The following is a 72,089-nucleotide window of genomic DNA, read 5'->3' as shown; positions in this document are numbered from 1 at the left end:
GAGACAGACAGCACAATGTAGGATTTACAGATAGCAGAGACAGACAGACAATGTAGGATATACAGATAGCAGAGACAGACAGACAATGTAGGATATACAGATAGCAGAGACAGACAGCACAATGCAGGATATACAGATAGCAGAGACAGACAGCACAATGTAGGATATACAGATAGCAGAGACAGACAGCACAATGTAGGATATACAGATAGCAGAGACAGACAGCACAATGTAGGATATACAGATAGCAGAGAGAGACAGCACAATGTAATACATACAGATAGCAGAGAGAGACAGCACAATGCAGGATATACAGATAGCAGAGACAGACAGCACAATGCAGGATATACAGATAGCAGAGACAGACAGCACAATGCAGGATATACAGATAGCAGAGAGAGACAGCACAATGCAGGATATACAGATAGCAGAGACAGACAGCACAATGTAGGACATACAGATAGCAGAGACAGACAGACAGACAATGCAGGATATACAGATAGCAGAGACAGACAGCACAATGTAGGATATACAGATAGCAGAGAGAGACAGCACAATGTAGGACATACAGATAGCAGAGACAGACAGACAGACAATGCAGGATATACAGATAGCAGAGACAGACAGCACAATGCAGGATATACAGATAGCAGAGACAGACAGACAATGTAGGATATACAGATAGCAGAGAGAGACAGCACAATGTAGGACATACAGATAGCAGAGACAGACAGACAGACAATGCAGGATATACAGATAGCAGAGACAGACAGCACAATGCAGGATATACAGATAGCAGAGACAGACAGACAATGTAGGATATACAGATAGCAGAGAGAGACAGCACAATGCAGGATATACAGATAGCAGAGACAGACAGCACAATGTAGGATATACAGATAGCAGAGAGAGACAGCACAATGTAGGATATACAGATAGCAGAGACAGACAGCACAATGTAGGACATACAGATAGCAGAGACAGACAGACAGACAATGCAGGATATACAGATAGCAGAGACAGACAGCACAATGTAGGATAGACAGATAGCAGAGACAGACAGCACAATGTAGGATAGACAGATAGCAGAGACAGACAGCACAATGTAGGATATACAGATAGCAGAGACAGACAGCACAATGCAGGATATACAGATAGCAGAGAGAGAGACAGCACAATGCAGGATATACAGATAGCAGAGACAGACAGCACAATGCAGGATATACAGATAGCAGAGAGAGACAGCACAATGCAGGATATACTGATAGCAGAGAGAGAGACAGCACAATGCAGGATATACAGATAGCAGAGAGAGACAGCACAATGTAGGATATACAGATAGCAGAGAGAGACAGCACAATGTAGGACATACAGATAGTAGAGAGAGACAGCACAATGTAGGACATACAGATAGCAGAGACAGACAGCACAATGCAGGATATACAGATAGCAGAGAGAGAAAGCACAATGCAGGATATACAGATAGCAGAGACAGACAGCACAATGCACGATATACAGATAGCAGAGACAGACAGCACAATGCACGATATACAGATAGCAGAGACAGCACAATGTAGGATATACAGATAGCAGAGACAGACGATGCAGGATTTACAGATAGCAGAGACAGACAGCACAATGTAGGACATACAGATAGCAGAGACAGACAGCACAATGTAGGATATACAGATAGCAGAGACAGACAATGCAGGATATACAGATAGCAGAGACAGACAGCACAATGTAGGATATACAGATAGCAGAGACAGACAGACAATGTGGGATATACAGATAGCAGAGAGAGACAGCACAATGCAGGATATACAGATAGCAGAGACAGACAGCACAATGCAGGATATACAGATAGCAGAGACTGACAGCACAATGCAGGATATACAGATAGCAGAGAGAGACAGCACAATGCAGGATATACAGATAGCAGAGACAGACAGCACAATGTAGGACATACAGATAGCAGAGACAGACAGACAGACAATGCAGGATATACAGATAGCAGAGACAGACAGCACAATGTAGGATATACAGATAGCAGAGAGAGACAGCACAATGTAGGACATACAGATAGCAGAGACAGACAGACAGACAATGCAGGATATACAGATAGCAGAGACAGACAGCACAATGCAGGATATACAGATAGCAGAGACAGACAGACAATGTAGGATATACAGATAGCAGAGAGAGACAGCACAATGCAGGATATACAGATAGCAGAGACAGACAGCACAATGTAGGATATACAGATAGCAGAGAGAGACAGCACAATGTAGGATATACAGATAGCAGAGACAGACAGCACAATGTAGGACATACAGATAGCAGAGACAGACAGACAGACAATGCAGGATATACAGATAGCAGAGACAGACAGCACAATGTAGGATAGACAGATAGCAGAGACAGACAGCACAATGTAGGATAGACAGATAGCAGAGACAGACAGCACAATGTAGGATATACAGATAGCAGAGAGAGAGACAGCACAATGCAGGATATACAGATAGCAGAGACAGACAGCACAATGCAGGATATACAGATAGCAGAGAGAGACAGCACAATGCAGGATATACTGATAGCAGAGAGAGAGACAGCACAATGCAGGATATACAGATAGCAGAGAGAGACAGCACAATGTAGGATATACAGATAGCAGAGAGAGACAGCACAATGTAGGACATACAGATAGTAGAGAGAGACAGCACAATGTAGGACATACAGATAGCAGAGACAGACAGCACAATGCAGGATATACAGATAGCAGAGAGAGAAAGCACAATGCAGGATATACAGATAGCAGAGACAGACAGCACAATGCACGATATACAGATAGCAGAGACAGACAGCACAATGCACGATATACAGATAGCAGAGACAGCACAATGTAGGATATACAGATAGCAGAGACAGACAATGCAGGATTTACAGATAGCAGAGACAGACAGCACAATGTAGGACATACAGATAGCAGAGACAGACAGCACAATGTAGGATATACAGATAGCAGAGACAGACAATGCAGGATATACAGATAGCAGAGACAGACAGCACAATGTAGGATATACAGATAGCAGAGACAGACAGACAATGTGGGATATACAGATAGCAGAGAGAGACAGCACAATGCAGGATATACAGATAGCAGAGAGAGGTCCTGATTCAGAGCCGGACGCTATTTCCGCTCGCTCGTTCTGAAAAAGGGGCTGGTTATTTAAATTGAGCGCTCGCTCTTTGCGGTCTGTTGACGCCTCTATGTCTGAGCGTCCGAAACATGCGCTCGCTATTTTGTAATGACGCCCCTTGGCGGCTCGCATCATACGTCATCTCCGCTATTTATTAGACTAATCGAGTACATCGAAAGGCGTATGAACTGCTCGCTATTCTTGTGGTAGCATTTTCCTACCGCAATCATGCGAACAGTTCAGGCTAAAAGACAACCAAGTGACGTGGTCGATGACGCTGCTTTGTTAATTATGCACACCCTTAAAATGCCCGTTTTGACCGTTTGGTACGCCTGCGTTCGGATCTCCACTCCCCTGTTTTCAAGCACCTTCCCCTGTTACCACCCACAAACGCCTCATCCTGTCACTCAAATTAGCAGGCACTCGATATTTTGCGAGCACACGATTTCCGACTGCACCACTGACTGGTTGGCACATGCGCATTACAACCCATGCGCAGATGTGCGAACAACGCTCGGAGCGAACGAGCGGCCGCATACGAGCGGCTCTGGATCAGGCCCAGAGACAGCACAATGCAGGATATACAGATAGCAGAGACAGACAGCACAATGTAGAATATGCAGATAGCAGAGAGAGACAGACAATGTAGGATATACAGATAGCAGAGAGAGAGAGACAGCACAATGCAGGATATACAGATAGCAGAGACAGACAGCACAATGGAGGATATACAGATAGCAGAGAGAGACAGCACAATGTAGGATATACAGATAGCAGAGACAGACAGCACAATGGAGGATATACAGATAGCAGAGACAGACAGCACAATGTAGGATATACAGATAGCAGAGAGAGACAGACAATGTAGGATATACAGATAGCAGAGACAGACAGCACAATGTAGGATATACAGATAGCAGTGACAGACAGCACAATGCAGGATATACAGATAGCAGAGACAGACAGCACAATGTAGGACATACAGATAGCAGAGACAGACAGCACAATGTAGGATATACAGATAGCAGAGAGAGACAGACAATGTAGGATATACAGATAGCAGAGACAGACAGCACAATGTAGGATATACAGATAGCAGAGACAGACAGCACAATGTAGGATATACAGATAGCAGAGAGAGACAGCACAATGTAGGATATACAGATAGCAGAGACAGACAGCACAATGTAGGATATACAGATAGCAGAGACAGACAGCACAATGTAGGATATACAGATAGCAGAGACAGACAGCACAATGCAGGATATACAGATAGCAGAGAGAGACAGCACAATGTAGGATATACAGATAGCAGAGACAGACAGCACAATGCAGGATATACAGATAGCAGAGACAGACAGCACAATGTAGGATATACAGATAGCAGAGAGAGACAGCACAATGTAGGATATACAGATAGCAGAGAGAGAGATAGCACAATGTAGGATATACAGATAGCAGAGAGAGACAATGCAGGATATACAGATAGCAGAGACAGACAGCACAATGTAGGATATACAGATAGCAGAGAGAGACAGCACAATGTAGGATATACAGATAGCAGAGAGAGACAGCACAATGTAGGATATACAGATAGCAGAGTGAGACAGCACAATGTAGGATATACAGATAGCAGAGAGAGACAGCACAATGTAGGACATACAGATAGCAGAGACAGACAGCAGAATGCAGGATATACAGATAGCACAATGTAGGACATACAGATAGCAGAGAGAGACAGCACAATGTAGGACATACAGATAGCAGAGAGAGACAGCACAATGTAGGATATACAGATAGCAGAGAGAGACAGCACAATGTAGGATATACAGATAGCAGAGAGAGACAGCACAATGTAGGATATACAGATAGCAGAGACAGACAGCACAATGTAGGACATACAGATAGCAGAGACAGACAGCACAATGCAGGATATACAGATAGCACAATGTAGGATATACAGATAGCAGAGAGAGACAGCACAATGTAGGACATACAGATAGCAGAGAGAGACAGCACAATGTAGGATATACAGATAGCAGAGAGAGACAGCACAATGTAGGATATACAGATAGCAGAGACAGACAGCACAATGTAGGACATACAGATAGCAGAGACAGACAGCACAATGTAGGATATACAGATAGCAGAGACAGACAGCACAATGCAGGATATACAGATAGCAGAGACAGACAGCACAATGCAGGATATACAGATAGCAGAGACAGACAGACAATGTAAGATATACAGATAGAGACAGACATCACAATGTAGGATATACAGATAGCAGAGAGAGACAGCACAATGTAGGTTATACAGATAGCAGAGAGAGACAGCACAATGTAGGATATACAGATAGCAGAGAGAGACAGCACAATGTAGGATATACAGATAGCAGAGAGAGACAGCACAATGTAGGATATACAGATAGCAGAGAGAGAGATAGCACAATGTAGGATATACAGATAGCAGAGAGAGAGACCGCACAATGTAGGATATACAGATAGCAGAGAGAGAGACAGCACAATGCAGGATATACAGATAGCAGAGACAGACAGCACAATGCAGGATATACAGATAGCAGAGACAGACAGCACAATGCAGGATATACAGATAGCAGAATGTAGGATATACAGATAGCAGAGACAGACAGCACAATGTAGGATATACAGATAGCAGAGACAGACAGCACAATGCAGGATATACAGATAGCAGAGACAGACAGACAATGTAAGATATACAGATAGAGACAGACATCACAATGTAGGATATACAGATAGCAGAGACAGACAGCACAATGTAGGATATACAGATAGCAGAGAGAGACAGCACAATGTAGGATATACAGATAGCAGAGAGAGAGATAGCACAATGTAGGATATACAGATAGCAGAGAGAGAGACCGCACAATGTAGGATATACAGATAGCAGAGAGAGAGACCGCACAATGTAGGATATACAGATAGCAGAGAGAGAGACAGCACAATGCAGGATATACAGATAGCAGAGACAGACAGCACGATGCAGGATATACAGATAGCAGAGAGAGACAGCACAATGTAGGATATACAGATAGCAGAGACAGACAGCACAATGTAGGATATACAGATAGCAGAGACAGACAGCACAATGTTGGATATACAGATAGCAGAGACAGACAGCACAATGCAGGATATACAGATAGCAGAGAGAGACAGCACAATGTAGGATATACAGATAGCAGAGACAGACAGCACAATGCAGGATATACAGATAGCAGAGACAGACAGCACAATGTAGGATATACAGATAGCAGAGACAGACAGACAATATAGGATATACAGATAGCAGAGACAGACAGCACAATGCAGGATATACAGATAGCAGAATGTAGGATATACAGATAGCAGAGAGAGACAGCACAATGTAGGACATACAGATAGCAGAGAGAGACAGCACAATGTAGGATATACAGATAGTAGAGACAGACAGCACAATGTAGGACATACAGATAGCAGAGACAGACAGCACAATGCAGGATATACAGATAGCAGAGAGAGACAGCACAATGCAGGATATACAGATAGCAGAGACAGACAGCACAATGCACGATATACAGATAGCAGAGACAGCACAATGTAGGATATACAGATAGCAGAGACAGACAATGCAGGATTTACAGATAGCAGAGAGAGACAGCACAATGTAGGATATACAGATAGCAGAGACAGACATCACAATGTAGGATATACTGATAGCAGAGAGAGACAGCACAATGTAGGATATACAGATAGCAGAGAGAGACAGCACAATGTAGGATATACAGATAGCAGAGAGAGACAGCACAATGTAGGATATACAGATAGCAGAGACAGACAGCACAATGTAGGATATACAGATAGCAGAGACAGACAGCACAATGCACGATATACAGATAGCAGAGACAGACAGCACAATGCACGATATACAGATAGCAGAGACAGACAATGCAGGATATACAGATAGCAGAGACAGACAGCACAATGTAGGATATACAGATAGCAGAGAGAGACAGCACAATGTAGGACATACAGATAGCAGAGACAGACTGCACAATGCAGGATATACAGATAGCACAATGTAGGATATACAGATAGCAGAGAGAGACAGCACAAGGTAGGACATACAGATAGCAGAGAGAGACAGCACAATGTAGGATATACAGATAGCAGAGAGAGACAGCACAATGTAGGATATACAGATAGCAGAGAGAGATAGCACAATGTAGGATATACAGATAGCAGAGACAGACAGCACAATGTAGGATATACAGATAGCACAATGTAGGATATACAGATAGCAGAGACAGACAGCACAATGCAGGATATACAGATAGCACAATGTAGGATATACAGATAGCAGAGAGAGACAGCACAATGTAGGACATACAGATAGCAGAGATAGACCGCACAATGTAGGATATACAGATAGCAGAGAGAGACAGCACAATGTAGGATATACAGATAGCAGAGACAGACAGCACAATGTAGGACATACAGATAGCAGAGACAGACAGCACAATGCAGGATTTACAGATAGCAGAGACAGACAGACAATGTAAGATATACAGATAGAGACAGACATCACAATGTAGGATATACAGATAGCAGAGACAGACAGCACAATGCACGATATACAGATAGCAGAGACAGACAGCACAATGCACGATATACAGATAGCAGAGACAGCACAATGTAGGATATACAGATAGCAGAGACAGACAATGCAGGATATACAGATAGCAGAGACAGACAGCACAATGCAGAATATACAGATAGCAGAGACAGACAGCACAATGCAGGATATACAGATAGCAGAGACAGACAGCACAATGTAGGATATACAGATAGCAGAGACAGACAGACAATGTAGGATATACAGATAGCAGAGAGAGACAGCACAATGCAGGATATACAGATAGCAGAGAGAGGGCCTGATTCAGAGCCGGACGCTATTTCCGCTCGCTCGTTCTGAAAAAGGGGCTGGTTATTTAAATTGAGCGCTCGCTCTTTGCGGTCTGTTGACGCCTCTATGTCTGAGCGTCCGAAACATGCGCTCGCTATTTTGTAATGACGCCCCTTGGCGGCTCGCATCATACGTCATCTCCGCTATTTATTAGACTAATCGAGTACATCGAAAGGCGTATGAACTGCTCGCTATTCTTGTGGTAGCATTTTCCTACCGCAATCATGCGAACAGTTCAGGCTAAAAGACAACCAAGTGACGTGGTCGATGACGCTGCTTTGTTAATTATGCACACCCTTAAAACGCCCGTTTTGACCGTTTGGTACGCCTGCGTTCGGATCTCCACTCCCCCGTTTTCAAGCACCTTCCCCTGTTACCACCCACAAACGCCTCATCCTGTCACTCAAATTAGCAGGCACTCGATATTTTGCGAGCACACGATTTCCGACTGCACCACTGACTGGTTGGCACATGCGCATTACAACCCATGCGCAGATGTGCGAACAACGCTCGGAGCGAACGAGCGGCCGCATACGAGCGGCTCTGAATCAGGCCCAGAGACAGCACAATGCAGGATATACAGATAGCAGAGACAGACAGCACAATGTAGAATATGCAGATAGCAGAGAGAGACAGCACAATGTAGGATATACAGATAGCAGAGAGAGAGAGACAGCACAATGCAGGATATACAGATAGCAGAGACAGACAGCACAATGGAGGATATACAGATAGCAGAGAGAGACAGCACAATGTAGGATATACAGATAGCAGAGACAGACAGCACAATGGAGGATATACAGATAGCAGAGAGAGACAGACAATGTAGGATATACAGATAGCAGAGACAGACAGCACAATGTAGGATATACAGATAGCAGTGACAGACAGCACAATGCAGGATATACAGATAGCAGAGACAGACAGCACAATGTAGGATATACAGATAGCAGAGACAGACAGCACAATGTAGGATATACAGATAGCAGAGAGAGACAGCACAATGTAGGATATACTGATAGCAGAGAGAGACAGCACAATGTAGGATATACAGATAGCAGAGAGAGACAGCACAATGTAGGATATACAGATAGCAGAGAGAGACAGCACAATGTAGGATATACAGATAGCAGAGACAGACAGCACAATGCAGGATATACAGATAGCAGAGACAGACAGCACAATGTAGGATATACAGATGAGATGGGGACAGACAGGACAATACAGGACATACAGATGAAGGGGATGAAAGACTAACTACTGAATTTACAGATGAGGGATAAAGCAATACAAAACATATAGGTAGGGAGGCTTAGCACAACTAATGCTGATATGGGGGGGTCATAACAATACAATACAGACAAAGCGACACATACAGACATATGGAAGGACTTAACACAAAAGAAAGATGCCAAAATATATATTCCATATGTGTGGAAACACCCTTATAAAAAGTAAATGAGTAAGGAAATATTAATCCAGTGTCTACACATATGATATGGGAGTGGGGGAAAACTTTTTAGGGTATGTCACCAGTACGTCGGCCATCTCGGTGTTCTTCGTTTTAACGTATCTTCATTCATTCTAGAGTTTTCTAGAGTTTTTACATAAAGTTTATAGGATATGTTTGACGTTCTGTCCACCATGTTACAGTGTTAAGGCTATTCTATTTTCCCATTCCTGATGAACCTTCACCAACGTGTCTGGCTGAATCTGAGCACAAGCATCAACAATTCGTTGTTGCAGATGATAATGATCTTGTATCTTCACAGCATAAAGACGTTCCTTCAGGTGACCCCACAGACAGAAATCTGGGGATCTTGGTGGCTACTGGACAGGACTTCTACAGCCAATTCACCTTTGGGGAAACTGCACATCAAGATATTCCCTGACAATGAGTCCATAATGAGGTGGGGCACCATCTTGCTGGAAGAAATTAGGATATGACCCATGCTCTGATAACAATGAGGGAAAAATCTCTTCTTCTAACAACCTCTTGCTGCTATTAATATTCCATTAATAAACCATGGTCACACAATACGGGTACCCCACAAACCACACCATACCAACTGTTTTGCTGAGGCTACAACCCTACAGGTATCCATCCAGTGAGGGTTTGTGTCTGATAGTACCTGTGCTTCTGGCTGTTTACCTCACCATTGATCTGGTGTGGAAAATGATGGTTCAGTTGAAGTTGCTGTGTTACTCAGTGTGCAAAATCCACCCGACGGTCTGGGTTATCCTCAGTCAGGTGTTGCAACATCTGAATCTTGCAGGGGTGCCATTTATATTTCTCAAAATGGCTGTACGACTAACCTCATATTCACTAGACAGACGACGAGTGCTACGTTGTGGGCTCTTTGAAAATGATGCTTCATCTGTAACAGTTTTTGGCTGTCCACTTTTTAGTTTATCTGCAACTGATCCAGTTTCTTTATATTTGGTCAGGAGTTAGGCCACCCATTACTCACACTGCAGTTGCCAATTTGGGTGACTTTGGTTGAAATCATTTGCACTAGCACATGTGCTTCGTTCTCCAGATATCTAGACAATCTGAAAACGTTCTGTTTGTGTTAGTTTTTGATTATTGTCATTAATGTCACTACCTGCAAAAGAAAACTCAGTTAAAACTGAAGAATGAATAAAGATATGTTAAAACGTTGTTTTTCTTATTAAAGTCTGCATCTGGTTGATATGTCACATGACTACCTTCGCAAATAAAAAGAGTTGCATCCATGATGGCCAACTTCAAAATGGTCGCCATCCTGGTGACATACCCTAAAAAGTTTCCCCCCACTCCCATATCATATGTGTAGACACTGGATTAATAGTTCCTTACTCATTTCCTTTTTCAAGGTGTTTCCACACTTATGGACCACCCTGTATATAAACTTTATATATTTAGTTTGATGGTCTTTATACTAACATTACTCTTGCAGTCATAATATATATTTTATTTACTTTTTTGAGTGTATATTTTTTATATTTGCGCCATTTATATTTGACAGCTGTATGGTGAGCTGACCTTCCCCCTGGGCAGAACTACGGAGTGTTGATGGATGACATAGCAGTGTGCATTGGGAGGGGTGGGATAAACAAAGCCACAGGGAGGACAGGAGAAGGGTGCATTTATTATCCAGCAAAAAATTCATGCCCACTATAGCAAACTCCATGGCTCCACGCTACACCTCTAACTGCCAGACAGTTTCTGAAGGAAAAAAATCAAAACAGATCTTTGGCCTATTTAGCCAAAGACAGGGCACTTATGTACTATGTAGGACAGATCTGATCATTCGATGATTGACCAGAATGACTGATGATGTCTACAGTGCAAAGAGTGTTTTGGTTGGCCAACCACTCTTGTCTTTTCGTGAATTGATTGGCGGATGACAAGATTTCCAGTTGCTTGATTAGAAGCCAGAGAGTGATTGTGTTCCCTTGTTGTCCACATAGCCGGAGATGTGGATTGGGTGGGACTGACAGTCACTGAAATGTGAAGACTAAAAACTCTCCGTGTTGGCACTGAAGTGTTTGTGTTATAGTAACTTAGGTACCCATTACAGTATAGAAACTGTCTAACTACATGTGTGGTTTCCTGTGCAGTCACATCGTTACCACAAAAATGTGCTACAGGATCTGACATGTCTGCCGGACTTTAAACACACAGGGGCCTATTCATCGACACTAAAATAACGGTTTTATGGACATTTTCCTTAATTACCGTTATTTTAGTATTCATTAACACAGGAGCTATCATTGATATCTCCTGGTTAAGTCCGCCTGCGTTATTTTCCACACTCCCCAAACATTAGTACATTAGTATGGGGATGTAGAAACTTGACTACTCATCAAATTCCAAAAATTATGTATTTTCAGAATTTGATGGTGTTACTATACGCCACTGTGAGGTGGCGTATAGCGGGTTATACTTACCTGCTTTCAGCGTGAGCAGGTCCTCCTCGGCTCCCTCCGTCACTCCCTCATCCCTCCTCCGGCTGCTGCTCCAACTGTTGTTCTCCCGGCAGAACACAGTAAAGTTTAAAATCTATATATATATTTTTTGTAACGTTACTGTTTTCTCCATTTCAGACGGGAGGTCGGGAACCGCAGCTGCAGCGACCAGGTAGGTGGGGACAGGGAGGTGAGGGGAGGAGGGGGGGTTGGGAGGGACACGCAGAATTACCGCAGCTGTAGTCAGTGCTGCGCATGCGCTGATTTTGTGAACGTAGCGGCGCATGCGCAGGACAGATTACAGCTGCGGTAAGTTAGTGTAGAGAGGGGAAAGTATCTATTTCCTGAAAAGCTGTCATCGCAAAAATTACAGCTTTTCGGAATAGATACTTATGGAGAGGAGGAATGATGAATTACTTTGGTAATTAGGTAGAACTCCCTGCGAGTTCTAAACCTAATTACCTCCATCGATTTTTTAGTTATGATGAATAGGCCCCACAGTCTGATGCACAGTTGAATGAGGATCAGCCATAGATGCTCCCGCGTTGCATGCAGAGAAATAAATGCTTATACTCTTCTATCAAACTCTGCAGTTCCGTCTGCACTCCCTCTGTGACATCTGCCCAGATGAGAGCGCCCCATTAGAGACAAGTTCCATCTGCACTTCCTCAGTGACATCTGCCCAGATGAGAGCGCCCCATTAGAGACAAGTTCCATCTGCACTTCCTCAGTGACATCTGCCCAGATGAGAGCGCCCCATTAGAGACAAGTTCCGTCTGCACTCCCTCAGTCACATCTGCCCAGATGAGAGCGCCCCATTAGAGACAAGTTCCATCTGCACTTCCTCAGTGACATCTGCCCAGATGAGAGCGCCCCATTAGAGACAAGTTCCGTCTGCACTTCCTCAGTGACATCTGCCCAGATGAGAGCGCCCCATTAGAGACAAGTTCCGTCTGCACTCCCTCAGTGACATCTGTCCAGATGAGAGCGCCCCATTAGAGACAAGTTCCGTCTATTCAGTTGAAAGAGATGCATATGCTTAGCTCCATAGCATGTGCAGTGCGAAACACGCAAGATACGCTCTGCAAACAGGTATATGTTCAACGCATTGGCCCCTCTGTTTTTTACACTGCTTTAACATAGTGTGACACGCACATACACATGTGAGCAAAGGACTGAGTATGACACGCAGATATGCATTGGAGGTAAAGGACAGTCTCTGACACGCACATATGTGAGTAAAGGACTTTGTATGGCACACACATATGCATTAAAGGAAAGGGCCGTCTCTGACATGCACATACACATATGGGGAGAGGGCCCTCTTTGGCATGCATATAATCATCAGAGGAACGGGCCGTCTCTGACATGCATATAGACCTATGGGGAAAGGGCCTATCTGACACACACATGCACATCTGGACAAAGGACTGTGTGACACACACAGTCCTCTGAGGAAAGTCCTATCCGTGACTAGCACATACACACTGAGGAAAAGACCATCCGTGACTAGCACATACACACTGAGGAAAAGACCATCCGTGACTAGCACATACACACTGTGGAAAGTACCATCCGTGACTAGCACATACACACCGAGGAAAGGACCATCCGTGACTAGCACGTACACACTGAGGAAAGGACCATCCGTGACTAGCACGTACACACTGAGGAAAGGCCCATCCGTGACTAGCACGTACACACTGAGGAAAGGACCATCCGTGACTAGCACGTACACACTGAGGAAAAGACCATCCGTGACTAGCACGTACACACTGAGGAAAGGACCATCCGTGACTAGCACGTACACACTGAGGAAAGGACCATCCGTGACTAGCACGTACACACTGTGGAAAGGACCATCCGTGACTAGCACGTACACAATGAGGAAAGGACCATCCGTGACTAGCACGTACACACTGAGGAAAGGACCATCCGTGACTAGAACAAGTCAATTAAAAAATTTTTGGATTCTCATTATTCCGGAAAGATACAAAGTAGAATTTCATGCACATTATTTTATTTGATCTACAGATGTGTCCTCATACATCTGGCCTCTTTGGGCCTGATTCAGCTTTGGGAATAAAGTGAGAATTAGCACATAACTGTGAACCTGGACAAACCATATTGCAATGCAATGGGTGTAAATACATAAATTTTTTTGCATGCATGGTAAATACTGGCTGCTTTTGCATGTAGCTCACAAATACTGTACAGCTTTATTATTACACTGCACTTTAGATGTCAGTTTAGACACCTCCCTCCCAAATCTAAATCTCTCTGCACAATTTAATTGGCCCCACCTGCAGTGCAGCATAGTTTCACCAAGATGATCAGTTAAGTGCTAAATCTCACTCTATTTCCAGAGCTGAATCAGGCCCTTTGCGCATTAAAAAGCCCTTCTAGTCGTGCCATGCCATGATGTGACTCGGTAGCGTCTTTTCGTGCGACATTTAACCTTCAAATGTGTCTTATTCACGTAGTAATACGAATAGGACGCATAAGCAGCTGCTGCTGATTAAGATGATATGCGGCATGCCTGTATTCTGTGTGCAACTGCGGCTGTATCTGCATGCGAAACGCAGCGTTATAGTGTGACAGACGCTGATACTGTAACATAGCGTTTCTCCTGCAGATACAGCCGCAGTTGCACACATAATATAGGCATGCCGCATATCATTTTAATCAGCAGAAGATGCTTGTGCGTTCCTGTACGCATCACTGTGCAAATAAGATGCATTTGAAGGTAAAAAGTTGCATGACAAATACACTATGCGCTACCGAGTCACACGGAGCTCCCGCGTTGTGTAGCGAAACTTGTAGTGCATGGAGGATAGATGTACAGTATGTGGACACTAAGGTATATTCATTTCCAATAGTGTCTTCGGTAGGGAGGGTCCGCCTGCATATCATATATGTGCCATTTGGAGATTTTAAAATAATGAGAGAGATATTTTGGCTTTACTATAGATCTGTGTAAATTGTATTTACCTTTACCTATGTAGAAAGTGCAATATTTCTCAAACCTGGCAAATTATACTGATTTTTTATTCATGTGTTTTTTTTACATACAGGGCTGGATTTAGAAGACAAGAGATGATAACCTTGACACCTTTTGTACGAATACTGACCCAGTTAAAAAATGTATAGATACAGTGCTAGTAAATATAATCAAAAACCTCAAAAGCATAAAAAAGTAAGGGGCACTCCCCAAAAAGTCATAGGTGGCTGCTTCAAGCCAGAAATACTGTGGTGGTGAGTCCACAGATAGTGACGAATTTTAAAAAATAAAAGGTAAATGAAGCGCCTAATAGTGCTAAAAAATAACCTTTCACATATGAATGGCTTTTAGAACCTTGTGAGTGTAGATCCAAATGTATACATACCAATAATGCTTGTGAAGTAATAAAGTAGAATCTTTAAATTGCAAATAAGATTATGGGTCTGTTTAGGATATTTAATTCCAATATCTATACCCAACTTGTAGATGCAAATACAGTATGGGTTTATTAAGGAACGTTAAGTCCCAATTTCAATCTCCAAAAAAACCAAGCAGTGTTTCTATGTATAAAAAATGGTACATTTATTCCAAAATACAAACAAAACAAAGAACAACGGTACAAAATCAGAAGCATAAAAATGGTGCCTATGTGTTCATTTGGAGGCAAGGTAACATAGTCCCATCGCGTTTCATCCAATTTCAAGAGTTCATCAAGGTTCAAGTTAATAAATTAGGCAACCCAGACCAATTGCCACCACTCTGTGAAGCTTTTGTCCAAATCCTTCCAGTGGAAGGTCTAGAACAGGCTCCCCAGGTCAAAGTTCTTCCCAGTATACACCAACGGGAGGTCAGACTGGGACCCTAACACCCCTAAAACCTGGTCAGGCTCCAACTGGGCCACCTCGCGTTATTTTCATCCAATCGAATGCATAACCGGACACAGACAAAAAACCAGACCACTGAATTTTATATGAGTAATACCTACAAATGAGTAATACCTACAAATGAGTGTACATTCAAAAGAAACAAAAAACTTGCAATCAATAATTTCTCCTTTTCTCAAGTCTATCTGAGTGACATAATCCATATACTGTGTTCACAAAGTCTACTGAGTTGGCCTATAAAATTATAATGTTCCTATTTATGGGACCAGTTGACTCTTCTCAGCCTAGGGATCACCACAGACCTTTACACGGCCCTGTTTACAAATCTAAACACAGAAACAATTAGTAATATCACTTTCACACCAAAGTCCTGAGTCCGAGCCGGGTTAATGCATATGTTTTCAACCTGGGTTACACCTGTTCATACGCTGAGAACACCGCACGTTGGACCCAGGTTATTCCCAGGTCGCCCCCTGTCACACTTTACCCGTGTCTGCCCTACAAAACTAATAGAGTCATTAAAAGTGGACGTTACAGGCTCGCAAAGATCAGTCATGAAAATTGGGCGTTTTTGATTCACCAATGAGAAGCTTGTAAACATAGCCCAGGTAGAAAAACCCTGGTCACCCCTTTTATAATAATAATAATGTTATTTATATAGCACTTTTCTCCTAAAGGACTCAAAGTGCTTTACATTTGCCTTTACAGCACAAAATACAAAACAATCTTAACAAGGGACATTAGTGAAATGCTGAGTGAACAGATGGGTCTTGAGTCTATTTTTGAAGAATTCCAGAGCAGTGGTAGACCAGGCCATGACGTCTGATTGTTTCCCCCAGTGGTATACTACAAAAAGCATGGGAGATAGTACAGAACCTTGTGGGACACCGCATGGAAGTGGCACTGGTGGTGAAGAGTTTACTCCAGAAGAAAGTCTCTGTGACCTGCCAGTGAGAAATGTGTGGTATGCGGGGTCGTATATATACAGGGGCGATAATATCCATTGCAGCTGTCACATCCCTGTTATAGTAATGGACTAGGGAACAAGGTTCTACACAAGCCCCCATTACCGCAGAGAGATCCATATTTGCTGCAAGAGCCTAGAGAGCCATACCCCTACTTGGACAATACCTTGTCAACTCCATCGGTAAAGCTCTATTTCGAGGGGTTGCAACTGAGAAGCAAATTGAAAGGTGGTCTGACCACATGACTGGGTTTATATTTAGGTCAGAGACTTCTAATCCAATCTGGAAGACAAGGTCAAGAGTGTGACCACTTTTATGTGTAGCAGAAGGAATGACTTGTGTGAGGCCCAGATCATTCATTGTGCACAGGAGGTCTTGGCCAAGGTGTGAGAGCTCATCATCAACCCATGCATTAAAATCCCCAATGATCAGCCATCTTTGATGTTCCAGAACTAATCCAGCAACAATATCTGCAAATTCTTGTAGAAATATCTTTCCATATCCAAGGGGGCAGTAAATGAGAAGTACTTTGAATCCTAATTCTTCAGAACTCTGTACAGCAATGTTCTCAAATGAGTGAGTCATTTCCATTGGGTGAACTAAGTTTAAGTGCTTTTTTTACAACAGATAGCCACTCTCCCTCCCCTGCGGTTAAGTCTTAGGTTGTGAATGACAGAGTAATTTGTTGGAACGGCAGCTTCCAAGATAGGTGCTGCATTTTCGTCTAGCCAAGTCTCTGTAATACAGGCAAGATCTGAAGATTCAATAAGGTCTGCAATTGTAGCAGTTTTGTTTCTTATAGATCTGGCATTACAAAGGACGGACCTGATTGGGCATACCAGAGGGCCCCGTAGTTTTCTTTATATTGAGTGTGGGGACTCTGAGGATGTCAGTCACAAAGCGAGAATTTACAGATCTGTTCTTCCAAGCACAGGGCCGTCTGTTAGGTACCACTTTTATTTGTCTCCTATATGAAACTGAAGGCAAGGAACTTAGGTGGTTACAGCAGATAATAGATTTTCGGCCTCGCTCCCCACAACTGCCCCACAGAGTTTTTTTTTAAAATGCCAAGGGATTTAAGAATGGAAGCCTGTGCTGGATTAATAGTAACTGCTGCCCGTGGTAGGCGGAGTGAAAGCATAAAGCTGGAGGTGTAAAAATACATTGGGTCATCAATGAGAGAGTAAGTATGAATTGTATTTGATGATGAGAGAAGATGAAGCAGTTTTTTCCTTTTCTCCTTCATCCACTAGGGGACACTGGAGCTCAAGACAGTGGGGTAATGATGGTGGTAGAGTAGAGCCTGGCACTTTAAATAATTTATTGTGACTGGCTCCTCCCCCTCTATGCCCCATCAGCCCCACTTTAGAAAATGTGCCCGAGAGAGCCGGTAGCACATTAGGCTGTCTCCAGCCTTTCCATATATATATTTTTTATTTGTTTTTTATTAAGCAAGCACTGAGGACAGGCAGACTGCTTGCTGTGGTAGTCTGCCTGCTACGTTGGAGCTGCCGGGAAGAGCACTGCCACAGCTACTGCAGCCTGTGTCCAGTGACCCTGAGAAGGGGGCATACAATGGGAGTTATCGGACCCCACCACAGCTGACACCGGCCCGTGTCCGGGTTCCTTGCCCCCCTCAGTCCAGCATTCCCTCCGCAGCAGCCTGTAAGTATAACCACTGCTCCTAATTAGCAGGAGCAGTGGATGTACAGTATAGCTGGGCTTAGTGACATCCTGCGGCTGTCACTGTTAGGAGAGACCCGACCTCCCTCTCCCTCCCTCCAGCAAATAGTAAGCGGTACTAATGGTTTATCTAATTCCCGGTTAGAATACTGGAGCCAGCAGGGGTGGAGCTTATTATTATCGGCGGCCATGACATGCTACCCATTCCAGCTGGTAATTGGTGCGTCCTGCATATCAAACGGCACCATTAGTATTCGGGCTCTCCCTCACAAGCGCGGCTCTCAGTAATTGCACTGCTGCGCGGTGTGTATACATTCGCTGCTGAGTGACAGCACACGCTGCTGCGGCTGTCACACAAGCATGAGCTCAAGTGGCTCATCTAGCTAATGCAATAATAGGGCAGTGTTAGGATTGCTGAAGAGACCCGCCGCGGCCCTTGGCAGCCAGCTTCTGGGTCTCTGGCTCATCATTTCCTCCCTGGCCAGTTCACCCTCCTAATTTAATGAGGGATGGAAATGTCTTATCTGGACATACACGGCTATCTCCCCCCCCCCACCCCCCGCAGTACGCATTGGGGGTTATGTCTGGCAGCGCCTACATCAAGCTAGAAGTGGAGAGTCCCCGGCCCCGCTCCCCCGTTAGCAAGGGTGGGGTTGATTTTCACAGTGTGGCCTGCCATAGGTTTACCGCCATTAATGTGGCGCTAGGGGTGGGACTTAGCGGTGGCCGGTGCATGTCAGTATCCGCTCGGTGGCCTCCCGTTGTGTTTAACTGTAAAGCCGGTGGCTTATTCCCAGCATATCGACGCTCTGTATCGGGCAGGGTTCTTCACTATAGCGCCCAGTCCGCAGAGCGGGCGGGTGCGCGCTCGCACACATTAGCCGACATTTCCCGGCTGTGTAGTCAGAGAGGATGTTATCTGTAGCGGGTCTTTGAAATGGTGCCCACACACATACCGACTCAGCCGATGTACACGATTTCCCCTGAACTCTCCCCAGGCAGTCGAGTTAAAAATGTCCAATCTGACTAAAGATCTATCTTGCAGCCAATGCATTGTATCGCAGTTTGGCTAATTGCCCTACAGCATGGCAGATCTGAAGATGTGAGGTACGACAAGCGGGGACGCGCGTCGGCATCGTGATCAAGAGTAGAAACTCACGATTTGTCCATTTTTTACATGATCTGTCGTCACGATTCGTCGAAATCGGCCAAATTGGATGAAAAGTCGGTATGTGTGTGGGCACCTTAAGTCCCCAGCGGTCTTGTTGCGCTCTTCCTGCTCTTAGCGCTGAGCTTTTGTTAGCAGGGGCAGTATAACATTACTGTGTGTCTCTGGTGTTCTGTCTCCTGCATTACGGAATACAGGCCCTGCTTCAGAGCTGGACGCTCTGACAGAGCGCTCGCTCTGAATCAGTGCCGTCCTTCTCTTTTTTTAGAGCGGCCTCCTGGCTGCTCGCATAGCTGTGGGTGACCCACACCTATAGCGAGCGGCCAAAAAGATGGTCAAGACCATCGCGACCATCGGGCTTATGACGAGACCCTTGTGGTAGGGTCTCGTTGCCGCAAGCCCTGGAGTGCTTTCGGCTCTACCAGACACGACGGAGGCGGCTCCGTCGTGCGCATGCGCACTGAGCCAACATCGCGAGCGGGTCTGAATCAGGGCCACAGTACAGTAGTACACTGCCTAGCGCAAGGCTGACAGATAGTGAACATCCACTATTGGAGCCAGCTGGGGGTGTAGGGCTCGCTGACTTCCCTCTAGCTGATAACTAAATGCCTCCAGCGTTGGAAGGATGTTAGCTGGGTTAGGTTTACATATTAGTGACCTGCTATAATTAGCACATAAGCCTCTGTATCTAGCACTCTGCAATACAGATCTGGTCCCTCTGGCCTGCACAAAGCTGGTTTTAGTGCAGTAGTGCCTATATGTTATATATGCATATCCATATCTCAAAACAAATATCCAGATATGGAGATAACTCCCTTATAATTCCAACTTACCTTGGGAGGTACGCATATGTCTATGTGTAGGTAATTATAACTTATGTGCTCGCTTCAGCAGCTCATACAATAATTGTGACGTACTCCCGGATCTACCCTACTCGGGAATGAGAGCTCCCCAAAGGTGCTGGCCATCCCTGTTGCCCAGAATTTGAGGCTGGGACACCCACATATCTAGCTCTGTGCTAATTGACTTATCCTATAACCAGAATGGGTGGGGATCTTGCGCTGCAGAGTTACCCACTGGACAGGTCTCTCGTTTAATATGAGGGCAATGTTAGCAAAGAGAGGCATGCAATTTTGTGATAGGTTACATGAATGGTGCATATATATATATATATATATATATATATATATACACTGTATGTGTATATATATTAAAATATATATATAGGTATACCTATAATTCTACAATCACTAATAACAGGTAGCCTACGAACTCGCCATGAACGTGCCCGTTTTCTTCAGGGTGTTGTGCAGTGTGCCCCAAATGCACATTTATTTCACTGAAGCATAGCTCCCTAAGCTGATATTTTCTGAAGGGGCTGTTTTTTTCCCAAGGCGAGCGCTCACAACAGTCAGCCATTTTCTACTACTAAGCTATTATAGCCTAATGGGCAGAGCACACTATGGCCCTGAGTCAGAGCCGCTTGCAAAAAGCGAGCGCTTGCTGTGAATCAGGGAGGCCGTTTTGTTTTAACAAACCCGGCCTCCTGGCCGCTCGCTAAGCTGTGGGTGACCACCCACAGCTTTAGCGAGCGGCCAGGTGATGGTCGCGACCATCGGGCTTGCGACAAGACCCTTGTGGTAGGGTCTCGTCTGCCGCAAGCCCCAGTGAGCTTCCGGCTCTAATAGAGCCGGAAGCTCACTACTGACATCACTCGTGATGTCAGTAGGGCCACCCACAAACGGCAGGCGTTCCTTCAGGCCTCCGTTTGTCTAGCCACCCCACCTACAAAACAGGGCGAACTGTCGATCAACATTGACAGCCACCTCGTTTGTAGCGAGCCCCGGAGCGAGAGAATTTCTCTCTCACTCCGGGGCTTGCGCACCCGCACGTGCGCAATGCCCCACCATCGACCCGCTTGCGAGCGTGTCTGAATCAGGCCCCATATACATAGCTCACTTTTAGGGGGAAGTACATCTCTAATAAGTGTGTGGATTATGTTACACACTTCTGCATCAACATATATATGTGTTATGTGTGTGTATGACGGGATTAGGCCTGGTTAGTCCTTGGAGGGGAAGCCACCTGGGATTTCCAGGAGCTGTAGGCTATGCATAAGATCATATATATTTAAATCTTTTGTGCTCGCTTTGGCAGCACGTAAACTAATTTTGTAAACTGTGTTTTAATGTCCATTGTGCAATAGATTAGATGGCTCTATAGACTAGAGTCACATTCTGCAGCTTACATTGTGATAGACACAAATCCTTAACACTACTTCAAGTACCCAATACTGGCCTGAGGTCTTCTTGTATGTCCACACATGTATTGAAAGATATGTACTTACATAAGTGCTCCTGGGGCACTAGGTGTCTAGGTTCAGCTCAGGCTGTTCTAAGGCGCATTCTGCATCACAGCTCTTAGGCCTTGGGCTGTCGCATCGCATCCTTGGACAATATCTAGTGTAGCTCTGTCCCCATCAGTTAATATTACGGAGCCCATTTTCGAGGGGCCTATTATTATTGTTTAAAACTGCAGTAATTGGCTCCAGTGGCGCACTTGTTCTGCGCCCGGTACTTATAAGACATACTGACTCTTCCTTTCTCAGAGATTGACTTCTCATGCAACTATGTATATGTATGTATGTAAGGGTGTGTGTGTGTATATATATATATATATATATATATATGTACCCATTCTTCGTATGCATATTTTATAACATTCCGGAAAACCTGTTTAAAGCCCTAACTGGGGTTATGAATACAAGTATATCCCTTATTTCATTGGGATAACTAACACATTCTATATCTGTGTACCTTCTCTGTATATATTCAGGTACTCCATAATATTGACTTGTCGCTGTCTAAATAAACCTGCTCAGCAATATAAGTCTCTAAAGCGGTGGCCCCAATGTAGATTCTTATAACACTATGGAGAATCCAGGTTCTATTCCATCCTCAGAACTTAATTGGTTAAATTACGGCAGACTGCAGTTACAGCTACTAGGCCTCAGGGCCACCCGCCAAGAGGTTCGGCAGGGTCAGGCTGGGTTGTATTATATTGGTGGGTATCCAGTAAATCCTTTACCCTGCGGTTCATTTTTATTGTTTGTTTTCAATATTCCTCTTGTTGTGACCACTTTCAATGTCAAGGATCACTGGTGGAGATCCATTGATAGTCTATGTGTACATTGCCACAGGGTCTTAGTTAATATCTTACGCTATCCTGTGATTCTGCCTCTTTTGGCTAATATGCGCTTCACCATTATAAGTGTTAATGTAATGAGACTTACACTAGCAGGCCATTTTTGGGGTATATGTATATTCTCTATATGGATACACATCCCTAATGGAACACTCCTAGGTAAAGTCATAGAATGTGGTCCTGTTGTATAATCTACATGTCTCCACTGACAATTCTGCTAGTTTCTACAACAACATCTCCAGGCTGAAGTCCGAGCTGTAGAGCATTGGGTCTTTGACCACCGATGTTACTCTTTATCCCTATCGGGTTGTTGTGAAATGGAAAAGGTCAGTGGCATTCTACGTAGCATCCAGAGGGCTTCTGGTCGCTCACAGGTAGGTGGGCTTACCCCACTAATCCTTCGGAAGAGGCTCCTGATAATGCAACCTGACATTACACATCAGTTATTCTCCCTTCCGCACCCTAGCTGCTGTCCTGGCAGACATTCGCCCCTTTATGGTACCTGTTCACGTTAGCTGGCTCTACACCTTAGAGCCTTCCTAGCGTGTGGGTTCATCCAGCATAGAGATTAGAGATATGCTATAGTCTGGACTGCGGTGCATCTACGGGCTAGTGCACAGGTTTACATTACAGTCACAGATTCTGTTCCTATGACAGGAATGTTCCATGCAAAAGCCCTTGTTTGGGTTTTTTCTGTTTAGTATCTGTTAATACTTTTATTACACTGACAGGTACTTTCATGTTGTCCTAGGGCTCTAGCCTCACTGTATAGGATGCTTCCCGATTGGGTAGCTCACTCTCTCGGGCGAGCTCTGTTGCATCCATGATTTTTAACAGCTAGGGTATCCCGGTTGTTTTCATACTATGTTCGGGCCAGAAGTTGGTACTAACTACACGCTTCCATTAGCGTGGTTGATTGTTTTTTTTTTCAGGGGAAGGGGAAGCTGGACTTTGCCTGGACTCATGGAAGGCTTCCAGTTGCTGTTTTTTCCCTCTGTTCCAGACTGGGTTGGCCTGCTGTCTGACCCTCTGCAAGGAATTGTTGTCTCAATCCTCTGGATGCCGTCTCTGGCCCTTGCCAGTGGGATCTCCACTTGTTGGAGACTTCTACGATTTCGCCCTACCGCTGGTTGAAAACCACCTAATTAGTTAGACCTCAGGACTGGTCCTGGTAGTCTGTTTGGTTTATGGCTCTGGCCTTCAGATATACTCTTTGTTAAAGGAGTCTGTAGACGGGATCAGCTCGGCATCTGTAAATCTGTATAATTCTACATTTATCGATATAATTTGTTTTTGTGCTGGGATTCTACTGTCTGCGACGGTTACACTTTCCTGTTTTAAACTCTGGTACGGTTTTGTTCTCGGATTACCGCCCTTTTCCTATGGACTATTGTTAGGGCTCTCTGCTACCAGTGGTCCGGGTCGGTCTGTTTTCAGCTGTGATTAAGGTGTTCTGATGATTCTCATCTTTGTTGTCCACTATATACAGATCTTGCCTTTCAATTGGGCATACGGTTCTTGGCGGTCCCTGTTTTGGTTTTGCCGCGGGGTTCGGCAAGTTCTCAGTGCTTCCCACCTGGGAGGTTAGCTTTGGGACATCCCCACTGTCTTGAGCGCCAGTGTCCCCTAGTGAATGAAGGAGAAAACAGGATTTTGGTACTTACCGATAAATCCCTTTCTCCGATTCCACAGGGGACACTGGACGCCGCCCAGTGCTGCGTTCCTGCCATTTTGTTTGGTTCATTATATGATTGTGTGACTGCATGTGTTCCCTGCAGTGGATCCCTCTGATCTCCTTCAGTCGGTCTTGTCCCGTTCTGTGGACTCCTCTTTTTCTTGTTGACCTTCATCTCCTCTGGGGCACAGTTTCTTAAACTGGGGCTGATGGGGAATAGAGGGGGAGGAGCCAGTCACACTTCTTAATTATTTAAAGTGCAAGGCTCTACTCTACCACAGTCTATACTCCACTGTTTTGAGCTCTTGTGTCCCCTGTGTAATCGGAGAAGGGGATTTATCGGTAAGTACCAAAATCCAGTTTTTTTTCCAATTCTGTGTGTGATCTAGAAGTTATAATAGGAAACAGTCTAATTTAATTTGGCTATTGCTATATCCAGTTGCTTCTCTCTTTTACAAAATATATATTTTTGAACAAGTAGTATCTAAATAAGCTAACTTTTCTTTTCAGTTGATGATTAGTTGATGATTAGAGACACACAAATTATTCCAGGACAAAGCAGGCTTGTGGAAATGTGTTAAGGTGGGTACACACCTAGCAGATATATCTGCAGATCTATCTGTAGATGATGGTCGTTCATATACACCGAACGACCATCATCTTCCAGGCAGCCAGGGGGTGGGTCCGCCCAGGGAAGTCTTTAGAGAGAAGGGGGCCCGTGTGCTACCCCCGTCATGGGCCCCCTCCTCTCACTCCGGCGGCCGGCAGCCGACTGGCGCGGCTGGCTGGCCACCGCAGAGTCAATAGACTCTGGGCACTAGAGTGTGCCCGGAGTCTATTGCTCATGCGCAGATCGCGGGGGAAATGGTACGGCGCAACTTTACCGACGATCTCCTCACAGTGTTGGGAGACCTGACGCGGGACCTCCGAGAGGTAAGTTTTACATAATATGGGTGCAGGGTGTGCGGTGCAGGCCTCCCCTGGATCCAGGGACCCGCGTGCACCGCACACCCTGCACCCATTATAGATTATAGATACGACCCTGGGTCCGCCCCCTCCACTGCATGTGGTGATCGCCCGTACACACTTGCCGATGGACAGAAATATCTAAGGGAGGGGCAGGGGAGGTTAGGGTACTTACCTGCCTCTGTGGGATCTTGATCAGCCGCCAGTATTTCAATCCCACTCCCTTTGACTCTTTCCCGTTGTTTCCTATGGAAGACCAGAAAAAAACCTAGCAATAACTTTTTGTTTGTAGTCTTTTTGCTTTTTCAGTCTTTCTCTTTTATTACACCTCTACTGCCTGGTGCCTACTCATTCACCCAAAGACACAAAAAAAATAATGGGCTACAATAAAAGGAAATGCATAGAAAAATGCATATAATGTAATGTAGGAATACTGTAAATAGAGGAAGAATTAGACAAAAAGCATAAAATAAATTTACTTTTCATGTACAGTAAGTGCTTGTGTGCCAACGGTATAGATAAGTAACTTAGGGCACGGGATGAACGGTCTAATATAAATGCTTCATTAAAAGATATATAATGGATTATATAAGCAGTTAGACCTGTAAAACGACAGTTTATCCTACAATGTTTAACATTTTAGCCTTCTGATCCTCTGTGAAGACGCATGTGACAGAAAGGGGTTACAGATACAATGCTGAGTTCATGAAAGAGGAAGAAGCTGTCATTACTAAAAGCCACATCCTCGGCTGAGCTCTCTTAGTTTACCTGCATGAGAATAGCAGCTAGGAACGCAGCTGTCACATAATGGTGATCTTCTACGTTGCTCTACAACTCTTTTTCCAAAGTGAGTATTTTTATATGTGAATCATGTTGATCATTACTATTAATATAATATATTATTAACAAGTGCAACACTGGTATCTGGACAGTCACATTTTGCTATGTCGTACGGTATCGGGTTTCCACAACAGTGTTTTCTTTTATAGATAATTAAAACAATAGGTGGCATATGGTTTAAGAATTTTTGTTACGGCCTAATTTTCTTTTATTTAATACATCAATTATTCAAAGCTGTACACTTTTAATTACTGCTTTGCCCAAACTTACATTTTTATATTTTTTTACCTTATGTGTTTTGTGTTTATAGAATTTATAAAAAGATGTTTTGTTTACCACATTATTAAGTAGGTTGTTTTGTTGCTACTCTACATAATACAATATTTGTAGCATTAGGTCCATGAATGGTTGTTTTAACGGCGTCGGTATTTTGACGCCTATCTTAAGTCGGGCTTTAGCAGTCGGGATATAGACCGGCGGCATTTAGTCCGGTTATTGAGATTATTGGTTGATATGTTGGTTATTACTATTCTTTCTTTATTTTGTATTTTTGGAACAAAGATTTTTTTTTAGAGGAAAAAATAAAAACTGGCAGCAAAACACTGTTTGGTGGCACAAAAACGAGCTGTTCTCGCTGTCAAAAGCTGATCGGGATTGATCAAACGTGGATAATGATAGATTCATTTAAAATTATGGTGTATAATGCAGTCATACAATAGCGATGATCAGACAGTGTTTGTGGTTATCAGCTGGCCATTGGCTCCAAAGAATCTCATTACATGACCATAGTGCCAAAGCGCCAAATCGGTCTATATTGGCTGCCAATAATTGGCCTGATTCAAAGATGTACGTTCATCCGGGGATGAACGCACATTTCCGATGTTGAAGGGCCTGTGCAGGACCCATTCTGCGCATGTGCGGAACGGGTCTTTTGATCTTGCTCGCAGACCGTCCCCAAGCCACAGCAAGACTGACATGCTGCGCCGTTTGGGAGGCGGAGAAGAGCATGACTGGGTGCCGTTCCCGGAAACTGAGGAGTGTCACCTCCATTTTCCGGGAGGGAAAAAAATAATACATACTTTACTTTCATATAACAACTGAGCAGAACATCCTTGGAATCCTTCCACTAGCCTCTGGGTGTCGGACTCGCCAGGTAAAATTAATTCTAGGTATTCCCTCCCCCCTGAAATCAAATGTGCTTTACACCACTTTATAGTCACAGTAATCAAATGTAAAAAATCTATTCCTTTGTGGAATCAGTAAACACTACATAACGTCTGTAGAACACATATTAGTAGTGTATTATAGTGGGGTATCTGTGGATGGTTGTTCAGACCCCAATTTTTTTTAAAGGACCCCAGTTCTCTTCCATTCAAACTCCGTGAACCCACTCTCCTTCCCCCCTTATGTATTTTGTATTGTTCTACTGTTTTTAGGTGCTGCTTTTGAATTGTTTTCAACAGACCTGTTATAGTCTACAATTATTTTTTTTCCAATATTCAAATCCTTATTTATGTGACATCCCTAGATATCTTACGTGGATGTACATCAGACAGTGAGTATTATGTAGTTAGGTGTCTATTTACTAAGCAGTATTAGGAGACAGAGTGAAAAGTGATAAGGTGCCAGCCAATCAGCTCCCAACTGTCATTTTTCAAACACAGCCTGTGAGATGACAGTTGGGAGCTGATTGGCTGACACCTTATCACTTTCTTATCACTTTTCACTCCATCTCCTAACATTGCTTAGTAAATAGACCACTCAGTCTCTCTCTCTACCTCATCGTCCCTTGTGTACAGTGCCTCCACCCAAGCCTTCTTGATCGATGTGACTGCAGTTGTGGATTCCACCCAAGGTCGGCCTGGAGAATACCGGGATGTATAATTATAGATTCAGTGGGCCAAATCCAGCATCCTTTAATTTAATACGTCAAATCATTTGGGATAAAAAAAATATATAAAGATAGAGAGTACTGACCCTCTAACTATAGCTTTATTAACAATACATTTACTGAAAGTGAAGGTTGATGCATTAACTACAGTAATTATCTTCTTTACGATGAAAAAACCCAAAAAGTTTATTGGTAAGGATAAATGTAAAAGCAAAATATACCACTATAAAACAAAAACAGACAAGGGTTTATGCAATATACAGCTCCTTAGTGAAATGGATGTTAATTACCCCTCTATATAACTACATGGTTCTAAATTGTGTGCAGCATATTTAAATAATTCTTACATATGACACTATAGCAATAATAACTAATACTGTACATCTCCCCTTTCAGTTGGATTCTAGTGTCACATTTAAACTATTTCCCCTTTATCATACACGCTAAATTCACACGCACATTCACGCTTCCTAATATAGCTAGCAAAATACTGTACCTACACTAGCAGAATATATATATATATATATATATATATAAAACACTAATCCACTGCACTCACCATTCTTAGATTTGGGGTGCAACATGGTATGTGACCACATTGTTTAAATAGAAATCATAGGGGCTCTGCACTCACCATAATAACTAACAATAATAATAATAAACAGTGGGGTTTTGGTTCATGAATTGATCAATGCATTTAAGCTTGCAGCCCGCGTCACGGGACCCCACTTTACTGCAAGTCCCTGCTCTGTTGCTCAGAATTATAACATGGACATAGCCATCACATTAGTGTTAAACTCAGGGTATGCTATCAAGGTTTAAAGCTCACAGCAACTTTGCTTTTAAACGTGAGACAGTTACCAAGCACACCTGTTGCAAAGCACCTAGGAAAACAGCTGACACAAGTTAGATTAAACTAGTTAAAAGGGGTGCATGAGAAAATGTGATCACAAAAATGATTAATTATAAAAATTAATCAAAGTAAACAAAAAGCACTAAATCCACGGCACTCACCATTCCTAGATTTGGGGTGCAACATGGTATGTGTCCACATTGTTTAAATACAAATCACAGGGGCTCTGCACTCACCATAATAACTAATAATAATAATAATAAGAAACATAATAAACACTGGGGTTTTGGTTCATGAATTTAGCAATGCATTTAAGCTGCAAGCTGAAATGCATTGATCAATTCATGAACCAAAACCCCACTGTTTATTATGTTAGTTATTATGGTGAGTTCAGAGCCCCTGTGATATATATATATATATATAATATATATGTTACTCAATGTGTATCCTGAGGACGGGGAGTAATTCCCCGAAACGTTAATTAAAAGTAAATTTTTTGTTTTCACCGTTGTCGAAGACTCCGAGTGCCGCCTATTTTATAGTGGATATATATATATATTATATATATATATATATATAAAATGTCTTTACTCAAGGTTATTTAATTGTGATATGGGGTTGAGGTCTATGGCATCATGGATGGTATTTTAAACTTTTAAGGAGAAAAGATGGCAATTTCGGCTCTTTCTAGATCCACTGGTTTTAATGAGTGTAATTGTAAAGGCAGTATAGAAAAGCAGAGTAATTCTAGGAATGTGACCGAGACTGACTGTGGCAATGACAGGCTAGAGCATCCAGCCCTTTGGGTGTGCTGCAGGAGACAATGAACCAATCACAGAAACAGTGCATACAGTAGGACAAGGCAGCTGACGCAGAGTACTGGAATCCTATACATTTAGCCTGTAGATAGAATGAGCACCTACTGCATATTCCCGAATCTTTTTTAATTTCTAGAACGATTGTTGACATGAACTTCGCCCATCCAAATGTGATGACGTACAATGCATTTCTTCTGACGTCTAACACTCAACCAATCCAGATGGATAAGAGGCAGTAACAAGATCTCAGTGAACGGCATAGGGAAGCCCATCGATAGATTAAACCATCAATGGGTTTCCTTTGATTGCCATCGATGGAGGCCATCGATGTTGAACCCTTTAATGGACAATACTGTATGCATGTGCTTCTTTACTGTAAGTCTTTACAGTAGAACAGAGACATACTGTAGGTGAATTTTACTTTCCCTTTTTCTGTCAACCCAAGGGGCCAATGTATGAATAAGTGCAGTGGTTGCCACGATTTTTTATCTATCAGTGTTGAGGCATTTGTTATCTTCTTTATCATAATTATCCCTGTTTATGTATGAAAATATATGCAATGACAATGGTTGCAAAAACAGACTGCCCCTAAGAAATACAAGCCAGCACATACAAGGAGGTTTTCTATATTTTTGAAAGACAACTCCTCATCTTCTGCCAATGTTGCATGTGCAGTGTCCCTCTCCATAGGCACAAAGTAGTTAACCTAAGGGGTTCAGTTCCAAAAAGCTACGTTTATTTTTTTCAGGATTTGGCACTAGGGGGGAGAGTTAGTAACCCTAACTCTCCCCCTATTGCCAAACCCTGAAAAAAATAGGCTACAGGAGGGGAGGATTAGGGGCTGCTGTGCAGGACAAAGTTTCAGATAGGGGAGCTACACCAACTGCCACTTAATCCCAGCCGGTGATGTTTGGCAGGGTTGGGGTGACAGTTGGTGTGGCTCCCCTATTCGAAATTTGTACTGCACTGCAGCCCCACCTCTGAAGCCTCTGGTTAAGCAATAGGGGGAGAGTTAGGGTTAGGCTGCGGGAGGGGAGGGTTAGGCACTAAGGGGAGATTTAGGGTTAAAGGTTAGCAATACTTACCGATACATGGGAATGACGACATGGTCAAGTCATAATACCACACACACACTATGTGATCCATAGTGTACATTCGAGGCCATAGAAACAGTTCATCCATGACCCATGGTAGTTTTAGTCCATCACTGACTCACAGATGTGGTATCGCTATACAATAGTAAAAACTAGTTGGACACTTTGGTGTGTGCGTGTTAGCTTTTTTTCTTGGGCACTATAATTATGCACACAAGTGGTGGAACTGCAGACAGAGGAGAGACTGGACACATTATTGGTGTGTGTGTGTGGTGTGTTCAAGTGCCCCCCATTGCCTTCATATACCGCCTGCTGTTTCATTCAATAGAAACTAGTGACATCACTGAGGTGCTTTTAATGAGGTATGTGCCCCAAGACACACTTCCACCCACAGTCTTCCTTTCAGCAAACTTGCTTATTACTACCATAACACGAATCGTGTCATGACAGAACTCAGGGACACGATGGGCATATTTGTACACGGGTTGGGGCGATGACGTGGCTTGCATCATCAGGCCCATCCAGCATTATGTGATGACACAAATCACATTCTAGCAAAGCGAAGGTGGGTCCTCGATGGCGGGAAAGGTGAAATCAAGGCCCTGCTCACTTGCCAAGAAACAGGATCCAGGGGGGGGGGGGGGCAGTCTCCCAGGGGCATTGCAGGAGAGTGGGGTCAGTGTTGTTTTCAGCAAGGAAAAAGGGGCATTGAAATTTAGAAATTTAGGGAAACACTGAGCGGATCAGATCTAGATTGTGACGATGCTGGGCCAGAATTGTTCCAAATTCACCAGTGGTAATGTTGGGGGGAATAAAAAAAATATTTATGCCTATATAATATAATATAATATAAAAAAATAAAAATAAAAAACATCAACTAAAAAATCTGACTAATAGTTACTAGGGTAACGTTATTCACAGTCTCACTTTGTTATAGTAAATGTGTTAAAATTGAGTAAAAACACCTATACACACAAATGGTTTTAAAATGTAAAAAATGTACATAATTCCCCCGTTTTCATCTATGTATAACTTGTATTGTTTTAACAGATTTTGCTTTTGGGAATCTCATTGTCACTCAGGCTCCAACGGAGTTAAATCTATACAAAGGAGACCCTGCCAGGATAACCTGCAGCTGGGACTATAGAGAGAGCTACACGGATCAGGGTGGAATGGAGAAGAGGTCACGTGACAGGGGCAGAAACGCCAACTGTGTTATCATCTCTTATATGGAACATTGAGAGCGCACTAAGACCTACACAAAGCAGCAACCAATGCTACTACTTATAGTATAGCTAATAATACAGCAATGATGACAATAGACTCAGTCACAGAGGAAGATGATGGGCTGTATATCTGCGAGATCATTATTGAAACACCTATGTATAATAATGGAAAAGGAAATGGTACACTATTAACAGTCCAGGAATATGGTGGAGACACAGGTAAGAAAACATTATTGTATTATAATTATAGTAAGTGTGTGTACCACCGCCCCCCCCCCGCTATCACCGCTCAGGTCTGCACTTTCTCTGCCCTCCACTGTCCCACCCACTCTCTGCTGATCTGCCCTTCTCCCTAACCTAAAGTCTGTGAGGTCTGCTCTGTCCCGCCCCTATTCCTGGAGGCACGGAAGGTTCTCTCCTCCTCCTACCTGTTGTTAGGCCTGTCCCATCTCCCTAGCAGAGGGAGCCATTTGGGCACGTGCCCAGCTCCCTTTGTGAATGCATGACGGGACAGACCTTAGCATATTATTATGTAGATATCTAAGTGTATCTGTGGTACCCAATAGCTAGGAATAGATGACAGAGAGAGAAAGAGTACTCACAGGTTGATGCTTATTTTGTTTTACTTCCAGAAGGTTCTTTCTCTCAAGAGGGCTTCTTTCCTTCCCTTCATGACAGAGAGGCAAGGACTCCCAAAATCCTTTTTTACACAGCAACGATGCCAATGTTTGGAATATTTAGAGTTTTATGAACCTGAACAAAGTCAACAGTTAACAGCAATTAAGTCACTAATACTTTTCGAACTCTTGGGGAGATGTACTAAGGGCCTGATTCAGAGCCGGACGCAATTAGCGCTCGCTCGTCCAGAAAATAGGGGTGGCTATTCAAATGAACCGTTCGATGTTTGCGGTCTGTTCACGCCTCTAGGTCTGAACGAGCGTACAAAACTTGCGGTCGTTTTTTTAGGAAACTACGCCCCCTGGCCGCTCGCATCCTATGTCATGTCCGCTATTTATTAGATTAATCGAGTACATCGAACAGGGTATGAAACTATGAACTGCTCGCTATTCTTGTGGTTGGTTTTTGCTACCACAATTTTGCGAGCAGTTCTGGCTATAAAATAACCCAGTGACGTGGTCAATGACGCTGCTGTTTTAAATATGCACACCCATAAAACGCCCATTTTGACCTTTAAGCACGCCTGCGATCGGATCTCCACTCCCCGTTTTCAAGCACCTTCCCCTGTTACCACCCACATACGCCTCTTTCTGTCACTCAAATTAGCAGGCATTCGCTATTTTGCGAGCACATGAATTTCGGCCGCACTGACTGGTTCGCGCATGCGTATAACGATCCGTACGCATGCGCAGTTGGGCAAACATCGCTCAGAGCGAACGAGCTGCCGCTTACGAGTGGCTCTGAATCAGGCCCTAAGTCTTGGAGAGTGATAAAGTACCAACCAATCAGCTCCTGTCACTGTACAGGCTGCGATTGAAAAATAACAGCTGGGAGCTAATTGGCTGGAGCACCACTTATCATACGCAGCGAGTTTTACTCGTTGTGAATGATAAAACTCATTGATAAATGAGGCCCTGTGTTTGAAAAATGACAGTTAGGAGCTGATTGGTTGGTACTTTATCACTCTCTACTTTATCACTAGCCAAGGCTTAGTACATCTATCCCTATGTTACTTAAATAAAACTGCATGAGAACAGCACTCACATAACTAGAGATGAGCGGTTCGGATTCTGTGGAATCCGAACCGCTCCGAACATTGGGGATCCGAGTCCACTCGAACCCTGTTCGGGTGTTCACCGCCTGACTCGGATCCCCGTTCGGGGTCGAACGGCGGCCGCCTGATGTCGGATTCTCACTAGAGAATCCGACATCAGGGCTCCTATTGTGTAGGGCAGAGCGCAGTGATAGCGCTCTGCCCTACACAGACACAGACACACAGCCGCCAGCGGCAGCTGTGTGTTTGTTACAGCAGCCAATGAGAGTCACACAGACTCTCATTGGCTGCTGCACGGAGGAGACGGCTGGAGCTCACACATGAGCTCTGTCTTCCGGCTCCCTCCTCAGCGTGTGACAGAGCGGGACGGCGCGGGAGCGGGGATACAGGTAAGTTTTTATTTTTTATTTTTTTATTTGTGCAAGGGCCGGGGGCACTACTGGGGGGGGTCTGCACTACTGGGGGGGGTCTGCTACTGGGGGGGGCTATACTACTGGGGGGGGCCATACTACAGAGGGGCCTGCTACTGGGGGGGGCTATACTACTGGGGGGGTCTGCACTACTGGGGGGGGTCTGCTACTGGGGGGGGGGCTATACTACTGGGGGGGCCATACTACAGAGGGGCCTGCTACTGGGGGGGCTATACTACTGGGGGGGGGGTCTGCTACTGGGGGGGCCATACTACTGGGGGGGATCTGCACTACTGGGGGGGGGTCTGCTACTGGGGGGGGCTATACTACTGGGGGGGCCATACTACAGAGGGGCCTGCTACTGGGGGGGGCTATACTACTGGGGGGGGCCATACTACAGAGGGGCCTGCTACTGGGGGGGGGCTATACTACTGGGGGGGCCATACTACAGAGGGGCCTGCTACTGGGGGGGGGCTATACTACTGGGGGGGGTCTGCACTACTGGGGGGGGTCTGCTACTGGGGGGGGCTATACTACTGGGGGGGCCATACTACAGAGGGGCCTGCTACTGGGGGGGGCTATACTACTGGGGGGGGTCTGCTACCTGGGGGGGCCATACTACTGGAGGGGCCTGCTACTGGGGGGGGGCCATACTACTGGGGGGGCTTACTACTACTGGGGGGGCTGCTACTGGGGCAGCCTACTACAGGGGGGGGCTACTACTGGGGCAGCCTACTACTGGGGCAGGCCTGCTACTGGGGCAGCCTACTACTGGGGGGGCCATACTACTAGGGGGGCCATACTACTGGGGGGGCATACTACTGGGTGGCATGCTAATGGGGGGCATACTACTGGGGGGGCCTGCTAATGGGGGCATACTACTGGGTGGCATGCTAATGGGGGGCATACTACTGGGGGGGCCTGCTAATGGGGGGGGCATACTACTGGGGGGCATTCTACTGGGGCACTGCATAGTGGACCCTACTACTACGGGGACTGCATAGGGGGCACCACTGCTGGGGGACATTGTGTAAGGGACACCGCTACTGTGGGCATTGTGTAAAAGGGTCACTACTGTGGGCATTGTGTAAAAGGGGCACTACTGTGTGTCGTAACATAAATAAGAGACACTACTTTATGGTGTAATGTGAATCAGGCCTATGTGCGGTGTAATGCTAATAAGATTGTGCACTGTGACTCCTAGGGCCGTAGCACACTTTGTAAACAAGTACTGTGACTCTGCTGGCCGTACCCCACTGGGTGGGTGCACTACTTTTCATTTCTGCCACTGCTGTGTGGCAATGTGTCATAGATGTGCTTTATACTGTGGTGTCTGTGTCGTTGTGCCGCTGCTTTGTCGCTTAGTAACCAGTCAGCTCACTGCAACCTTTGGCCAATAATGTTGAAAACAATATTATAAGCTGTGATATGGTCTAAATTGACTGGAAATTAATGTTATTGAGGTTAATAATACTCTAGGAAGAAAAAAAGACCAATTTATGTGATTTTTTGTAAAAAAATTCAAATCCAAATCCAAAGCCAGTCACCGCAGTTTGGCAAATCCAAATCCAAATCCGGACGACGAATTAGAACCAAATCCAAATCCGGCAAAAATGGTCCGGCGCACATCCCTACACATAACACAGTAGTGTGACCCATGCCGTTTTCTTTCTTACTTTCTTTTGTTCCAAAAGTGATTGGCTTAGCAGTTATGTCTACCTAATTAGAAACCTAGTACCTAGCCCAAAGAGGACCCTATTTCTTTTATCTCTCCCGGCTACTATGCCTATACCTGTTGCATGTACCTGCCTGTCCTCTAAAGCTAAACATCAACTTTTCACAAAGCAAATCATTTTCCATTGATAATTCATACGCAGTCTTAACTGGATATATAGCCCATATACAGTATATGCTAAAAAAGAGAGTCTCTTATAACTGACCTGGATCATAAAATGATGAAGTGCTTATATGAGCTGTGTTGAATCCTCTGAGAAAGCTATGGCTCTAGAGGAGTGTTGGCTAACCTTGACACTCCAGCTGTTGTGGAACTATATATCCCAGCATGCCCTGCCACAGTTTTAGCATGCCCTAATAGCAAAACTGTAGCAGTGCATGCTGGGTTATGTAGTTCCATAACAGCTGGAGTGTCAAGGTTAGCCAATACTGCTCTAGAGTTCAAGTCCATACACTAAAGCTGGACTTACACTAAAACCCTGCACAGATCATAGGGACCTGTGCAGTAATACTCCCAAAGGCAGCTCTATTGTTTGGGCGGGTTTGTCGTTTTGCTGTCAGGTTATGTTAGTTTTTAAAACCGACCATTAGTAAATATGCGGGTTCTATAGTTGTTATGGATACATAGATTTTTGGTCTAATGTTTTTGACTTTAGTAAATGGTTAATTTGCAAAATTGTCAGGAAAACAAAAAAACATCAAACCTACTTTTTTGACAGTTAATCCTTAGGCTGAGGGTTGTGTGGCTGCTTAAATAAGTAGCTGTAGGTAACCTGTGGCTGGGCTACTCTTACCCAATCCACCACCATAGCTACACTAAAGGCTGGACCTCAATTACAGGAAAGAGTCTGGATTGGTGCAGGGTGCTAAACCAGGCACTATCTCCCTCTCTAACGCCTCTCTTCACATACAGCACCAGGGTACTCCACCCCTCTATCTCAGGCAGCCAGGTCCTGCTCTCCATCCCTGAGATGAGGTTCCTTTGGGCATGACCTGTCCTCCTCGGTTTCCCCGTCCCACTCCCCTACACAGGGACTGCCTGGGGTTTTTATAGACAGCCTCATGACTACCTCATGTCTCCCCGAAGCTCTTGCCTGAGCCCCGAGTGAGCCCAGATGGCTCCTCCCACGTCTCCTTATGCACAATCATTATATGTCACCAAAATCTCTATAAATACCCACTTTCACCAAAATCTCTGCCTAGTAGCATCAACTCCCATATAGTAACCTGCACATCAGCCGGCGGTTCTACCCTATTTCTTCTGTTAAAATATTAAACAAAACACTCCCCAAATGTACTCCTAAAGCATCGGGCTCTGTCAAACTCCCCAATTTCTCTACCCAAATATCGGTGAATTACATATCCATGTTTCCATCAGGGTTATTCATTCTTAGATGTTATCTAACACAGGCAGTAGAGACAGTACAGTACGGTTCAAATCCCTCCTGAACCCTTTATGAACCCCAGTGATAAAAAGTAAAAAAAAAAAAAAATTAAATAAAATGTGAAAAGAATTAAGATGAAAAAGTGAGAAAAAATGTCCCTAACCACCCATTCAACTCCATCATCAAACTGGCATTATCCCATCTAGCAGCAGTAAGAGGTATCAGCAGGGTGCCAGTCCCATACACATCATGTCACTGCCGGCACTGCCTCCTTTATGTCAGTGTGGGTCCCGAAGCCTCTGTACAGCCATTACAACCCCAACCTCACTGCCTTCAGGTACAGCACTCAGGGGTTAAAGTGGGCCGGAGCGGGGCAGAATTGCATTCCATCAGTTCTATTTGGAGACGAAACCAGCCCACCTTACCCAGCCAGTAAGCCCTGTGCCATAGGAAGTTGCCGGGCGCCCGCTGAGATTTTGTAACCAGCGGGTGCCCGGCTCCTTCCCTACAGTGACAGGCGGAGGCTGGAGTTCACTCCTGACTTCCAGCTTCCGGCTCCCGCAGTGGGCACTATGGGAGAGACATCATGACGTCTCTCCCATAGTTCTGAGGAGCAGCCAACAGCCAGTAAGTCGGCAGCAGGATGTGTAAGGGACACTATTACTGGGGGCATTACTACAGGGGGCACTACTACTGGGGACATTACTACTGGGGCACTAGGAGGCATTACTACTGGATGCATTACTACAGGGGGCACTACTACTGTGGGCATTACTACAGGGGGCACTACTACTGGGGACATTACTACTGGGGGCACTACTACTGGAGACATTACTACTGGGGGTGCTAGGGGGCATTACTACTGGGGGCATTACTACTACAGGGGGCGCTACTATTGGGGACATTACTACTGGGGGCACTGCATAAGAGGCACCACTCCTGGGGGCACTGCATAAGGGTCATCACTACTATGAGTTCTGCATAAGGGGCACCACTACGATGGGCTCTGTATACAGGGCACTACTGCTGTGGGCATTGTATAAGGGGCACCACTACTGTGGGCATTTTGTGTATTAAGGGCACTACTACTGTGAGCATTGTCTATAAGGGGCACAAATGTGGGCATAGAGTAAAAGTGGCACTACTGTGTGTCATAAAATGAATAAGGGACACTACTATGTGCAGTGTAATGTGAATCAGGGGCACTATGTGCAGTGTAATGTATATAAGATTGTGCTACTGTGTGGCGTAATTTCATTTGGGGATACTCTTGTGTGACCACGCCTCTTTCTTTTGAGACCATGCCCCTTTTTGTGACACGCTGTCCCTTTATTAAGATAGCGCCGAGGATGGGGAAGAGTTCCACCATGTCTTTAGGACCACTTTAAGCACTGACAGCACTAATTACACACTGTTTGTTGAGCAACATTCTGTTACCTGATTATACAAGATCTCCATAACTGCGATCCTGTAACAGCAGCCATTGACTTTCTCCTACAAAGGTGCAGTGCCCGCACCTTGTCCCATCCATCAACCCACCCCTCCCCCCTGTCTCATCCCATCCCCTCACTGTACACTATTGTTTGCATGATCCACACATACCCAACAGACACCCCCACCCTCTGTACCATCACTGTCCCTCTGGATGGTTGTGTGTATATGTTGCCATCCACGTACATTCATCATTTATATCCCAAATCTACTTTCATTCATAAACCAGCATGTGTTATACATCTTTACTTGAATTATTGTACTGACGGTTCTATCTGCCTATTGTTTACGGTATATTTACTTATTATGTTAAGATTTTAATATCAATAAATTATCTCACTATTTTTTTATGCCATTTTGCAGTCCTTTCATATCCACAACACACTCATTGACAGGGAATATTGAACATTAGAGATGTTAGCATTAGCATTAGGAAGCATAGTTAATGTGCATTGTGGAATTAATATAGTATATTAATTAATCTAAAAGGTTGGTTACCTCTATTCCCAGGACCTCCCTTCATAAGTGCATATGTTCTTTAGTGCGGATACACATAACAATTGGCTGCCATACCTTAGAAAGCATCTCAGTGGCCACTATACGATACAGAAAGCAACTGAGTGACTGCTATACAATACAAAGAACATACCAGTGACCACTATACAATACAGAGAGCAACCCAGTGACTGCTATACAGTAAATAGAACATCCCAGTGACCATCAGACACCACAGAGAGCACCTTAATGATCACCACAATATCATCCTTTCATCATCAATTAACCCCTTATTAACCATTCATGAACTTTTTCTGTATAAAAACCACATTCAACATAATTAATCTGTTTATAATAATTTTCTTTCTCATTTAACCCCCACATTGTCAATCAATTCAATTAATTTTCATTACCTGAGCCTTCATCTTAATTAACTTAAATGGTAGTATGTTTTTTAGGTAACAATTTATGAAGTGAATATCTATAACTTTTGATTCATGGGTCCATAAGACCTTCTTTTAGTAGTCCTCTGGTGGTGCTTCATGGTTCAGACAAGCCTCTTTTTTATTGCTGAAGAACAGCTGTAAGTTCTTAACCCATTTCTTGTTCCCTGAAAAAGGCTTTTTTTTTTCTTTTTTTTTTAATAACTATGAAATTTCACTTCATGCTAACCTACAGATATCAGCTACTGTATATCTACCGATATGACATCTCACAGTGGGGTCTATTCATGTAGGTGGAAGCAGTAAAGCTGGGTACACATTAGACAACCTGTTTACCCAGCCGACGGCACACGATCTGGTGAATGACCGCACTATATGTCGTTCCCCCACCGTATCCAAATGCAAGGGATCGTCAGTCACATCTTCAGATTGAGCAGCATGTACAGCAGATCTGAGGATGCGACGGACGATGCCGCGGGAGCGCGCAGGGTGCGAACACACTTGGCGATTTGAACGATTTGTCATTCCGATCCGTCTGAAAACAGCAAATCATTTAAAAAATCGTCTAGTGTGTACCCGGCTTAAGACCGGGAGAAGGCCTGAATTTGTGGTTTGAAGTTATGGATATTTAATTAGAACCTCTATACACTCCTGCCTATACCTTCTAATATCCTGCCTATACCTTCTAATATCCTGCCTGTACCTTCTAATATCCTGCCTATACCTTCTAATATCTTGCCTATACCTTCTAATATCCTGCCTATACCTTCTAATATCCTGCCTATACCTTCTAATATCCTGCCTATACCTTCTAATATCCTGCCTATACCTTCTAATATCCTGCCTGTACCTTCTAATATCCTGCCTGTACCTTCTAATATCCTGCCTGTACCTTCTAATATCCTGCCTATACCTTCTAATATCCTGCCTATACCTTCTAATATCCTGCCTATATACCTCTAAGGATGACGCTATTTTGCGTACGCAGTCATACAGTAAATAGAGACTCCAGACCTTGAACCTGTGGTTCCAAAGCACAAAGTAATATTCAAGTAAAAGTAGTTACACGCTATGATCTAAGTACAATTTAGCGCAAAGAATTATACAGACTCAAGTACAGTATACATACGCATGCGATCTGGACCAGATGTAGACATCAGCAAGAAACCCCCGTCAATCAGCATTCAGCAAGAAGACTAGAAACCCAGGGTCAGAGCACACATATTTATACCCCCCCAGAAATAGACAACACAATAGAGAAGTTTGTTGCTAATACCATTGGTCCTAAAGGAGAGTGCATATGTTACAAGGCATTTAACAGGTTGGTTCAAATAGACACAGTCCAGCCTCTAACAACTGGTGGTCTCTGGTTTCCCGTCTCATGCAAACATTCACAGAAATACATTTTGCTGCTTTAAATCTCTTCGGTTCATAAGTTGAGAATGCCCGTTTCGATCTTCACACTGACGATACCAGAATGCTGTTGAAAGAGTGCAGATCAGTATAATATCAAACATGACTTACTTATCATGAATTAAACCTTAGCTACCAAATAACCTTTATTTCACAGCAATTATAATAAATGAACATACTTGAATCTTATACCTTCTAGCTTATGAGACCTTTTATGTAAATATGTACTGTGTAAGTATTTGGGGTTTGATATAAAGACGCTAGTTAACTTGGGGCAAATGCGTGCGCATGAAACTAATCAACAGCGTTTTCATACAGGATCTTATGCATTCGCTAATATGCGACTAGTTAACAGCGCAATTGTGCGTATTAATGTGTGTATGAGAAATGGTGAAAGATGCAATCGCATGATGCTAATAGTAATATCGCCATATGTACTTAAGTGTGAGTTTACTTAAAATGGCGCTTGGGCGGCCATTCGCAAAATGGCGTCTTGCGATCTCATTTTCTAAAATGGCGTCTTGCGGCCAGTCGCAAGATGGCGTCTTTACAATCTAATTTTAAGCTGATCTTGTCTCAGCCAATTATCCAGCTTCGATAAAGTAGAGGTCAGATAGGGTGATAACTCCTAGACAACAGACTTTTGGGATAGGACAAATGGTTATGATGTTATCGATAGGTAGTGAAATAGAGGATATTGATAGCTAGTAAAGCAGAATTCAATTATTAGTGTAATTTCAAATGTAGTTGCATTTCTGACATTAGCCACAATTTACTGCAATACACATAAATATATTTATAATAAAGAGCATTATGTTCCAGCACTGCAGTGAAAATAAAATGCCTTTACACATGTGTGTGTGTGTGTGTGTGTGTGTGTGTGTGTGCGAGAGTGTGTGGTGTGTGAGTGAGATTGTGTGGTGTGGTGAGTGTGTGGTGTGTGTGCGAGAGTGTATGGTGTGTGTGTGAGAGTATGTGGTGTGTCTGTGAGAGTGTGTGAGTGTATGGTGTGTGTGTGAGAGAGTGGTGTGGTGAGTGTGTGGTGTGTGTGCGAGAGTGTATGGTGTGTGTGTGTGAGAGAGTGGTGTGGTGAGTGTGTGTGGTGTGTGTGCGAGAGTGTGTGGTGTGTGTGCGAGAGTGTGTGGTGTGTGTGTGAGAGTATGTGGTGTGTCTGTGAGAGTGTGTGAGTGTATGGTGTGTGTGTGAGAGAGTGGTGTGGTGAGTGTGTGGTGTGTGTGCGAGAGTGTGTGGTGTGTGTGCGAGAGTGTATGGTGTGTGTGTGAGAGTGTGTGAGTGTGTGTGAGAGTGGTGTGGTGTGTGTGCGAGAGTGTGTGGTGTGTGTGCGAGAGTGTGTGGTGTGTGTGCGAGAGTGTATGGTGTGTGTGTGAGTGTGTGTGTGAGAGAGTGGTGTGGTGAGTGTGTGTGGTGTGTGTGCAAGAGTGTGTGGTGTGTGTGCGAGAGTGTGTGTGGTGTGTGTGCGAGAGTGTATGGTGTGTCTGTGAGAGTGTGTGGTGTGTCTGTGAGAGTGTGTGGTGTGTGTGTGAGAGTGTGTGGTGTGTGTGTGAGAGAGTGGTGTGGTGAGTGTGTGGTGTGTGTGTGCGAGAGTGTGTGGTGTGTGCGAGAGTGTGTGGTGTGTGTGCGAGAGTGTGTGGTGTGTGTGTGAGAGTGTGTGGTGTGTGAGTTTGGGGGGGTCTCAACCTAGTTTGGAATGTCTCTGAAAGAGAGGTGCAGCACAGGCTTTGACAAATAATTATTATACTCGTCTGGTGGATTTGGCATATTTTGTCGACGTTCATCATGTTTAACATGCCGACATTGACCATGACAACATTCAGCATGTTGACACTGATGAGATATCATCATGCTCAGAATGTCGACAAAACTGGGTCCCGGCAGTGCGGCAATCACTTACAGTATCTCCGTTCAGCTCCAGTGGTGCAGCTTTGTCTTCCGGGTTTGGCGGTGTCAAGTGATGCGAAGTTCTGGTGGTGTCATCTGATTCATCGGTGAGTATGCTAACCCCTAACCTTACATATAACCCTTCCTGCGCAGCCTAACACTAATGTTGGCATTGTTTAAATTACTACAGTCTGTTCAATGTCGACATACTGGAATCGCTATTATGATTAACACATTTTGAATGTCGACATGGTGACTGTATCCCCCGTCTGGCAGCTCCATTCACTTCAACCATAAGGGGCAGTGGTGGCTTCCTAGGAGGGGATGCAGCACAGTCCAAAATTCATATAGGGGAACCACACCAACTGCAGTGGCAAACGCAGGATTTTTAAGGGGGGGTTTCCATATATATATATATATATATATATATATACACTGCATTCATACACACGCAACTTAGCATACTCATGCACAGCGTACACACAGACACGCACACATAAGCATTCTTGCACACAGCATACATGCATATATACACACACAAGTATACTTACACACAAGATACCTACATATATACATACACACAAGTATACTTACACACAAGGTGCCTACATATATACATACTTACACACAGCATGCATTCATACATACACACAGCATATATACACACACACACGCATACTTATGCATAGCATACATACACTCACACATAAACATCAGTATAGTTACCAAGGGCTGAGGAGAGAGGTGCGTCACCGCCGGAGGCCCATGTAAGCGGAGTTGCTGCTGCTCGGCATGCATAGCAGCTCCTTCCCGGCGATCTCCTCGTGAAGACATTGGACTTGAGCTAGACCCAGAGCAGCTGCGCCAGAACGGTCTTCACGTTACCTGACCACCCACCCAGCATGACGGTATACACCGGGAGACAAGCGGCTGCCCCACCTCCTACTGCCACTACGCCAGCACGCCCCCTCACAGCCAGCCAATCACAGCACAGCAGGGATGACAAAGACACGCTACCTGCCCTGCAACGTTGCAGCTGTATACTTGGTCTGGAGATCTGCAGCAGTTCCGTCGCGGCCGCAATCAGTGCAGAGACGGAGACAGTGCTTTCTCCGTCTCTAAAAAAAAAATTTGGTCCATCAGGGGGGGTTTCTGGGTACTCAGAAACCCCCCCTGCGTGCGCGTGTGAACTGCCACCCCAAACGCTGCCAAACATTGCTGCCCAGGACTCGCTGATAGTTGGTGTGGCTCCTCTATTTGAATTTTGGCCACCTTTGGAGCCGCAATGGTTCAAATGAGGAGCACCCCCCTGTTAAATGAGTAATTCTTACATTTAGGAGTAGATCCAGGTGGGGGGTTGAATTTTGCACCTTGGCAAAGCCATGTTGTGCTGTTGGGCAGGTTTAAAAAAAATGCAGCCTTTGTAACGCAACATGGTTTGTACCTTTCAGCTTGATTTGCACCTTATTCTAAAAGAGGCTCGATATTTCCATCCCCTTACACTTTGAGAGGGTAACAAACTAAAACAGAATGTGAAAGTATTACTGTAGACTGTTCCAAAAGACTATGGGCCTCATTCAGAGGCGGTCGGAGGATGCAAGCGGTCGCTCAGAAACTGGGCGGCCAGTTGCATCCTGACCGCCCGCCTCTGTTGCGGTCGTTAGGCTGTGGGTTAACACCAACAGCTCTAACGACCGCTCGGGTGATGGTCGCGATGGTCAGAGACCATCGCGACCATCGGGGCTTACGACAAGACCCTAGGGTCTCCGGGGCTTACGACAAGTGAGACCCTACCCTTGGGTCTCGTCGTAAGCCCCGGAGAGCTTCTGGCTCTGTCAGAGCCGGAAGCTCTCCACTGACATCACTAGTGATGTCAGTGGGGCCTCCCCCAAACGGTAGGCGTTCCCATGTGAACGCCTCCGTTTGGGCTGCCCCCGGCCTGCCCCCGGCCCGCCTTCCAAACGGGGCGAGCTGTCAATCAACATCGACAGCTCGCCCCCTTTGGATCGAAACCCGCTATGACCGGCGCTGTCGGTCGTAGCTGGTCTCACGCATGTGCACGATGGCGCCGGCGCCGTCGTGCGCATGCTCTGTGGGGGGCCATCGACCTGGTCCAAGCGCATCGACGCTAACGACTGGGTCTGAATGACCCCCTATGTACCTACAGTCAGGCAGGATGATGTCTTGCGCATGACCATGATATTCAGGTAAGTATTTACCTGCAGTAAAAAGAAGAATGACCAAGCAGTGGCAAACGCAGGATATCTAGAGGGGGGTTTCCAAATGCTTGATTTTAGAGTGAGTGTGGCCAGTCCATGAAGAGGGCATAATTATCACTTTAATATGTTACATACAAAGTATATTGTGTTGCATAATTTGAGCATATACAGGACCAGTGATCACAGTATGCCATTAGATGCGGAAGTAGGTCCACCCTGTCTGAGCTGAATGTTTCTACAGTATGTCACATGTGGGCACCATTCCTGAGCATTGGAGCAAGTCCGGGAGTCTGAACTTAGCACTGCCCTGGACATATATGTACATATCGGTCTCCTTATGTACTGGATAGTGTATTATTATACAGTATTAATATTTGGTGGTCTATAGCAGTGTACCACTAACAGTGCATGTTTTCCACATCTCCTAGTTGGTGCACAGGTATATTTATTACTGGCTGAGACATTTTAAAATAGCCACAGGTGGTGCTAATCACTTAATTTGTGATACAGAGAAGAACATGCAGCACTAGTAACATTCTATTATATTACTATTTCTATTGTGGTCATGGTTTGTGCTGGGGAGGGGGGTTTCCAGGCAGATGGAAACCCCCCCTGCGTTTGCCTATGCCAAATGTTAGACAGGTGTGTGTAGTAAAAACACTGCAAATATAATAAATACAGAATGAGATGACTCACATTGTACTTGCAGTCACAGTGTACTTATTGTACTCCGTTCTGTTCATCACATTTACCACAGGAAACAGGACCACAATAATACATTTAGGTTCGCATAAATGTATCATTTGTCTCAGGGTACAGACTCAATGGGCTAAATTTACTATGCAGTTTTCAAAGCCACCGTGTCTTCGGCGGTTTCGGCTGCTGGATTTAAAAGGGCAATTATATTCAATAGAAAACCAGGCATATATTGTATGCAACATTATTGCCCCTTTAAATTCAGCAGCCAAAAACTGCTGAAGATGTGGCGACTTTGAACAACGCGCCACATTGTAAATTTAACCCAGCAGCTTAAATGTTCATTCATCTGCATTTACTAATGTATCATCGTTAAATAATGTCTTGCTTTAGTTTCAGGTAACATATTTTTATACATGATTATTCTTCTCATCATCCCAATAACGATTACAGTTTATTGCTGCTACCACAAGAGGAAGAAGAAGAAAGGTAATATTCAACCACATCAAAATAAATTTACTGAAAAATGATAACAGAAATGCTAAAGTACTCTTAGGTAACACAACATTAATGTGACAAAGTAATGATGGACCTACAAGTTGTGCGCAATGTATTTAGTATCAAGAATTACGTTGAATTGTTGGTCATTTACAAAGTGTTGCTTGCAAGATTACATGGAAATAGGCATTTTATACATGAGGTTAAGGGGCCTATTCATCATCCTTAATGGGCCAGTTACACATACGGAAACATGTTTTAAGTAGAGATGAGCGGGTTCAGATCTCAGAGATCTGAACCCACCCGAATTTCGGGGATCCGGGGCGATCCGAGCGCAGCTCTGATCTCCCTGCCTACCCCGGATCCCTCACCTGAGGCAAAACCTTGTGACCCCGCTGTCGGGTCGCAAGGTTTTGTATTGAGCGGGCTTAACGCTGATTGGCTGAGAGAGCCGTCTGTTACAGTTCTCAGCCAATCAGCGTTAAGCCCATTGAAAATGCACACAGAAGAAAAAGAAGATGGCACCCCCACTGCCGGCACCCCCACTGGCAGCATCCCCCCGCTGCCGACACCACCACTGCCGGCACCCCTGCATTGCTGCCCCACGTACTGAGGACACCGTCAGCGACCCCCACACTGCCGACACTCCCACACTGAGGACACCACCAGCACCCCTGCACTGCCGAAACTGTCAGCACACATGCACTGAGGACACCGCTGGCACCCCCACTCTGCCGACACCGCCGGCACCCTGCATTGAGAACACCCCTGCACTGCCGACACACTTAGCAAACCTGCACTGAGGACACCGCTGACACCCCCGCTCTGCCAGCACCGCAGTACTGCCATTCCAAGTACTGAGAACCCCCGCACTGCCGACACAGCCAGCAAACCTGCACTAAAGACACAGATGGCACCCCCGCACTGCCGACATCACCGGTACCCTTCACTGAGGACAGTGGGCCTGATTCAGAGCCGGACGCTGTGAAAGAGCGCTCGCTCTGAATCAGGGCGTTTTGTTTTTTTTTGGTGCGGCCTCCGTGCCGCTCGCATAGCTGTGGGTGACCACCCACAGCTATTGCGAGTGGCCAGGTGATGGTCGCGATGGTCTCGCGTTGCGGTAGGGTTTCGTTCCCGCAAGCCCCAGTGAGCTTCTGGCTCTTAATAGAGCTGGAAGCTCACCACTGACATCACTCGTGATGTCAGTGGGGCCGTCCCCAAAGTGCAGGTGTTCCGTCGGGAACGCCTATGTTTGGCCAGCCACCCCTCCTACCCACCTCCAAAACGGTGCGAGCTGTCGATCAAAATCGACAGCCGCCCCCTTTTGGTGCGAGACCCGGAGCGATCCCAGCATCCCGACGGGGTTAAGATACCGACACCTGTCAGAAAGTATCTTAACCCTTACCCTACCCCTAAACCTAACCGCCCCTCCCGCAGCCTAAACCTACCTCTCCCCCCTGGTGCCTATACCTAACCTCCCCAACCCTGCAGCCTAACGCTAACCTTCCCCCCCATTCCCTAACCCTCCCTCTAGTCCCATAACCCTCCCTCTGATCCCGCTACTTATTGTCAGGATGCTGGCGGTCGGGATGCCAACACGGGATTCTGACTGGTGTCGGGATTCTGGCACCGGCATTGTGAGCGCCTGCATCCCAGCTGTCGGGATTTCAACTGCATCCACGCGTGCCACCTCCCCATGCGTACCCTGTGGTTGTGCTCATGTGCTAAGTCAGACTAGTTGGATACTTAATCGTTGGGTGCCATCCATCCCCTGATTATGAATAGGCCCCTAAGTGTCACTTACTGCATATTGGTATGGCTATGGGAGAATGTGCTTAATGCATACTCGCCTACACTCCCGAGACGGCCGGGAGCCTCCTGAAAATCGGGTGGCACTCCCAGCCACTTGGAACGGTAGATATGTCTGTGTCTTTTTATGAAGCTGATTTATCTCAGCAAACAGAAAATCACCTGTCACTACAATTTACTATGAAAGACTCGCTGAGGCAGCTGAGTGATACCCCGCTTCACGAGCAATACCGGCTCGGACTGGTAAGGGTTAACTTACTGTTTCCCTGAGCCTGTCTGAAAAGTTCTGCAAATGTGCGGCCCGGCTGTCCATTTCAGGAGGATGCAGTGGAACTGGAACCCTAGGCGTGCACTCTCAGTTCCACCTAGTACAAAGAAAGCACAATTGTTAAACAAAAGAATAAAATATGTTAAAAAAAATGAGGAAGCTATTGCCGGTAAGAGCCATTGAATCTTTGCTCTACAGAGCTAGGGGCCTACCTCCAATGGGAACTTCTATCGCTCAAGATGAGACTTTTCACCTTTTAATAAACAGACGTTAGTAGTGAGTCTAATTTACAGAAAACGGGCTACATGTATGCAGATTTGTTAGCTGATAAAAGGGATACAAATGCTGGGTACACACTGATAGATATATCGCCCGTTCCATTGAACGGCCAGTATATCTATAATATATCAGCGGGTGTGTACACCCGATATGTCTGTACGACGTAATTCACAGATATATCGGATCGTCCCTGCAGCACAGCAGATGGCCAGTATATCTGAAAGATATATTGGTCATCTGCTGGTGTGTACGGGCGACCCGCCGATCACCCGTACACATGCTGCAGGAACGTCAAACCCTGCACATCAGGCAGATGGTTATTAAGTGTGTATGCACCTTCCATTTGTCAGATAGGATATCGAGTTGACGGGTCGACCTAGTGTGTACCGGGCTAAAGGCTAATTAGGACTGATAAGTTCTTACCAGTGTACAGTCATAAACATTAAAGCCCACTCGCTGTATAAAAGTAATAACAATATCAAGAGAAATACACAGGTGCCAAAATATATAAATAAATTGTACTAAAGGTAAATATTATTATTATTATTATTATTATTATTATTATCGTTTATTTATATGGCGCCACAAGTGTTCCGCAGCGCCTTACAAGGTACATATCCAAAAAGTGACTTACAGTAAAATACAATACAATGAAGGACAAGGACATGGATAATATACATTGACACAAAGGTGGCCATAACACCCACATAAGCAGCAAAGCATAGGCACCAAGTGTTAGGTGTCCTAGTGGCGAGTAAGAGGTAGATGAACATATAGTAAGGAGAAGCACAAGAGGGTAGAGGGCCCTGCTCGCAAGAGCTTACATTCTCAAGGGGAGGGGCAGACAGATGGGTGTGATACAGTTGGGGAAGACAGGGAGGAGGGAGCATGTAGTAGCAAGTTAGGATGAGATACTGTAAACTCCATGTGCAGATATAGGGGTGGATTGACCAAATCATTTAAAATAATAATAATATAAAAATGTGGGGCAATCTAAAGCCATAAATCGTTTGGCCCCTGCCCCTCTCAGTTGCCATCTGCATTTATTCCCTGGGTTTTTCCCAAAAAGGGGATTATTGAAGTTGGCAAGTATGAGATACAAATACATCTTTCATAATGATATTGCCGTGCCCACAGTTTCCCCAGGGGAATGTCCCGATTGTGGTACACTGAGAAATCTTGAACAAACAATAGATTATTGTATATCAGCCTTCATCGAAGAATTAGCTTTATCACGCCCTTGGAACCATCAGAATCGTTTTCCCTTCCATTGTAACTTGTAATGTATCCACTTCCCAGTCACTGCGCAGGAACGCCCATTACATTCTCAATACATTTCCAAGTGCATGCGTCTCAATCAAAAACTGCCCCAGGACGCCTAAACCTAAGTGTGTGTGTGTCGTCCATCCGCGGCTGATACTTACCTCTCCCCGGTGTCCTGCTGGGATCCTGATGTCGGCATCCCAAATCATGTCGGGATTTCGGCGCTGATGTTGTCTCGGCACTGGGAATTGCCCTGATAGTGGCTAGATGTATGGGCCTCCATTAGTCTTTTTTCATTTTTGCTTTGCTCCCAACTCAGAATCAGCTCCGTAATCAATAAAAGAGACACCTAATCTGTAATAACATAACAGAAAGAATTGTAAACAAGCATTACTATACCAGCAATTAGAGCAAAGCAGGGAGGAAGGCTTGGGGGCTGCAAATGAAGGCTGGGAGGGCTGCCTGTAGCTCATCACTGACCTACAGTACTGTGTAAATGATAAGAATATTTAATCCTTTATTTTGCAGAACTACACCTTGATCACAACTATGGCAATGTTACAAGAAAAATACCTAAGGCTAAGAAGTCATCTAGCTTGAAATATAAAAGTAAGTTACTGTACATGAAACATGTTTCCTATGTATGTGTGCATAGGCTTTTCAGAGCTTGCTTAAAGTGTCTTGTGTTAGTGACTGCAGTCCGATCTACTAATACTGTAGGTGACTGACTCATCACAAGCAGTCAGAGCATTTGCTTTCATTGCACTTGAATGTTTTTGCGTATGGAGCAGTGACACGGAGCCCAGACAGACTTCTAATTGAATGAGGCACCAAAATCAGTAATTTAGGCATCCCATACAATCATGCTCCCTAGTAATTGCCTGGTCAGATCTATGTGGGGCTGGACAAACATGCTGCAATATTGCAACCGATATTAGGCAATCATACAATCATATTCCGACCACACTATCAGAACTCAGGGCCTGATTCAGCAAGGATCGCTATTCTGCTAGAACGCACGCACCGCAGTTGCCAATATTAGCGGTGAAATGCAAATGTTTGTAATCGCATTGCGATCACAGTTTACCATAAGGATGCCCACTTCCCCTTACACACATCCGTATACTCGGGCAACATAGCGAAACCATCGGTAACATAGAGTAACATCAGACCCATACGCACAGTTATGGCAGGTCAGAGCTCACTCAGGAATTGCTTACTTCAGGTCACGCTATGAGGCCTCAGGCTGCGTATGGTATCGCAGTGGATAATTTATGCACGCCCCTGCAACGCTGCCCCAACGCACTGGCACACCTGCGTTCGCCCGACCACCCACAAATGGCACTTCCTGCCAATCACTGTGCTCGGGGTCTGTGTAGCCTCTGCAAACGCATTTCCCATCTAAATTGCTAGTTCGCGTCTGCGCACTGCGATGCAAACGCATGCGCAATGCGAAGTAATCGACCAATTGCGTGCGTCTTTGCAACTGCGATCCTTGCTGTATCAGGCCCTCAGTCTTGTACTCTGCTGAAAGGGCTGAATGGCTGGATATTGTCCCCTTGGGTCAACTACATCTACATGTGTGACTACATTAAACTTTAAACCTGGTGCGCATTGCAAACTCAGCCTAGTAAGTCCATCTTGAGACAGATCATATTATTTTATGTGCTGCTGCTCTTTGTTCTATTTTAGTATTAGAATATATTATACTGAAATAATAAATTTTTTCAAAAGTAATATTTTGTTTTGTACTCTTGTTGCAGTCTACCCTAATTATCTGAGACATTAATTGCTATAAATGTATTTCTTGGTGAAGTCTTACATACTGTACAAGGCATATATCTCTAATCTCTACTGTATAACATGGTCAGTAGCAGTGATACTATAATAGCCCTCATTGCATAAAGGGCCTGATTCAGACCCACTCGCGAGCGGCTGTCCGCTCGCAAGTGGGTCGATGTTATGCACTGAGCATGCGCACGACGGAGGGAGCTCCGTCGTGCGCATGCGCCAGACGCGACGAGCGAAGGAAAGTCCTTCGCTCGTTGTGTCCAATCAAAGGGGGCGTGCTGTCAATGTTGATTGACAGCACGCCCCCTTTGGTGGGCGTGCCGGGGGCGTGCCTCCCTGACGGGGGCGTTCCCACGGGAACGCCTCCCGTCAGAAGCCGGCCCACTGACATCACTAGTGATGTCAGTGGGAGTGATTTTGGCTCTGATAGAGCCAAAATCACTCCGGAGCTTGCGGTTGAAAACCTCAACCGCAGGCTCCGGCTCGGAATTTCGATGGTCGCGATGGTCTCGACCATCGCGGCCATCAAAAAGCACGCTCGTATAGCCTGTGGGTGGTGACCCACAGCTATACGAGCGTCCAGGAGGACGCTCCATGAAAATGGAGCCCGGCCCTCATTCAGAGCGTGCGCTCTGCTCAGAGCGTACGGCTCTGAATGAGGGCCAAAGACAGCTCAAAGACCAGGCCACCCCTCTGTAATGGGTGATCATGGGTATGTTCTGAAATAGTTGTTTTTTTTCTTTGCATCTGAATTTATTTCAACACGTATCTGAAGGCAGCGTAACAAGACAAAATAATAAAAATAACATCTCGGATTTCTCCTCAGGTGGCAGTCGGAGGACAGTGGTGTGAAGCTGTTGTCTAAAATTGTTATCGTAAAAACATTCCTGTGAAGTATGTTGTAAATATTACACAAGACAACTAAATTTGCGGCTCCTGAGGTTACAGTATTACAATGTACTATGTGACCTTACAATGAAGAGTCCTTTCATGTACAGCAGTGGAAAGGAATGTGATATTTTCAATCAACCTTAACTGTCAAACACGTATACGTCTAAGATATGTTTCCATAATCCGCACATTGCCCTAGTAAGCACTTTTTCCCATTGCAATCTGGCTGGACCAATATGCAATCCTTGGCATCTATAGCCTCATCTATCGTACTCCTATTGTCCTACAGACTGCCTACTCTGCTTGCACCCTGTGGAACGTTATTGGCAGTAGCGAGTAAAGGAGGATACTGTATTAGTGACATCATTAAGTAAAATAAGAGTGTCAATCATATGCATATGTACATTATGTAAAGTAGTTATTAGTTTTACTGTATCTTTGAGCCAGAAAAGAGCAGTATTCAGGATAAATACAGTACTGTGCAAAAGTTTTAGGCAGGTGTGGAAAAAATGCTGCAAAGTAAGAATGTTTAAAAAATAGAAGTGTTAATAGTGTTTTTTTTATCAATTAACAAAATGCAAAATGAATGAACAGGAGAAATGTAAATCAAATCAATATTTGGTGCGACCACCCTTTGCTTTCAAAACAGCATCAGTTCTTCTAGGTACACGCACAGTTTTTGAAGGAACTCGGCAGGGAGGTTGTTCCATACATCTTGGAGAACTAACCACAGATCTTCTGTGGATGTTGGCTTGCTCAAATCCTTCTGTCTCTTCATGTAATCCCAGACAGACTCGATGATGCTGAGATCAGGGCTCTGAGGGGGCCATATAATCACTTCCAGGACTACTTGTTCTTCTTTACGCTGAAGATAGTTCTTAATGACATTGGCTGAATGTTTGGGGTTCGCTGTCCTGCTGCAGAATAAATTTGGAGCCAATCAGACGCCTCCCTGATAGTACTGCATGATGGATAAGTACCTGCCTGTATTTCTCAGCATTGAGGACACCATTCATCCTGACCAAATCCCCAACTCCAGTTGCTGAAATACAGCCCCAAACTTGCAAGGAACCTCCACCATGCCTCACTGTTGCCTGCACACACTCAAGTATAGCCAGTTTCTAAGGCACACATCAGATTGCTGTTAAATATGTTTTCAGTGTAAGGCACCTAGTTTTATTAGTATTTCTTATTATGTACAATGAAAAAGACAAATATGAATGATTTAGCGGTAACAGAAGTTTAAAATTAGTGTTGTACTAACGTGAACTTCAAAGTAAAGAACAATGAATCTGGAGAGCTATTGGTTTGCTGGCATTTGAAATCAATCAGCATTTCTATCAATGACCTTGTGCAATTCAATTTACAGTTCTAAATTATCAGTACTTCATAAGGGTGATTTTTATAATGTCAGATACATATTATTAAATGCTGTGTTAAAAATGCAAATGAATATTCCAATTTCTAGAGTGGGACCTTTCTCTCTATGTAATAAATATAATAAGCCTGATGTTTTTCCCCATATACTGGGGCCCATTTGTCGGGTTCTAGACACGGTAATAATAATTTCTTATTGCCATTAATGCGATCACTTCATGCACGGCCTCCTAAACACAGCTGCATGAGTGTTGAGCGCAAGAGGGCTCTATCTTGTTACTTTTTGCAGATAATAGACCATAGGCTACAATGGCTCATGCCTACTGGAGATGGCGTTAGCTACCTGGGCCTCACATTCCGGAGCCTAGTAAATTTGTAATATAAGCAGCCTCCGATATCTGCTGTGGTCCCCTCCAGGGGATACTTAGGGGTCTATTTACTAAGTAGTGTTAGGAGACAGAGTGAAAACCGATAAGTAAGTGATAAGGTGCCAGCCAATCAGCTCGAAACTGTCATCTCACAGGCTGTGTTTGAAAAATGACAGTTGGGAGCTGATTGGCTGGCACTTTATCACTTTTCACTCTGTCTCCTAACACTGCTTAGTAAATAGACCCCTCTTTATGCTAAATAGGCCATACTGTGTATTGCACATATACACCACTAGGGGTTGCAATTGCATTGTTGAGCGTAATGCTGTTTATTATTACTGCATTATAATATACAGTAAGTACATTAGATACACAGAAAAGCCATGTAAAACAATATATGAGTATCTACATAAACCCCTTGTTTTCAGTGGAAGGAGGGGTTGGAGGAAAAGTGAGTGTAATGTCTATATCTTACCAATGTTAATTTCTTGATGATGAAAACAATTCAAGTTTAACAATGAAAAATTGTAATGGCTCTCCTTGGTAGAGTATACTTCCAACTGAAAACTGCCTTAGGTTATCTTCTGTCTAGTTTAGTTGGAAAATACTGGTTAGCTTAAGGTGCGGTAACTGGCATTCTCTGATTTAAGTGGTACTAGTCAGACTAAGCAGCGCAGTCAACTGAATAGCTCCGCAAACTCCTTCCCGGGGCTATTCAACATCGCGCTGAATTGAATCTCCCCCCTTTTGTTAGTAGGGAGCCCAAGGAAATTTTTGCTTCCAAAAAGAAGGGACTGTTTTGGCCACCTCCTATACGCCTACAGACTGCAATTATGTTCTAAGATGTTGCACTTGACCCCTACTCGATCGCATGGGAACTTCATTACATACTGCTGGAGAGTGAATATATGTGTCCCGTAACTGTCTGTGAATACACAATTGTATCTTTTCATTTATGTTGATGATTTAGAATATATTGAATTTCCTATTAAACAATTTTTAAGAGACGTTTATCTGCCTTCTATGTATTATACTTAATACATAAAGTATTGTGGGTCTTTTATTACCAGAGACATTGATGTACAGCACCTCCAAGCGCTGCTAAATTACCTGTTTAATATTGCCCTTAGCAGTTATGAAAATTTAGCTAACCTCTAGTCAGAAGTTATGGCTAATTTGGAGATATTATATAATAACTATATTAAATGGAATAATCAAAAGCATTCCCCTCTGTTCAGTAACAAGACCATGGCAACTTTGATTAGAATAATGATCATGTAACTGACTGACATCATGATCACTGCTTGTGATGTCACCAAGCTCTGGTATATTAGTCAGTGATAGACACAGAATAGGCAGTTATCAGCTGCCTGTATGCAAATGCATATTACATATAGTCACTGTTAATTTCTGAAACAGTATTTTAAAGTAAGCTTACTTTACACGCAGTAGATACTGTAATATTTGTATTAATCTACATTAATATGAAAAGTGATTTTGAGTTGGGTATGGGATCCCAGCAGTCTGGACGCCGCTGGTCAGAATACAGACATCGGCATCCCGACAGCTTTACGTAAGTAACCTAACACTAACCCTTACCCCTACCCCTCCCTCCCCGGTTTCTAATCCTAACCTCCCCTCCTAGTGCCTAAACCTAACCTCCTCCTCCGCGCACCCTAAACCTAACCCCCCTTAGTGCTTAACCCTAACCCCTCCCCCTAGTGCCTAACCCTTCCCCTAACGACTTACCTTCATGATGCCGGTGGTCAGTATTCTGGAGCCGGGATCCCGACGCTGACGGGATTCCGGCGCCGGTATTTTGCACGCCAGGATGACGACTACATACCATTTTTTTCACATAATGCTAGTTGGGTTTCAGTTCCACTGCACATCCACAAATGGCAAGATGAAAAACTAAGGACACTGACCCAGTGAAACCCCTAACCCTTATCACTCCAATCCAGTATTGTTGGAGCAACTGAGTATTTTTCATCTGATTCTAATGCAAGAATAAAAGGCAATACACTATCATATTTATCACTGATATTGATAAATAGCCCCCACAATCCTGCAACCAGTTGTTGCCTGGGCTGTGACTCAGTGGACATAATTTTCCTGGAGTCAGAGGGTCTGATTCAGAGCCGGATGCTATTTGCGCTCGCTCGTTCAGAAAAGGGGGTTGGCTATTTAAATTGACCGTTCGCTCTTTGCAGTCTGTTGACGCCTCCATGTCTGAACGAGCGAACAAAACATGCAGTCGTTATTTTGAAAAAAACGCCCCCTGGCCGCTCGCATCATACGTCATGTCCGCTATTTATTAGATTAATCAAGTACATCGAAAGGCGAATGAACTGCTCGCTATTCTTGTGGTTGGATTTTCCTACCGCAATCATGCGAGCAGTTCTGGCTAAAAGACACCCAACTGACGTGGTCGATGACGCTGCTTTGTTAATTATGCACACCCTTAAAATGCCCGTTTTGACCTTTAGGCACGCCTGCGTTCTGATCTCCACTCCCCATTTTCAAGCACCTTCCCGTTACCACCCACAAACGCCTCATCCTGTCACTCAAATTAGCAGGCATTCGCTATTTTGCAAGCACACGATTTTCGGCCGCACTGACTGGTTCGCGCATGTGTATTACAACCCGTACGCATGCGCAGATGTGCGAACATCGCTCGGAACGAACGAGCGGCCGCTTACGAGCGGCTCTGAATGAGGTCCAGAGTGACCAGGCAGGTCCGTTGCAGAGCCAGGAAGGCAAGAGCTCCCATTGTCTCAATTAGAACAGCCCCTGTGTTGCCACTTGATCAATAAATTTCACATTGTGATTATGGTATAAAAGAGACAGCCGGGGATTCATTTCTGAGAGAGTCGGGGCCACTTCGCAATTACTGACTTCAACAACAGTTGTAATGAGGCTGCTGCCCTATGCTGCCATTGCCTACCACCACTACTTTAATTTTATTCTCAGCTGACAACAGCCTTCCTCTTTCAATAGGGGCCGGGCATATTGCCAATTGGCTACTGGATAATATAGACTAAAAACAAGTATATTGAGTAAGAACTGATTGTACAGTGTAAGTGGTTGTAATGGCAGAGACAGGAAAAACATTTTTACCTAGGTTCCAATTCTGTAAATCAGAACGTAACTGGCAACTTTTTGAACCAAGGGGGGCAACTAAAAGCAAGCGGGCGAGGCTCTCCTACTAACATGCATAGTGCAGACCACTGGTGGCAATTAAAAAGAATTAATGACATGCTCATTCTGAGGTCCCACATAGTCCTTCAACGCACAATTTGAAGTTTGCCTGTGACGACACCCAACATACCTATTAAATAGATCCCAGAACTCTACTCTCACTACTCTGACTGATGTGTGGTCAGTATCATCAACCAATTGTGATGTTTAGATCACTTTCTGTGTTGCTGCTTAGTTCATAGCTGTGTCTGGTGAGTGAGGGGAGGCAGGGCCGCAACTAGGGGGGCTGGAGGTGCACGTGCACCAGGTGCGCCGCTGCATCCGCCGCCAGTGTCCTCCAGCCCGGCGCCGCAGGGGGGCTCCAAGCCGGCCGCCCGCTGAGCTTTTACGACCAGCGGGCGCCCGGTTCCTTCCCTGCAGTTCTCTCCTGAACTCCAGCTTCCGGCTGTCCCCACAGGAACTATGGGAGAGACGTCATGATGTCTCTCCCATAGTTCCGAGGAGCAGCCGTGTGGACCGGACGGTGGTGGACGTAGAAGCGGGGTTTAAGGTAAGTATTGTTTTTTTTTTGTGTAAGCGACACTACAGGGGCATTACTATGGGGGCATTACTATATATGCACTACTACAGGGGCATTACCTCAGGGGCATAACTATAGGTGCACTGCTGAAGGGGCATTACTATAGGAGCACTGCTGCAGGGGGCATTACTATGGGGGAATTACCAGGGGGGCGCCAAATTACTGTCTTGTCCTGGGTGATAAAAATCCTAGTTTCAGCCCTGTGGGAGGGCAGAGAATGTTTACCAGTCATTTCAATTGTTTTTATAATAAATAACAATGGGAACTGCCAGGGAGTACTGTATATTGTCAGCCCACATCGCTCCACAAATCATTGCCACATCTCCTCCAAACTGATTACTTCCTCCACTCCCACCCATACTGCTCCCTACCACTGGAACGGGATGCAATCGGAAAACCGACTGTCTTAATCCCGACAGCCGGCTTCCCGATTGCTTTTTCCCGGCGTGGGATAAATGACCGGCGTCTATATCTAGACGCCTGTCATTTACCCGACGCCGGGAGACCGGTGCCAGGCATCCCGATCAAAGGTATGCCGGGCGCCGCCAGCGGACAGCTGCGGGGGGGAGGGTTAGGTTTAGGGCACCCGGGGGGGACTTAGGGTTAGGCACCCCCCCGGGAGGGTTAGAGTTAGGCTAGGGGGAGGGAGGGTTAGGCACCCCCGGGGGGGACTTAGGGTTAGGCAGCGGGGAAGGGGGGGGTTAGGGTTAGGCACTTAGAGGGGGGATTAGGGTTAGGCACTTGGGGGGAGGTTAGGGCTAGGCACCCCTAAGGAGGGTTAGGGTTAGGGGGTTAGGTTAGTAGATACTTACCTATCCACGATCGGGATTTCCAGCGCTGTTGGGCTTCCGCTGCTGGGATCTCTGCTTTTGTCGGCCAGGCGCTGACGGGATTCGAACTGTCGGCCACAGGGCCGGCGGTATTTCATACTGATTCCACTGGAACTCACTCCATCTTCCTATCAGACTCTCCACATCTCTACAAAACTTAAAACAGGCTCTCAAGGCCCACTTCTTTATCAAAGCATTCCAGCTCTCATCCTAACACACTGCTCCATGCTCCTGGCTCACTGTCTCTCTTGTCTGTGTCACCCCTGTCTGTCTGCCCCTGCCTTTTAGACTGTAAGGCTGCGTACACCTCTAAACGACCGGCAATCGTGCCGATGTTCAGGACGATTTGCCTTCACCCTGGACATTGCATGTTTGCCGGTACACATTTAAAAGATTTAATGAATGACGGAACAATCAATGTTCTGTCCTTCATTGATTGTTTACATTCCCTATGATCCCCTATAAAGGTACAGAACGTGTTGGGAGAGGTGTAATGAAACAAGTTGCATACCTGCTTCACGTCTCCTCCTGCTCTTGGTGTCCTCCGGATAGCTCTTGGCAGTGGATTATCTTGCAGCTCAAGGACTTTCACAGCCCCTAACCTATCAATCACTACAACAGTGTAGGTGGAAAGGAGTAGACCTGGAGACAGATCCACCTCCCAGGCAACGCTGACACAGGATCCTCCGTGTCAGGTCAGAGTTGCTGACCTACCTCCGCTGGTGCCGCATCACACTCTCCACTGTCCATGCTGATCCACACTTGCTTTACTGGCACCTCAGACTAAGGGGTTTATGTACTAAGCAGTGATAAGTGATAAGTCTGTGATAAGGTGCCAGCCAAGCAGCTTCCAACTGTCATCTCACAGACTGTGTTTGAAAAATGACAGTTGGGAGCTGATTGGCTGGCACTTATCACAGACTTATCACTTTTCACTCTGTCACTTATCACTGCTTAGTATACATAGACCCCTAAATGCCTCTTACCCCAACTGTCACTATCCACAGATTTGAATATGGCGCGGCCGCGAGCCAATCACAGCTCACGGACCATCAGCCAAACAGGAGCAGCTGCTCCTGATTGGCTGCCAGGACCGCAAGCTGTAATTGGCTCACAGCCAGCTCCATATTCAATATGCCATGACCATGGTGGCTTTAATTATCTCTTCTCTTGTTATTAGTGTACCTGGCTGGACGGATCCCCGGTGCTGGATTGCCTCCTCCAGCTCTTCCTAGGGGGCCACTGCGGTAAAGAAGGAGGCAAGAATTGAGGGGATAGTGCGGGCGCGTCATATATAATGATGCGGTGGCAGCGTCGTATATTACTATGGCGCATGCGCACTGCACTGTGCAGCACACTCCAGTCGGGGATGAGGTCGGGTCACCAGGGAGATTACCCCGGCGGCTTCCCATTATTTATTTGTCAAGTTGCGCTGCGCTGGCCCAGACAGACGGCGCTGCCTGTATGTACTGCAGCCGCGACCCCTTGGGGCCTCTCTGAACCTCGGGGGCCCGGGACAGGGGTACCCTTTGTACCACCCTGTCGCCGGACCTGTACACACTGCATGATATGCCCGATTTGTCATTCAGATTTGAATGCAGTTCTCATGAGCTTTCCTTCCCTCACTTATACCATGATCTCCTCCCCACTGCCAACAACAGCACCAAACCATTTGGATCGGCCACCCCGCTGCCTATTTGGATCTTATGACTGCTGCTGCAGCAATGTTTACAAACACGTGGATCTATTCATTCAGGGCATATTATATTACAGTCACCTGTATATGTCATGCCCAAACTGTGTTTGGTATTCCCTGTTTTGTACCATTTACTTCCCCTCACTGTATGATATGCCTGTGTGCTATACCTCCAATGAAGTGCATCCTCCATGTGCAGGATGTACTTCCCATGGATTACTCATACTGGGTACTGTATATCATACTGCCACACATGTGTCAGTTTTCCCATATATGCCTTGGGTCCTTGTACGGCTTATCTCGCTCAGTGTAACCTTCGTAGTGTGCCTAACATGGCTGCCTCACCTGGTACACTTGTGGGTGGGATGAAAAATACATGTACCTGACGATTATGGTGGGACCCTACTCCTAGCGTTAGGATGCTGCAATCACCCATTTTGTGTCATCTCTTCTAGGCATAACCTACTCCACCAATGGTAATCCTACGTAGAGTGCCCAAAATGGCTGCCTCATCTGGTACCCTTTGTTGGTGGAATATACAGTCAGGTCCATAAATATTGGCCGAACATTGACCGAATTTTCATATTTTGGCCTCTATTCACCACCACAATGGCTTTGAAATGAAACAAACAAGATGTGCTATAACTGCAGACTTTCAGATTTAATTTGAGGGTAATTACATCCAAATCAGGTGAACGGTATAGGAATTACAACGGTTTCTATATGTGCCTCCCACTTTTTAAGGGGCCAAAACTAATGGGACAAACTAAACAATCCTAAAATCTAACTTTCACTTTTTAATACTTTGTTGCAAAACCTTTGCAGGCAATTACAGCCTGAAGTCTGGAACGCATAGACATCACCAGACGCTGGGTTTCATCCCTGGTGATGCTCTGCCAGACCTCTACTGCAAATGTCTTCAGTTCCTGTTTGTTCTTGGGGCATTTTCCCTTCAGTTTTGTCTTCATCAAGTGAAATGCATGCTCAATCAGATTCAGGTCAGGGGATTGACTTGACCATTGCATAACATTCCACTTTTTAGCCTTAAAAAACTGTTTGGTTGCTTTTGAAGCATTTGACTGAATATGAGCATATAATATTGCCCGAAACACTTCAGAATTCATTCTGCTGCTTTCGTCAGCAGTCACATAATCAATATATACAAGGGAACCAGTTCCATTGGCAGCCATACATGCCCACGCCATGACACTACCACCACCATGCTTCACTGGTATGTTTTGGATCATGAGCAGTTCCTTTCCTTCTCCATACTCTTCTCTTCCCATCACTCTGGTACAAGTTTATCTTTGTCTCATCTGTCCATAGGATGTTGTTCCAGAACTGTAATGTCTTTTTTAGATGTTGTTTGGCAAACTGTAATCTGGTCTTCCTGTTTTTGTGGCTCACCAATGATTTACATCTTGTGGTGAACCCTCTATATTCACTCTTGTGAAGTCTTCTCTTGATTTGTTGACTTTGACACATATACACCTACCTCCTGGAGAGTGTTCTTTATTTGGCCAACTGTTGTGAAGGGGTTTTTCTTCACCAGGGAAATAATTCTTCTGTCATCCACCACAGTTGTTTTCCATGGTCTTCCGGGGCTTTTGGTGTTGCTGATCTCTCCGGTGCGTTCTTTCTTTTTAAGAATGTTCCAAACAGTTGATTTGGCCACACCTAATGTTTTTGCTATCTCTCTGATGGGTTTGTTTTGATTTTTCAGCCTAATGATGGCTTGCTTCACTGATAGTGACAGCTCTTTGGATCTCATATTGAGAGTCAACAGCAACTGATTCCAAATGCTAATGTCACACCTAGAATCAACTCCAGACCTTTTACCTGCTTGATTGATAATGAAATAACGAGGGAATAGCCCACACTTGTCCATGAAATAGCTTTTGAGTTGATAGTCCCATTACTTTTGGCCCCTTAAAAAGTGGGAGTCACATATAGAAACCGTTGTAATTCCTACACCGTTCACCTGATTTGGATGTAATTACCCTCAAATTAAATCTGAAAGTCTGCAGTTAAAGCACATCTTGTTTGTTTCATTTCAAAGCCATTGTGGTGGTGAATAGAGGCCAAAATATGAAAATTCTGTCAATGTCCCAATATTTATGGACCTGACTGTATAACCCGTGGAAGTTATTTCCCAAAATGTCTGCACCAACCCTGCAATATGCTTACTGTGCTCTCCAGGTTTAGGTTGTTTTTAATTATCTCCGTGTAGTTTTCTATTTTCTGCAATACCAAATCATGTTACCATGTTTTCTGATGGCTGTAAAGCGACTTTGAGCCCTGCGGGAGAAAAGCGCTATATAAATAAAATTATTATTTTTATTACAAACCATGCCCATGTTCTGTACTGCAGGTCACTTTTTTATTGTTTTGTTCTTACTGTTTCTGTTTATGTACAGTACTTTGTAAGGCTCTGAGGACCCCTTGTGGCGCCATATAAATAAAGAATAAAAATAATACTTTCTTCTTGTCAGTCAGGTTTGGAGATGAACGGGCAAATGCCTGGAGGTCTGGCTGAGCAGCTCTGCCTCCTGGCACTCTGTTGGGACGGCATGCTCGTACTGTGAGGTGACATCCCCGTGACTTAGAACTTGGCCATGTGACACATGACCACGCCCCTTTATCCATGCAGGCACATAGATTGCCGGGGACCATTTTTGACCCCAGTCTATGCTAGAGATGAACGGGTTCGGATCTCCGAAATCCGAGCCCCCTGATCGGAGCCGGGAACTATGCCCGGCTCGGGTTTTCCCGCCAGACTCGATTCCCGGAACGAGGCAAAATGTCATCATCCTGCTGTCGGATTCTCACGGGTTTTGGATTCTACAAAGGTCCCATTAGCGCTGCCATTTTCTCATTCCGGCTGTGGAGTGTGCAGAGTTAGGAGGGAGCTGGGAGCTTAGTGTTGGACTTGTGTGTTATACTGTCTTTTAGTTATTAAAAATAAAAAATAACAAAGTATTGCTGGCTACTGTGAAGAGGGAGGGAGCTGTTGCTGATGCTGACCATAGGGGCTGGCTAGCTGGCTGGCTACTGTTGTCCATATACAATACATAGGGGCTGGCTGGCTACTGTTGTTCTTGTCCATATAGGGGCTGGCTGTTGTCCTGTCCATAGGGGCTGGCTGGCTGTAGTGCTGTGTTGTCCAGGGGGTGCTCTATCCTTCAGGGGTGCTCTCTTCACCCACCCCCAGTGTGAAAAGCTGGGCTGGCTGGCTGGCTGGCTACTGTTGTCCATATATACATAGGGGCTGGCTGGCTACTGTTGTCCTTGTACATATATTGGCTGGCTGTCCATAGGGGCTGGCTGGCTGTAGTGCTGTGTTGTCCAGGGGGTGCCCTGTTTGCTGTAGGGGTACGCTCATACAAATAATTTTTACAGAGGCTGCCCTGTCTGCTGTAGGGGTATGCTCTTATAAATAATTTTTACAGGGGCTGCCCTGTCTGCTGTAGGGGTACGCTCTTATAAATAATTTTTACAGGGGCTGCCCTGTCTGCTGTAGGGGTACACTCATACAAATAATTTTTACAGGGGCTGCCCTGTCTGCTGTAGTGGTACGCTCATACATATAATTTTCACAGGGGGTGCCCTGTCTGCTGTAGTGGTACGCTCATACAAATAATTTTCACAGGGGGTGCCCTGTCTGCTGTAGGGGTACGCTCTTACAAATTATTTTTACAGGGGGTGCCCTGTCTGCTGTAGGACTATGCTCTTACAAATAATTTTTACAGGGGCTGCCCTGTCTGCTGTAGGGGTACGCTCATACAAATAATTTTTACAGGGGTGCCCTGTCTGCTGTAGGGATACACTCATACAAATAATTTTTACAGGGAGTACCCTGTCTGCTGTAGGGATACACTCATACAAATAATTTTTATAGGGAGTGCCCTGTCTGCTATAGGGGTATGCTCTTACAAATAATTTTTACAGGGGCTGCCCTGTCTGCTGTAGGGGTACGCTCATACAAATCATTTTTACAGGGGTGCCCTGTCTGCTGTAGGGGTACGCTCTTACAAATAATTTTTACAGGGGGTGCCCTGTCTGCTGTAGGGGTATGCTCTTACAAATAATTTTTACAGGGGGTGCCCTGTCTGCTGTAGGGGTACGCTCATACAAATAATTTTTACAGGGGCTGCCCTGTCTACTGTAGGGGTACGCTCATACAAATAATTTTTACAGGGTGTACCCTGTCTGCTGTAGGGGTACAGTCATAGAAATAATTTTTACAGGGGGTGCCGTGTCTGCTGTAGGGATACGCTCATACAAATAATTTTTACAGGTGCTGTCCTGTGGGTTGTACGCTGCCCTTCATCAAACTAATATTTACAGGGGTAGTACGCTGCCCTTCATCAAACTAATATTTACAGGGATTGTACGCTGCCCTTCATCAAACTAATATTTACAGGGGTTGTACGCTGCCCTTCATCAAACTAATATTTACAGGGATTGTACGCTGCCCTTCATCAAAATTATTTTTACAGCGGCTGTCCTGTGTGTTGTACCCTGCCCTTCATCAAAATAATTTTTACAGGGGTTATTTAATTGATCCAAATAATTTTTACAGGGGCTGCCCTGTGTAGTGTAGGGGTACGCTGCCCTGTGCCCTGTGTGTCACCCACTTGTGTTGCTTAGCATAGTCATCCAGCTACCTCAGTGCAACCTTTTGGCCTAAAAACAATATTGTGAGGTGTGAGGTGTTCAGAATTGACTGGAAATGAATGTTATTGAGGTTAATGATAGCGTAGGAACAAAAAAAAAACAAATTCTGTGATTTTAGCTGTTTTTTATGCCTTTTTCCAAAAAAATACAGATCCAAAATACAAAACCCGGAAGGGTGGTTTTGGCAAAACCAATCCAGATCCAAAACTGTCTGCTGTAGGGGTACGCTCTTACAAATTATTTTTACTGGGGGTGCCCTGTCTGCTGTAGGGATACACTCATACAAATTATTTTTACTGGGGGTGCCCTGTCTACTGTAGGACTATGCGCTTACAAATAATTTTTACAGGGGCTGCCCTGTCTGCTGTTGGGGTACGCTCATACAAATAATTTTTACAGGGGTGCCCTGTCTGCTGTAGGGATACACTCATACAAATAATTTTTACAGGGAGTGCCCTGTCTGCTGTAGGGATACACTCATACAAATAATTTTTATAGGGAGTGCCCTGTCTGCTATAGGGGTATGCTCTTACAAATAATTTTTACAGGGGCTGCCCTGTCTGCTGTAGGGGTACGCTCGTACAAATAATTTTTACAGGGGTGCCCTGTCTGCTGTAGGGATACACTCATACAAATAATTTTTACAGGGAGTGCCCTGTCTGCTGTAGGGATACACTCATACAAATAATTTTTATAGGGAGTGCCCTGTCTGCTATAGGGGTATGCTCATACAAATAATGTTTACAGGGGCTGCCCTGTCTGCTGTAGGGGTACGCTCTTACAAATAATTTTTACAGGGGCTGCCCTGTCTACTGTAGGGGTACACTCTTACAAATAATTTTTACAGGGGGTACCCTGTCTGCTGTAGGGGTACGCTCATACAAATAATTTTTACAGGGGGTGCCCTGTCTGCTGTAGGGGTACGCTATTACAAATAATTTTTACAGGGGGTACCCTGTCTGCTGTAGGGGTACGCTCATACAAATAATTTTTACAGGGGGTGCCCTGTCTGCTGTAGGGGTACGCTATTACAAATAATTTTTACAGGGGGTGCCCTGTCTGCTGTAGGGGTAAGCTCTTACAAATAATTTTTACATGGGGTGCCCTGTCTGCTGTAAGGGTACGCTCATACAAATAATTTTTACAGGTGCTGCCCTGTCTACTGTAGGGGTACGCTCTTAAAAATAATTTTTACAGGGGGTACCCTGTCTGCTGTAGGGGTACAGTCATACAAATAATTTTTACAGGGGGTGCCCTGTCTGCTGTAGGGATACGCTCATACAAATAATTTTTACAGGTGCTGTCCTGTGGGTTGTACGCTGCCCTTCATCAAACTAATATTTACAGGGGTAGTACGCTGCCCTTCATCAAACTAATATTTACAGGGATTGTACGCTGCCCTTCATCAAACTAATATTTACAGGGGTTGTACGCTGCCCTTTATCAAACTAATATTTACAGGGATTGTACGCTGCCCTTCATCAAAATTATTTTTACAGCGGCTGTCCTGTGTGTTGTACCCTGCCCTTCATCAAAATAATTTTTACAGGGGTTATTTAATTGATCCAAATAATTTTTACAGGGGCTTCCCTGTGTAGTGTAGGGGTACGCTGCCCTGTGCCCTGTGTGCCACCCACTTGTGTTGCTTAGCATAGTCATCCAGCTACCTCAGTGCAGCCTTTTGGCCTAAAAACAATATTGTGAGGTGTGAGGTGTTCAGAATTGACTGGAAATGAATGTTATTGAGGTTAATAATAGCGTAGGAACAAAAAAAAACAAATTCTGTGATTTTAGCTGTTTTTTATGCCTTTTTCCAAAAAAATACAGATCCAAAACACAAAACCCGGAAGGGTGGTTTTGGCAAAACCAATCCAGATCCAAAACACAAAGAAAGATCCAGATCAAAAACCAAAAGACGAAAAGTGGCCGGTGCACACCCCTAGTCTATACCTGAACCTGGCATAATAAAGTACAAATTGTATTGGTCAAGGGGGAGAGATCACAAGCCTTTTTGCCCCTGTACCAGGCCAGCCTGTGTTTGCAGTATATGTACTATATTTGACACTTTTATAAGTGGGCAGTGGGTGCAGTTAGGTGGGTTATAAAACAAAATAAGACTGAACATCATTCTATTATTTGCCCAACTTCTGCATCACATGACCTCCTCCTTAGCAAATTGTAGGAAGCTCACACAGCTCCAGCAGCCCATTGGAGATTATGAAGAGGAGGGTCTACACAATTCCTCCATAGCGAAGACCTGCGTTATTCCTGATTGATTCATTAAAGCAAGATCAGGAATTTTGGACCCTGTTGTGCATCAGTGTACTGCAAAGTTTTTTGTGTTTATTTTTGGTTCCACTTACACGTGAACAACCATTCTCTATCATGGGGCACAACAAGTGCTGGTTGACGGATAAAAATCTCTATGCAGAATACTGTTACAAAGAATTTGGTAATTGTACATAATAATGTACAAAAAAAATAACAACACCCCCTAGTGGCGCTAGTGTATAATAGCACAAGATCCTGCCAAAAAGAGGTGGTTACTCTCTAAAGCAGGGGCTATCCTTAAAACCTGGACTGTTAGTGTACCTTGAGGACCGAGGTTGGGAAACACTGCTCCAAATGAATACTTACAAAAAAGGGAAAGCATTGCTCATCTCCAAGTGTGATATGTAAACAACAACATTTGAAAATATGTGCTACATATATTAAATACTAGAGATGAGCGGTTGGGATTCTGAAGAATTCTAACCACTCCGAACATGCGGAATTCGAGTCCACCTGAGCGGAAGCTCAGGTGTTCCCGTCTGGCTCGGATTCCACCTCGAGGCCGAACGTCATCCTCCCGACGTTGGATTCTCATGAGACTTGGATGACGTTAAGCCTCTATATCAGGCGCTGCGCCCAGGACTCGGTTCCATTTGTTGCAAGGTGCTCTGTAGGCTCATGTTGTGTACTACTCCGGACTAGTGGCTGTGCTGTGGTTAAGTGACTGTAGGGGGCACACTGCACGCTGATGTATGCTGCGCTATACTCTGCAGATTAAAGCGACTGTGTCCAGAAGATCAAGACTTACAAGTGGCTGTGCTGGGCCGGCAAAGTGACTGTGTATAAGGGGAACACTGCACGCAAATGTATGCTGCGCTATACTCTGCTGATTAAAGTGGCTGTGCCTAGGCTCACAAGTGGCTGTGTATATACTTAAAAAAAAGTAAAAAAAAATTAAAAGTTTAAAAGTAAGAAAAACCAAGACTTTTTTTATGGTACTGTACCCCACTGTGCATACAAGCACCGTGACTCCTTGGGCCTTGGCTGGGTGGCCCTCTGGGTATACAAGCACCGTGACTCTTAGGGCAGTAGCCCTCTGTGTATAAATTAAAAGCACCATGACTCCTTGGGCAGTAACCCTCTGTGTATAAAAGCAACGGAGTGAGCTCCAGCCTCTGGCTGCCGCTTCAGGGAAGGAGCTGCTGGGCGCCCGCTGGTAACAAAATCCCGGGAAATGGAGTAGGCAGCGGCGGCACCTCTCCAGGCCGCCGCTTCCCTGTAGCGCAGGGCCAGATGGTTATGTTGCGCCGGCCATGGCCCTAACCCTCCCAACCCGCAGCCTACACTTAACCCCCTTAGTGGCTAAACCTAATCTATCAAACGCCCCCATCGCAGCCTAATCCTAACCCTCCCCTTAGTGCCTACCCCTAACTTTCCCCCTAACCCCAGTACTTACCTCCGGTATTCTGATAAGTGTCGGGATTCCAGCGACGGCATTCTGACCGCCGGAATCCCCACAGTTGGGAATATGACCACATCAATAATAAATAATAATAAATACTATATTTAATATTTTGAATTAAATATACACTGTATATATTTAATTTCAAATATTAAATATAATATTTATTAAATGAATATACATATTACCTTATTAAATAGATATATTATAAACATTTAAAATAAAACACTTACCTTTTTTTTCTGTAACTATTTGCTTCTTCTGTTTTCTCCACTCCTTATCAATTTCTCCTCTTCAGTTGGACGCCATCGGCACTGGAGACTGCCTTTATTCAGATAGCTAGGTCAGGTGGGGAGGGGAAGAAAGCCAGGTCAGGTGGGGAGTAGAGTCAGGTCAGGTGGGAAGAGAGCCAGGTCAGGTGGGGAGTAGAGCCAGGTCAGGTGGGGGAAGCCAGGTCAGGTGGGGGGGGCAAGGTCAGGTGAGGAGGAGAAGAAAGCCAGGTCAGGTGGGGAAGAGAACCAGGTCAGGTGGGGGGGAGAGCCAAGTCAAGTGGGGAGGGGAGGAGAGCCAGGTCAGATGTAGACGGGAGGAGAGCCAGGTCAGGTGGGGAAGAGAGCCAGGTCAAGTGGGGAGGGGTGGAGAGCCAGGTCAGATGTAGAGGGGAGGAGAGCCAGGTCAGGTGGGGGGGGGGAGAGCCAGGTCAGGTGGGGAGGGGAGGAGAGCCAGGTCAGGTGGGGAGGGGAGGAGAAAGGAGGGGAGTCAGGAGGAGGTCTGGGTCACTGGCCCGATTCGCAGCATTTTGGAAAAGGGGGCGGGGCTTAGCTGCTGCCGTGGCAGGCAGCTCCAGTACAAGAATGCTTGGCAGGTCAGTGCGGGCTCCTGTGTCCTCCTGTGCTGTCTGCTGTGTGTGTGCAGGGCAAGGCAGATTGCTGCAGAGATGCCAGACTCCGAAGAGGGGGCGGGCTGCAGACGGCATGTAGGCGGAGCCCTCAGTGGTGACTGATGTGCTCCGTAAAGACTTATGGGAGGAGCTGCTGCGGCTGGGCATGCGCAGCAGCTCCCCGGCGGCCATTTTGTTTGTTTACTTCAGTGAGCTGCCCATCGGAGCCAAATTCCGATCGCACCAGCCCGGCCACTAGCTGTTCAGCAGGGGTGAGTGAAGGAAGGGCGGCGGCCACTAAAGGGAACACAAGGGCCGGCCCAGCGGGAACCAGCCTGGTGTCCCGGCAACCCAATCCGCCCCTGGCAGTAGCCCTCTGTGTATACAAGCACTGTGACTCCACAGTGAATGGTGATTAGTAAATACATAATACTAATAGTAGTAGTAAGTATTTTTTGTACATCTTGAGTGTTTTCATCAATATGGATCACGACAACCAACCGAGAGGAGAGCAGAAGTAGCAAGCAAATGCTAGCACCGCAACATGACGATATCAGTCCTTCACTATCATCTAAAGCTGATGCTTAAGGGCGTAGAGGCTTTAAAAAATGAGTGTATTTGAAATTAAAAAAATTCTAGATTTCACAGGGGTAAAGACAAAAAAACCTCTAAAGGTTAGTGCAGAAAAACAGAAAATTGGCAACATACCATTCACCACATGCAGTGGCAAGGAAAGGTTCAGGCCTTGGTCTTTATTTCTGAGTTGTGGTTCTGCAACTGTCAGTGAGGCATCTTCTACCTCTCATGACAATGAAAGACCTTTTCACTCAGACTTTGGAAGTGTAGAAAAACTGAAAACCACTAAGGCAGTAAATCAAACTGTGCGTTCAGAAACACAAATGTCAGAAATCCCTGAGGCGAGTCTAAGTGTATCCACGAGTGCTATGTGTGAGCCTGACCTTCAGAGAAACCACCTTCCACAATTTCTGCTCCCTCTGTATTTGTGGGGATGAGCAGCATAAGTATTGCTGATCACATAGAAATTGAGGATGCCAACGTGGAATTGCAAGAGGATGAGGGGCGTATTTCTGTAGCTGACGCTGGCACTAATGAGGATATTAAGGATGAGGATGTTGTTTGTGTAAGTCAGGCACCGGTGGAAGCAGCTCTTGGCCATGATAAGAAGAAGGCCATTGTCATGCTTGGGCACAGGACCAACAAATCCACCTCTTATGTCTGGAATTATTTTTACCCAAATCCTGACAACATTTGTAAGTAGAGGTAGTTACCTTAAGCATCTAGGAACCTCCATGCTATTACGTCATCTGCAGCGAGCTCATGACAAGTATTTTATAACATCAGAAACTGGTGCTAAAAAAATAACAACAAGCAGTCCAGCATCAACTAGCTCCCTTCTCTCTACTAGATCCCAGCATCTGCAATCTCCACCGCCAACACCTTTATCCTCAATATCCACAGTAATGATCATAGGTCCGGCATCCAATTTGGTAGATGACTTATCCCCTTTCCAGGACTCCTCAGAAGAATCCTTGAGTGCTAGGCCTGCTGCTACTGCTGGGGGTGGATCTTCATCCCTGAAGTGGACCAAGAAGACTACTAGTAGTAGTT

The 72,089-nt window shown here is 45.0% G+C and overlaps 1 pseudogene; it reads left to right on the top strand.

Moving 5' to 3' along the window:
* The first annotated feature begins 26,461 nt into the window (after positions 1-26,461).
* Positions 26,462-53,079, top strand: LOC148442709 (uncharacterized; annotated as a pseudogene).
* Positions 53,080-72,089: the final 19,010 nt, after the last annotated feature.

Source organism: Taudactylus pleione, unplaced genomic scaffold (assembly GCF_031769625.1).
Source record: "Taudactylus pleione unplaced genomic scaffold, aTauple2 ptg001408l, whole genome shotgun sequence".
Classification (NCBI taxonomy): Eukaryota; Metazoa; Chordata; class Amphibia; order Anura; family Myobatrachidae; genus Taudactylus; species Taudactylus pleione.
The sequence above is the reverse complement of the archived record's forward strand: the minus strand, read 5'-3'. Positions and strand labels throughout refer to the sequence as shown.